Source organism: Astyanax mexicanus, chromosome 1, assembly GCF_023375975.1.
Source record: "Astyanax mexicanus isolate ESR-SI-001 chromosome 1, AstMex3_surface, whole genome shotgun sequence".
In the NCBI taxonomy this organism is placed as follows: Eukaryota; Metazoa; Chordata; class Actinopteri; order Characiformes; family Acestrorhamphidae; genus Astyanax; species Astyanax mexicanus.
In genome coordinates this window covers 109,506,210-109,558,699 of record NC_064408.1, presented here as the reverse complement: position 1 = coordinate 109,558,699, position 52,490 = coordinate 109,506,210, and the positions used below count along the sequence as shown (strand labels likewise).

General features: G+C 37.0%; 1 protein-coding gene across 1 annotated transcript; it reads right to left on the bottom strand.

Moving 5' to 3' along the window:
- Positions 1-6,728: 6,728 nt before the first annotated feature.
- ptpn3 (protein tyrosine phosphatase non-receptor type 3) lies at positions 6,729-51,516 on the bottom strand. Its single transcript, XM_007236514.4, has 26 exons — positions 51,269-51,516; positions 33,265-33,430; positions 31,816-31,923; positions 31,241-31,283; positions 29,718-29,796; positions 28,124-28,168; positions 27,678-27,730; positions 26,288-26,405; positions 24,249-24,336; positions 23,953-24,041; positions 22,640-22,703; positions 22,409-22,539; positions 22,163-22,288; positions 21,855-21,968; positions 20,580-20,676; positions 19,286-19,363; positions 19,111-19,167; positions 18,882-19,038; positions 17,419-17,582; positions 17,199-17,289; positions 16,719-16,783; positions 13,802-13,942; positions 13,391-13,519; positions 9,529-9,674; positions 8,449-8,584; positions 6,729-7,644 (listed from the first exon to the last, which is right to left on the bottom strand). The coding sequence occupies exons 2-26, from the start codon at positions 33,406-33,408 to the stop codon at positions 7,564-7,566; spliced, it is 2,544 nt and encodes an 847-aa protein (XP_007236576.1). The 5' UTR covers positions 33,409-33,430; positions 51,269-51,516; the 3' UTR covers positions 6,729-7,563.
- Positions 51,517-52,490: the final 974 nt, after the last annotated feature.

The window sequence follows — 52,490 nt, the reverse complement described above, 5'->3', positions numbered from 1 at the left end:
TCTAGCTACACATGAGAAAAACGACAAAATATTCCTAAATCATTTCAAAGACTTATTGAATCTGCCAATTATCAAGAGGCTGAGAGCTTTTCATAAATATGATATAAAATAGGTGGCGCTAGAGAGCTGATGAAAGACGAATTTATGAAATTCCAACTTACGGTCAAAGTTTGGCCTAAGCCAAATAGCTCTGTAAAATTTTAGGAGTTTTCAAACATCCTAACCCCTCCGAAACCCATAGGGAAACTTTTTATTTTGCAACTTCCTGTCAAAATGGCCGACTTCCTGTTGGGCGGAGTCAAATAAAACCTAGCGATTCTTGTTGTTTATGAGGAGGTCAATGAGCGTACCAAAGTTGGTGCACGTTGGACAAACTTCATCCCGGCCACTGCCGACGTTTGGGGGCGCTATAGAGCTCCTGAACAACGCCAAAGTCCAGCCTCTATGGAACTTTAAAATTTTCGCCGAGCTTGAGGTCTGTGCCAAAATGCGTGAGTTTTCGAGTATCGGAAATGCCTCAAAAATGGACACAAAGAGGCAGAATAATAATAATAATAATAATAATAAACGGACCAAAAACAATAGGGCTTTGCACCTCCGGTGCAGGCTTCGCCTGCGCCTTCGGTGCTCGGGCCCTAATAATAATAATAACGAGTTGTCCCCCTGTCACAGGGGGACGTAGGGCCCTCGCACAACAGCGCAAATCGTACCGGGCCAAACCGAGAAACCGGTAAAAGTAATTTTAAGGTCTTATTGAGTGTGCCAAGTTTCATGAGTTTTCTATCCTGTTAAACATGTGAAATATCCATTTAAAATACAGGTGGCGCTATAGCGCTGTTAAAATACATGTATTTGAAATTCTAATTCTACATCAAACAACAGCCTTAGATAAGCAGGCCGGTCAAATTTTGTGAGTTTTTCTTCGTTATAACCTCCTCAAAACACCTAGCATTACCTAGGTTTTCACCTCCTGTTTTGATGTGGCATCTCACAAATTCAACCATCTGCCATTTAGTCCTCGTTTGAGATATCGACTATTCCTTCACAATTTATCATCAGATATGTTCAATGTTTATTTTTACCAAATATCAAGAGAATTCAACAAAATTTGCTAGGAGTAGTTTGACAACATACGCAAAAAAATGTATGTAAAATGCAGATATTTCAAAATGGCCGACTTCCTGTTGGGCGGAGTCAGTCCTACCAATGCTGAAAATGTGTGTAATGATGTCTTTTGTGTTTTTGCCAAGTTTCATGAATTTTCAATAATCTGTTTTCTGACCGTGTCATGGTTTCACATTGGTTTAGTGTTGCGTCTCTAGTGAATCAATTGCTCGCCATTGGGTCACTGTTTTACCGATCAACTAATCCTTTGGCAGTTATCATCAAATATGTCTGTTGTTCATTTACAGCGAAATAAGAGGTAATCTGACAAAGACTTTAGGAGCAGTTTAAACGAGTTTGTGAAAAATGTGTAAAAATATTACAAATTCCAATATGGCCGACTTCCTGTGGGGCGGAGCTAATACAAGCCAATTGCAAATATGTGCAGGGTCATACTATCTACGATCCTACCAAAATTTGAGAAGATTAGACAAATTTTGACACATCCACAGCTAATTTATTAAACGAACCAATTAGGGGGCGCTGTAGAGTCCGCTAGCTATACATGAAAAAATTGTCAAAATATTTGTAAAGTGTTTTTAGGTCTTATGCAATCTGTCAATTTTCAAGAGGTTTTGAGCATTCCCGTAATGTCAAATATGCATTGAAACCTAGGTGGCGCTATAGAGCCAATGAAATACGTATATATGAAATTTTAATTTCAGATCAAAGTACTGCTTAAATCAAGCAGGCCTGTAAATTTTTGAGAGTTTTTAACCTTTTTAACCTCCTCAAACACCTACTAACACCAGAATGTATTCACTTCCTGTTTTAACGGGGCATCTCAAGCAATTCAACTGTCCGCCATTTCGTCCTCGTTTAAGATATCGACTATTCCTTCGCAATTTATCATCAGGTGTATTAGTAGTTTATTACTGACAAATATCAAGAGTATTCAACAAATTCCCTAGGAGGAGTTCGACAAAGTATGCAAAAAATGTGTGTAAAACACACTTTTTTCAAAATGGCCGACTTCCTGTTGGGCGGAGTCAGTCTTACCAATACTAAAAACGTGTCTTATGATGTCTCTTGTGTTTTTGCCAAGTTTCATGAATTTTCAATCATCTGTGTTATGACCGTGTCATGGTTTCACTTTTGTTTAGTGTTGCTTCTCCATTAAATTAATTGCCTGCCATTACGTCATCGTTTCAGCTATCGACTATTCCTTCGCAATTTATCACCACGTATGTCTGGAGCCTACCCACGCCCAATTTAGAGATAATCTGACAAAGACTCTAGGAGGAGTTTGAATGAGTTCGTGAAAAATGTGTAAAAATTCCACAAATTTCAAAATGGCCGACTTCCTGTTGGGCGGAGCTAATACCAGCCAATGGGTAATATGTGCGGGATGATACTCTCTATGTTGTTGCCAAAAATCGAGAATATTGGAGAAATTTTGAGACAGCTACAGCTAATTTAATGGCCTAAATAAAATAGGGGGCGCTGTAGAGTCATCTAGCTACACATGAGAAAAACGACAAAATATTTCTAAATCATTTCAAAGACTTATTGAATCTGCCAATTATCAAGAGGCTGAGAGCTTTTTATAAATGTGATATAAAATAGGTGGCGCTAGAGAGCTGATGAAACACGAATTTACGAAATTCCAACTGAAGGTCAAAGTTTGGCCTAAGCTAAATAGCTCTGTAAAATTTTAGGAGTTTTCAAACATCTTAACCCCTCCGAAACCCAGCGGGAAACTTTTTATTTTGCAACTTCCTGTCAAAATGGCCGACTTCCTGTTGGGCGGAGTCAAATAAATCAAATTGATCCTTGTTCTTTATGAGGAGGTCAATGAGTGTACCAAAGTTGGTGCACGTTGGACAAACTTCATCCCAGCCACTGCCTACGTTTGGGGGCGCTATAGAGCTCCTGAACCTCGCCTAAGTCCAGCCTCTATGGAATTTTAAAATTTTCGCCGAGCTTGAGGCCTGTACCAAAATGCGTGAGTTTTCGAGTATCGGAAATGCCTCAAAAATGGACGCAAAGAGGCAGAATAATAATAATAATAATAATAATAACGAGTTGTCCCCCTGTCACAGGGGGACGTAGGGCCCTCGCACAACAGCGCAAATCGTACCGGTCCAAACCGAGAAACCGGTGAAAGTAATTTTGAGGTCTTATTAAGTGTGGTAATTTTCAAGAGTTTTCTATCCTGCCAAAAATGTGAAATACCCATTTAAAATACAAGTGGCGCTATAGAGCTGTTAAAATACATGTATTTGAAATTCTAATTCTAGATCAAACAACAGCCTCAGATAAGCAGGCCGGTCAAAGTTTGTGAGCTTTTCTCTCTTATAACGTCCTCAAAACTCCTAGCATTACCTATGTGTCAACCTCCAGTTTTGATGTGGCATCTCAAACATTCAACCGTCCGCCATTCCCTCCTCGTTTAAGATATCGACTATTTCTTCACAATTTATCATCAGATATGTTCAATGTTTATATTTACCAAATACCAAGAGAATTCAACAAAATTTCTAGGAGTAGTTTGACAACATACGCAAAAAATGTATGCAAAATTCAGATATTTCAAAATGGCCGACTTCCTGTTGGGCGGAGTCAGTCCTACCAATACTGAAAACGTGTCTAATGATGTCTCTTGTGTTTTTGCCAAGTTTCATGAATTTTTAATCATCTGTGTTCTGACTGTGTCATGGTTTCACTTTGGTTTAGTGTTGCGTCTCTATTCAATCAATTGCTCGCCATTACGTCACCGTTTTAGCGATCAACTATTCCTTTGGCAATTTTCATCAACTGTGTCTGATGTTCATTCTCAGCTAATTTAGAGGTAATCTGACAAAGACTTTAGGAGCAGTTTAAATGAGTTTGTGAAAAAAAGTGTAAAAATATTACATGATCCAATATGGCCGACTTCCTGTTGGGCGGAGCTAATACAAACCAATTGCAAATATGTGCAGAGTCATAGTATCTACGCTCCTACCAAAATTTGAGAAGATTAGACAAATTGTGACACATCCACAGCTAATTTATTAAACGAATAAATTAGGGGGCGCTATAGAGTCCGCTAGCTACACATGAAAAAATTATCATAATATTTGTAAAGTGTTTTTAGATCTTATGGAATCTGACAATTTTCAAGAGTTTTTGAGCATTTCTGTAATGTCAAATATGCATTGAAACCTAGGTGGCGCTATAGAGCCAATGAAATATGTATATATGAAATTTCAATTTTTAATCAAAGGACCGCTTAAATCAAGCAGGCCTGTAAAGTTTCGTGAGTGTTCAACCTGTTTAACCTCCTCAAACACCTACCAACACCAGAATGTATTTACTTCCTATTTTAATGGGGTATCTCCAGCAATTCAACTGTCCGCCATTTCTTCCTCGTTTAAGATATCGACTATTCCTTCGCAATTTATCATCACGGATGGTAGTAGTTTATTGCTGACAAATATCAAGAGTATTCACCAAATTCCCTAGGAGGAGTTCGACAAAGTATGCAAAAAATGTGTGTAAAATGCACGTTTTTCAAAATGGCCGACTTCCTTTTGGGCGGAGTCAATCCTATCGACACTGAAAATGTGTGTAATGATGTCTTTTATGTTTTTGCCAAGTTTCATGAATTTCCAAGCAGCTGTATTCTGACCATGCTAATGTTTCTATTTGGTTTAGTGTTGTGTCTCCATTAAATCAATTGCCCGCCATTACGTCATCGTTTCAGCTATCGACTATTCCTTCGCAATTTAGCACCACGTATGTCTGGAGACTATCCACAGACAATTTAGTTGTAATCTGACAAAGACTCTAGGAGGAGTTCGAATGAGTTCGTGAAAAATGTGTAAAAATTTAACATTTTTCAAAATGGCCGACTTCCTGTTGGGCGGAGCTAATACATGCCAATGGGTATTATGTGTGGCATCGTAATATCTATTTTTCTACCAAAAATCTTGAACATTGGGGAAAATTTGTGACAGCTACCGCTAATTTATTAGCCTAAACCAAATAGGGGGCGCTGTAGAGTCATTTAGCTCCACATTAGAAAAACGATTACATTTCTCGAAATCATTTAAAGGCATTATTGGGTCTGCTTATTTAGAAGAGGCTAAGAGCTTTCTATAAATGTCATATAAAATAGGTGGCGCTAGAGAGCTGATAAATTATGAATATGAAAAATTCCAATTTTACATCAAAGTACAGCCTATGCCCAATATGCCTGTGAAATTTTATGAGTTTTCGAACATCGTAACCCACCCAAAACACCACAGGAAACTTTTTATTTTGCGACTTCCTGCCAAAATGGCCGACTTCCTGTTAGGCCGAGTCAAATAAATCCAAGTGATTCTTGATCGGTATAATGAGGTCAATGAGTGTACCAAAGTTGGTGCACATTGGACAAACTTTATCCCGGCCACTAGCAACGTTTGGGGGCGCTATAGAGCTCCTGATCAACGCCCAAGCCCAGGAAATGTGAAATTTCAAATTTTTCACCGGCTTTGATGTCTGTGCCAAAATGCAAGAGTTTTCGAGTATCAGAAAGGCCTCAAAAATGGGCGCGAAGTTTAAAAATAAAAATAATAATAATAATAATAATAAACGGACCAAAAACAATAGGGCTTTGCACCTCCGGTGCAGGCTTCGCCTGCGCCTTCGGTGCTCGGGCCCTAATAAACGGACCAAAAACAATAGGGCTTTGCACCTCCGGTGCAGGCTTCGCCTGCGCCTTCGGTGCTCGGGCCCTAATAATAAACGGACCAAAAACAATAGGGCTTTGCACCTCCGGTGCAGGCTTTGCCTGCGCCTTCGGTGCTCGGGCCCTAAAAAAGATGCAGATCTTTCAGACCTCAAATAATGCAAAGAAATTCATGTTCATAAATTAGAAATCAATATTTGGTGGAATAACCCTGATTTTTAATCACAGTTGTCATGCATCTTGGCATGTAAAAGGACTTAACATGACTAGTTTGATTCTAACCACACTTGGCACAAAGTGTCTTTAAACCTGCCCTAAAACCTCTTAAAATGCCTTGTCCCATATACAGGCTACAGGTTTAGGTGCTACAAAATCCTTTTTCACTGCAGTAAAAGAGGTTATTCACATTCTTAAAAAGTTGAGGGCTTTAAAGACCCCTACAGGACACTTGGAGAAGCTGCCTGTTGACTCGCTGCTCCACTTTATAATTTTTAGATCAGTAACAGGAATCAACCCAAATTCTGCATGAGTAAAAATACATGTAAAAACTAGACAACTAACAAATGAAATTTGATTCATATTCAGAACAATACTAATTTTAAGTATTAAGCTTAGGAAAGTGTCAATTTTATGACTGTTATTCATTATATTTTTAAAGTTGCAGATTTACTTACTTTTTAAAAATAATTTCTATTACAATAACAAATAGAATTTGTAGTAATTTATATTATCAAACATGAAAACTTATGCAATCTCTCATGTGCAATATAGAAACCCAAATGGGGCTGTGTTTAATCACTCCCGTTCCAATCAATGACCTTGGTGGGCATTTACAAGATACATAGAAATATGTGTAGAAATACAGACTACACATGGGATCTTTCACAAATGAGGCAACACAACATGCATCAACAATTCCATTACTTTATTAGCACAGGTGATGGTCGATTTTTGTGGTCTGTAGTATCCCAGTGTTGCATAGGTCTACTGTCTGTCTGTCTGTGTGTGTAAGCTGTATTTTTTTAAAAGTGACAAAGTGCTTAACGTCCCCTCAATTGGTCCATGCAGAACTTAAGGTGTAGCCAGTCTTGATTCCCATGATTGTGACGTCCTCAAAGCCATCTGGATCAGCTGCAGTCGTGGGATTTTGTGTCTTATAAGTGATTCTGAGCAGCAGGGTTTTGTGGCTGAATCCAAATGTGCTTGACTGTGACTGAGCCCTCGGTTTAGTACCGCCGCATATTCTTCTCTGACTAGAAGCTCAAGTTAGTTCAGGTGTTTGACACAGTGAGGGGAAAGTTGCTATGTTCTGTGATAGGTTTAGGAGTAATTGCTTGTCATTTGTGTTGAGGCACCCTAGGAAAGCGACCTGACATATATTTGAACAATCCTTCCTCTCCGAAAAAAGTGAGAAATGATGCTAGCTCTGTTACGCGACAGATCCAGGTGATACTGGGACCTGGAATTCAAAGCTAGGGCACTATGGTTAAAAGAAGGAGAGAGCGTATTTCCATTCTAGGAACCGTTCTCCACTCTGTCTTTAAGTAATATACTCAGTTCTATGTTTCCTTTTTTTCTACCTGTACCCTTCCGTCTACTTCTTTTAAATCAGTGCAGAGGCAAGTGTCTACATCTCTCATTCTTTCTCTCTTTTTCTCCCTCAGTCTATCCATCATCCCTACCACCACTTTTGTTTGTCTCTCTCCATTTCTGTATTCCTATCCATCCTGCCGCTCCTCCTGTTGTCAGCTGCTGGGTGTCTGGCTTGGTTTGAATCTCTCTCGGTACACACGCAGGATGGCCTCACACACAAAGCTGAATTGGCACTGAAAAATGAGACGCACACAAACACACCCACACACAAGAAAAGCAACAATGAGAAATGCCCTGCAGTACTGTACACAGCATCAGTGTGTAAATCTTACACAACAACTTAGTGTTTTGAGAAAGAAGAGTAATGGATGTCTAATCTTAATATCTAAGTATTTAATTTTGTGTTCAAAATTACTTCAACTCTCTTTCCAGTAAATTGTTTTAGCAAGCTACTGTCAAGCATGGCGGTGGGCCAGTCATGCTCTGGGGTGGTCTCGCTTCTTCAGTTACAGGGAACCTCCACCATGTGGAAGGTACCATGGATTAAGTTAACTACCAGGAGATCTTGGGTGGAAATGTCATGCAGTCAGTGACAAAGCTGAAGCCTGGTTGCAGCAGAAGGGCTGAAAGATTCTGGGATGGCCATCACAATCGCCTGATATGACTCCTATAGAAAATCTCTGGTGGGACTTGAAGGCAGTTGCTGCAAGAAACTTGTTAAGCTATGTTTCATGTCTGAAAGACATTATTCCTGCCAAAAAAGTTGTATTGGGCACTAATGTTGTATCTGTGTAAAGGGTTGAATACTTTTGTCAGTGAGGAAATTACAAAGAGCACATTTATTGGTATATTGGAAAAAAATGTAATTTAAGTTTGCATTTGTCTATTATACAAATCCTTCATTAATGTAATTTGTGAACAAGATAAAAGATAAATGTTAAACTTACTAAAACAATTTACTGTAGTCGGGGTTTAATAATTTTAAACACAACTGTACATATATGTATGTATGTGTGCACAGGTGTGTGTGTGTGTACCGATGTTTGGACCATCATGGCTCTCTGCTCCCTCAGGGATGTTAAGATCTCAAGGGGATACACAGGCTTTGTGTTCTCCATCAGGATCAGGGCTGTCTCCATTGTGATAAGCACACCAGTTCGCCCAATCCCAGCACTGCAAAAAAAAAAAAACGTCCATTCACAGTTACATAAGGTGTGCAACTCACTGTACACACTACGAGTCATAAGTCTTAGAACACCCCTTACTTGTTAAGTAGTTCACTGGTATTGAAACTGTACTCAATTTGGCTATATATCTCTAGATAATAAGTATATCTGCCTGAAAAATGCAGCTTATGAATTTACTAATAGCTGCTGAAAGCTGGTTTCAGATGGTCTAAGCTGGTGATTGATGGTCAGGGTGGTTGAAAACCTGATGATCCAGGTATAAACATTCCATGCACTTGGAAACGAAATGAATAACCAGCTTTTGACCAGCTTTTGATATGCTGCTACGGATTTTTAGCTAGATGATCATGCTGGTCAATCAGTTTAATATTTTTGATCATGCTGGATGACTAATTGGTTCTTGCTAGTCATGATAGTTTACCAGTGATACTGGTCATAGTGGTTAACCAGCTTGGTCAAGGTTGATTATACTGGTTGTTTAACTTGACCAGCTTAATCATGCCTAAAGCTCAAAATGATGATCTTGTGATTTATTATCGAAACTTGGCATCAAATATTGTTATTTGTACTGAAGCACAGGCACTTAAAACTCCCTTAGATTCGCCCCCAATTTGACTTACTAAAGTTAATGTTTCAGTACTCCATGTTATGGCGCTAATCACATGAATAGGGTAAACCTGTGGTGAAAAATATTGGCTGTCAAATTCTGTGAAACTGACACCAATAAATCCACTTCAATAACATGTTGTGAAGTTATATTAAGTACTGTAGAATCACAGTATCGTGATATTATTGTTAGAGTGGGCAAATGTTGCTTTAAAAAAATTGGATAGGAAAATCAGTAAATCGGATAGGTTCTAAAACGACTGACAGTATAAAAGTTTAAAAGTATAAAAGAGTAAAATTCAGTAGGTGTGTATCCATGCATACCTGCAGTGGACCACAAGTGGCTCAGTGTCCATTCGCTTGCTTCTCATTGCCTGGACAAAGTCCAGAAAGTCGGAAGAATCCTCTGGCACACCGTGATCAGGCCAGGCGACGTACTGTAGATGTGTGATGGAGCGCTGCTGGCCCAGCTGAGAGATAACAGAGAGGAAGGAGAAGAAGAAAAGGTTGTTTGTGTATTAATGTGTGTTTGCTGAAAGGAAAGAAAGACATGCCTGGGCATGCTCCTTTTTCCTAGCTGAGCTGCAAAGATACTGAAGCGGAAAACAGGAATACAAAAACAGGTACACATGTATGCGCACACATGCACACAGACGGTCACATGACTTCCACTGCGCTCCTCTAAGTGAGTGAGTGATGCGTTTACTCAGTCATAGGCAGATGGGAAAATCGGAATGAATTTACACTCTAAAGGTCTGATATAAAAGGTCATTAACACACTGACATACAAAATGTCTTGAGAAAGGACATTAGCCAAGGACAAGAAGACATCTCCATAAATTCTCTGTAAAGACCACCCTCAATGGCTCTGGGTAGAAATGCCTTCTGTTACATATTACTAGAACACGTTTGATACAGTGGATCAAAAAATGTTACATGCCCAGACATCTTTAGAAATTAAATGTCCCATCCATCTGGCATGTCTGACTGTCAGGTTTCTATTGGACGTAGTCTTGCCATAAGCACTCTGACCAGTGTTCAACTTTACTTATTCACACAGGTGTGGATGTTCCCAAGCCAGCTGTTCCCTGACATAAAACATCATGAAAAATTTACATACCGCAATCTAGGGGGTGGGCAATATTATATCGTATAAAATATATCGTGACACAGAAATATCATGATATTAAAAAATAATATCGTGATAATTGGGCTGTTCTGTCCTAAAAGTAGTCTATTATTTACTGTGAAGCTTTAGGTGTATTTATTGTATAATTGTTTTAGTTTGCAGTTTATATGCATGCACTAAATATTCTGCAATATTATTTGCTGCGTTATATTATTTAATGCTATATTATTTATTTTGCCACATTATGATTATACTGTTATACTATTATACTATATTCCTGAAATGAATTAATTATTTTAGTTTTCCTATATCGCCAATTATATCGTTATCGCAAAAATACCCTGAAATATCGTGATATTATTTTAGAGCCATATCGCCCACCCCTACTGCCACCTGTGAATGTTTGGAATAACTGTGTATAAACTGTATAAACAGTAAGTATGTAAGTATGTGTGATTTGTTGAGGTAAAAAAAAATCCCAGATGAGCTTTTACAAGCCTATTTACAACTCAGTTACGTTGCCTCATAATGAAACATGGCGATTTTCTTTTAATAATAGGCTTGTGTATAGTCTGATAAGCACTGCTCTGATTGGCTAGTTTACAGAGAGGTTAAAACAAGCCACATAGCAAAGCATTGTTTTAGCACTGTATTTTTTAATTGTTCCTGCTTCAAACCAAATAGTGCTGATATAATATCCTGTGATGCATGATTATCTAGCTGTATAAATGATTATTAAGGTCAGCGATAGTTAGCTTTCAGGCTTATACAGACACTCAGTTCTTTTGCTGTCCTTTGCTTCCTTTTGCACTGAATTTAAGCTGCCCTTTGGAGGACTCGTTCACAAAACACCCAACAGGCCTGTTTCACACAGCATTCCATATTCCCGTAACTAGCAAAGTTTGGCTCTGGTGTTACTGATGCAAAATCCTGATAAGGACTGTCTTGTAAAAAAAAAAAAACAAGGAAAACAATTATATTTTCTCCTGAAGTTCTAACAGTCTAACAGTCTTTAAAAACCTCTTGACACCTAAACTGTTACACAGTTTTGGATTTTTGGAAATGGCCTGTTTCAGTCAGATATTCTTTTGAAGGAGGAAACTACAATGTTTGTAGATCCCTCAATATTCAACTATGCCAAAGAAAACACAGTTTTTAATTCTGAGGCATCTTTAACAAGCATCTTTAGTGCTGTAAATATTGTAAAAATCATTAAGTTTGGATGATTCGGTTGAGATGTTTGACAGCATGATTGTAAAAGCCATCCTACATGAAACAAAGTCTTTACACTCTGAGAAGTTCTGAGTTTTAAAATCCCTTTTGCTGTAACAAAACTGTATCAATCATGCTAACAGCATCTTTCATCCCTTCAAACAGAATGAGAACAGCCTGCAAAATGATGAATGTGAGACCTAAGGAGATCACCACTGCTGCTAAAACGTGTCAGAGGCTGTGAGTTGAGTGAAGAAGTGGGGAGAAACTGCAGCGCCGCCTCGCCTCGGTGTGAGGTCCTGAATAAAAGCAGCATCAAGGTCAGAGAAGCAGACTAATTCATCTAGGGTGACAAATCAATTTAAAGAGCAGCACATCGTGAGTGGCCTTGCTCCCTGATACACAAATCCACTTCTCTTTTGTTTCCTTTCTTCTCTACGCGTGTGCGTGTGCACAGGAACACATACACACGTGTAAACACGCCGTGTATGGCCGATGAATGTGTGATATAACCTCCGTCTGCTGTCCGTGCTCAGATTAACTCCCACCAACTGAGACAACAGATGGGTCTCTGTTCTCCAGTGATGATATTGAGAGTGTGTATGTATGTGAGTGTGTATCTGTGTTCATGCATGTGTGCCTGGTCCTGCGGTGTTGGCTGAGAAATGATGTGACCTGTGTGCCCACACATGTACAGGGATGCTAATGTAAATGTGTACAAACAGGTGTACATGTTTACACATTCAGTTTTTCTATTTTTTTCGTGTCAGTGGTTGTAAAACCTACATTCACAGAATGAATATATAAAAAAATGTTTTCTATATACATGTAATCGTAATCGATCCGTAAACAGAGCATACAAACAAAAAGTGTGTTTTATGTACAAGTAAAAAAACAAAAGATAATATATTAGACAATATATTAACAGAAGTCTATAAACAGTACACAAACAAAAATATTCTTTTCTATATAAAAGAAAGTGTGTAAAAACATTTTTTCTATATATATAAAAGGATGTTGACTAAATAGTTTGTAACCATGTTTTACTATAAGGCAGCATTAAAGTATACAGGAACAAATTTTCATCGTATTATTATTATTATTATTATTATTAGTAGTAGTAGTAGTATTAGTAGTAGTAGTAGTATTAGTATTGGTAGATGTAGTAGTAGTATTAGTAGTATTAAATCAAATCAAATTAAATGATTATATTATTATTTATTATCATATTATCGTTTTCATAATACACCGAGTCTTGTGAGAAAATTGAAACCAGCAAGGCAATAGTAGCCTTAAAGAATGGATATAAAATAATAAACATTTTAAAATTATAACTTACACAAATGGTTTCAAAAATTATTTGTTAAAAAAAGTACAGGGAAACAAAAAACAGTTCATAAAACTAAATAAAACATGAGAAAAGCACAATTGGCTGACATCTAATTGGCGACGTTTTCCCTTTTGTTGCTGATAAGTAATCTATAACTAGTCTAAAAAAAACATAAATCTCACACACTTCTAGAGTGTATTGTTTCTTGTCCCTCTTTTGTTTTTTTTAACAAACTTTCATCTTGTGTTACATAAATAAATACAACTGTTTATGCTTTTACATTTGCGCACATTACAGTTTTTACACGATTTTTGATGCTTAACAACAAACACATTACACTAATTATGCTTTAGAATATGCAGAAATAGCACGTTTGAAATTCAACAACACCAGCCTTAACTAGAAGTAGCCAAACTTTTGAACGAGACTGTAAATCCACCTTCATATCACAACTCCACAGTTCCAAGAACTGTATATTTTGTGTTTGTGGTGTGTTTGTTTGGTGTGTGAAATACCTGAGTGTGTGTGAGTGTTAGTTCTCTGGTGACATAAGCCAGGTTACACTCTTCTGAATGGCAGCACACTTGAAGATACCCATAGTCCTTCACTTCAGGGGGATGAGGCCAGTACTGGTGGCATTTGGTCTAAAACGGCACAGAGATTATTAAGCGAGGCACACACAAACACACACACACACACACACACACACACACACACACACACACACACACACACACACAATATCAAGTCACCCTTAGGAAAGAATTCAGACCACATGGTTACCAAGCAACAGTCAAGCCGAGCTTAAGAATACAGCACTCACAATAAGCTGTGTGTTCACGATGGGTATCAGAGTGGGTTGGTCGTATGAATGTGTGTGTGTGTGTGTGTGTGTGTGTGTGTCTGTGTGTGTGTGTAGGACCCACCCGTCCTCTCTCAGTCAAGGTGGTCAACATGATTATTACAGTCGCTCCTTGCTCCCACACACTCCTCCAGAAGTGGGTACAGGTGTGAGGCAACGGTCCCTGAGCCGCCACGTAATGTAACACACCACCCGCTGGCTCAGTCTGAATCACACACAGATACACATACAATTACTGTTAGTCAATTAGGCTGATTTAATATATACCAATCACCTGTATTGACTGCATTAGTAAGCAAATCAATCAAATCAAAATTATCAAAAAATTTATGTCGCAAAGCAGTTTTTTATAGAAATGTGGTAGCAGGAAAAAGAACCAGACAAAACATTTAACATACAATACAGAACCCCCAGTGAACAACAGAGGCAAGGAAAAGAGCTGGAGAAAAAAACCTTCAGAGGAACCAAGACTCACATGTACCAAATACTATTAAGTCTAATATACAGCTCTGGAAAAAATAAAGAGACCAGAGAATTAAAAAAGTTTCTGAATCATTTTTTTCTGATTTAGCTATGTATAGGTTTATGTTTGAGTAAAATGAACATTGTTGTTTTATTCTATAAACTATGGACAACATTTCTCCCAAATTCCAAATAAAAATATTGTATAAGCATTTAATTGCAAAAATAGAAATGGCTGAAATAACAAAAAATATGCAGAGCTTTCAGACCTCAAATAATGCAATTATTTATAAAGTTTTAAGAATTCAGAAATCAATATTTCTAAAAGTCATGCATCTTCTCCTCAACCAGTCTTACACACTGCTTTTGGATCAATTTATGCCACTCCTGGTGAAAAAATTCAAGCAGTTCAGCTTGGTTTGAAAGAACCTCATAATTTTTTGTGGTCTCTTTTTTTTCCAGAGATGAATAAAGGGGGCTATCCTCAGACAATATATAAATGAATGTTAAAGAACGTTAATGTGTTTAAGTAAAATTAGCATTTTTGTTTTATTCTATAAACTCAATGACAACTTTTCTTTTAAATTCCACAAAAAAACTAATTTTTATAGCATTCATTTGCAGAAACAACTGTTACCATGAGCACGTTTTAATGAAAAAAAAAATCTCTTTAAGTAGTACAAATACTGAATCTAACTGAAACAAATGCAAATTATGATTGTATAATCGTATGATAGTATAATAGACTAGCAATAAAAAAGCCTTGCATGCAACTGCTCCACTGTACCTGCAAAGAACTGACATCATCTCACCAAGGTCTTTTCAGTTCTTGTTTTTCTGTGAGAAACTTCTAAGTTCAGCAGATGAAGCGCATGCCTGAATGAATATGAGCTTGTGTGTCTAATGAACTACGCTGCACTTTCACTTAATGAACTCCTTGGTTGTCGTAGCCGTGTTTTTTCTCTCACAGTGAACGGCCAATGAGTCTGGTGGGAATTAGGCTAGTAGTAAATAGCTGCGACAGGTTTCCTCTATACGTCACTGTTCTGCAACGATCAGAGGTTTAATCATCAGTTAAGAAACAGTAATTGAACCAGATACATTTTGCATTTAATATTGTAATTTAAACGTTTATGCAGAATTAGGGTTGCACTATATATAAAACAATAAATACATATATAGAGTCATTGTTACCCAAAAACCTTGCATTTAATTTTTTTCTGTTTTTACATTTTGGCATAGTTTGAATTTGGCATTTATTTTTTACATTGTGTCAGAAGGGATGAATGTGGTCCTTTCCACATGTTTTGGGGTTGCCAAAACATTTCTGCATATTGGGTTGATGTGGTAAAAGAGATTAGATCAATACTCAATTACAAACTTGATTTTAACTTTAGTGTCATTTATCTGGGAAATGTACCAGCCGAATTAAGAAACCAAGATAGACAAATACTATTAGTGACCTCCATTTGTTTTGTGTCTTCACATGATTTGTCTTTATTTTTTTGTCTACTTTAAATAAATATATGTATAGCATTTAAATGTCCCTTTGAAGACCCTTGTCAAATGCCTGATCTGCCTTCTCTGTTGTTTTTTTGTTTGTTTGTTCTTTGTGTGTTAAAAGACAATACAAAATAAAAGTTAAAAAAAAAAAAAAAGAAGGGATGAATGGACCGATTATAATGCATAAAACATGACTCGGAATCAGTTTTTTACCATCGAATTTCATTGAAATTCCTGTTAAGTAACCATTTCAAAGATACAATGTTTTTGTCGACATTGACAATATATAAGATTAGATGTAACTGAAAACCAGGAACTCTGGGAACATTCTTCACTCTACTGGTAAACTGTTCCCATAGACACTGGCTGCAACACAAGCCAAAGAATGATCCATCCACCCCCATGCTTAACAGTTCTATTTTGCAGTTAATTTTGTGGTAAGAACACAAGAAAGGTTTTCTTATGTTTATTTGTGTATTGTACATATAGTGTCTCCCATTCTCTTATATTATATATTTATTTTCTGTACTTGCTATAATTTTTGGGAAGGAGAGTAACATAATTTAAATACTCTGTATGTCCTGTACATATGCAGTATTGACAATAAAACTATCTGACTTGACTTGACTTGACTTATCATGACTTTTTCATGGTCACTGCACAGTAAACCCCTGTGGAATGACTGTGCTCCACAATGCTTCTGGGATAAATGTGGGTAGTGATACGTCAGCATCCTGACCTCACAAACACTTTTTCGGATGGCAGTACTTTTGTGATATCATTTTTAACAGCTGTGCAGAGAGTGACTTACTGCCCAGAGACCCACACTGAAAGTTCACCCACACTTTTTGGGAGTGCACAAGTTGCAACACTGTATTCACAGCTTTAAAGAATCTCAGAAAACAGACTGGGACTATGTGTGAACTTCAGACAAATATGAGTCACCAACAAGGACATGTGTTTTTGTGTGTGTGTGTGTGTGTGTGTGAGGGAGAAAGAAAGAGTTGAATACTAGCCTTCACATGACTGGCATTGATGTAATTATCCTCCTCAGCCTGCAACACCACCCTGGTGATGTCATCTGAATGGAGCAGAGGGAGAAACCGAGCAAAGAATGAGGAAGTGGGGATTTAGGGATTATCTACAAATGCCTCTTCTAACTAGTTTCTACAGAGCATTATATCAGACCATCAAATCAAATAGAAAACAAATACATTCAACCTTAGCCCTAATCCACTCATATCTGATCATCACTCAAGCAGGGTTATAACACAGCTGTCTCATAAATAAACCAACACTGAATGCATCCAGGTTCACATTCAGAAAAAAAAAAAAACAAACAAACAACAATATCTCATGCTGTGAAACAAAAAGAAGGTAAAAGTGCAATACCAGTAAAATAAATTGTACACCAGTAGTGGCACATGTCCCACAGTTATAGTTGTCACAGGGAGGAACTAATCAGTCATTAATGACTTTAATAAGAAAAAACTTACACGGTAATACGTCTTTATATCGATTCTTGTCCAGGTTCTCAGACTGCTTTGCGCAAGACATAGCCAATCCAGGTTTCTTCCTGTACAACTTCTGTGAGTAGTAAAACCCACACACACACACACATGCAGAGATAACAGTCATCAGACTATTTATTCACATGCTTCAGATGCTTAATACAAACATGCATCCACACACGCGGACATGCTCACACATCCTAACCTCAAACTGCATGAGCAGAGTGCCAGAACTCAGTCCCTTCTCCAGGCGAGCCATAGACTCTTCCAAACTCTCTCCAGAGGGGTGGCTGGGGGGCGGGGGCATTTCTTCCTGAAGGTTGAGGCCGCCTCCAATCTGCAGAGTGGGTTCAGCTCGCAAAGATATGCCTGTCAAGCAGAGCAGTTACTGAGTGGATCTATCCTAGAGGAGTCAGATACATGTACCATACAGGGGTGCCTATTGTATGTATGCAATCACTGACTGTAACACTTTTGTTGCTATTCAGTCAACCACACCCAGTACATGTTCTTAGCCACTTAGTCCATAAATTAACCGAAACAATAACTAAAGAAAAAAAAATGCTATAAGGAGTTCTCTAAAAGAAAAGTCTACAAAATGTGTTTTGTAAAATAGTGAGTGTGAATGACTTTTAAACCTTTACATTAGGGGTGAGCAATATGGTCCTAAAATAATATCACATATTTCATGGTATTTAGCAGTAATACTCTTGGCAATATGACAAAACATTGGATTAAAAAATATATATTTCAAGAATTTACTACTGCAACAAAATGAAAAATAAATTTTATTATTGCATACAATATGATATGGCACACCCCTAATTGAGATATTAAAAATAAAAAATACAAAAATTTTATCAGATTTGTAACAGAAGTGAATGATCCAGAATATCATGATACTAAAAATGTACTAATAAAGTATCTCTATATATCGAGGACTGAAGTAAAATGAATGATACTGGACAGATGTAATCTGTCTCTAGTAGATATATATTGAGAATAGAGAACAGTGTGAATTTATCTTTTGCTAAACAGCAAAAAAAAAATTAAAAAAAAATAAAAAATAGTACCCTGATGAGATAATTAGGGGTGGGTGATATGGCACAATATTTCATGGTGTAATATCACAATATTAAAAAATGTTGCCGATATTATTGCATACAATACAAATACACCCCTACTTTACATAAACATCTTAAACTCTTTAGGAGGTGTTCCTGGGGTTTCAGTGTTTCTTTTTTTTTTTTTACACTGGTAGACTTGCCCAGTTATAAGGTAATTTTAGCAGTATTACAAAACATTCACTGTAATACAGTAAAACCTGAACACAATCAAGTTTAATGCAATACATAAAACTTAAACAAATATATCAATTCCTTCAAATGTATTTTAGATTGACAATGGTCCTACGGAGATACAGTTCTTTATAATTGATGAATGGCTGGAAGGTGGCTGGTTGTGCATCATGATGGTCACTAAGAGTAGGTGTATGTGCAAGAGAGTAATAAACCAGCAAGTTAGTGTTTACCAAGATTCTTAGCCAAGATCAAGTCTAATCAAACTAAATACAAGCAGCCTAAACTACCCAACACATCCTGCAGGCCACAACTGAGTAGTCCTGAAGTTTCAACAGTTTGAATGAAAAGCAGTATGAAAGCGCATTACCTTTCCTCCGTACGAGCAGAGCCAGCTCCTTGCTGTGGGATTCTCTGCTGGCTTTGATGAACATAACCACCTGCTGATGAGTGTGTTCTGAAATGTCTCGCCCATTGATCAGCAACACTTGATCTCCTTCCAACAGTGCAGGCACACACCGACCAGCCTGCAACAAAGACGCCGGGTTACACAAGCAAACACAGGCAACACGTAAACACAACCTGTAAGCGCTCCTTACCGGAGAGTTGGGGTTTACGTGAGAAATGGCCAAAGGCATCTTCTGATCCACACCTCCCTGTAACAAACAATCAATTAACATCAACCTTAGCTTAACAAGCTAGACCCACTCTAGCAGATAGAGACAATCTCAAAACACACACCTCAACATACACACACCAGTCACCAATGCTTACTTTAACATTGAATCCAAACTTGCCATCTTGGTCTGGACTGATTCTCACCAACAGCAGCTCTCCATCTGCTTCTTTATTCTGAGACAAAACAGATACAAGTTAGCAAATAAGTAGAACTGCAGTGAAGTGTTTTAACACCTTTGTGGCCCAAACATAGTTTCTGCATAGATATGAAATCATTTCTGGTGAATAGTGGATCATTAATTGTATATACTAAGTTCATTAGCATGTATAATGTATAAATGCTGATATTTATATGTAACATACTTTATAATTTCTTGCAGACACTAAATTATTATATATAAAATAATATTTTTTGTGGTCCAGCAAGCAAATGCTGGCACTATGATCAGGAGATCGCCGGTTCGAATCCTGTTCATGTAGCTTGCCATCAGTGGGTAGATGGTGCTCTCTCCCCACATCACTCCAAAAGGTGATGTCGCTCAGCACAAGGCATCTGTGAGCTGATGTATCGTAACCGAGCTGCCACACTGTGATGCTGCTCGGCAATGCTGCTGAAAAAAGAGGCGGTCTGACTTCACATGTATTAGAGGAAGCATGTGCTAGTCTTCACCCTCCTGGTGTTGGGGCATCACTAGTGATAGGGATTGTACTAATGAGTGGGTTGGGTAGTTAGCCACATAAATTGGGGAAAAAAATGGAATAAAACTTTGAAATAAAATTTATGAAAAAAAAAAAGACTGAATAATTTATAATTAAATGTAGAAATAATATAATTTATTGAAGAGATTAAAACATTTGTAGTAAACCACCAATAACGTGTTGTAGGTTTTGAACTTTTTCATAACATACAGTTAATCAGTTCTGTAAATACTGACTCTTTTTCTGTTTTAATTACTGAATCGTTTTTTTCATTGATAATTGAGTCACTATCTTTAATACTTTATTATTCATAATACAACATAATTAATAGTAATTGCTGGATTATTCAAACTACAAATTGAGATATGATAGACGTTTAGAATTAGATGTCAGATTCATGCGTTTTCTTTTGCTACACTCTAACAATAATGTTAATTATAATAATAATGCTAAGTCTCTCTCTCTTGAAATGAACTATGTTAGTAGTAACATTAAATCAAGACTAAATGTTCTTTGCCGCACCTATATATGTTTGGCTATACATCATTTTGCTATTATTCTACCCACTGTGGCTGCATTTAAGGCTGGAAAGGGTGGAATCTAATAAGAGCACAGTGATTCATTTCCACGATTGTAAAGGTTGTGCAAACACTCTCTTTGAAATTTTACACCTTTTCTCACCAATACTCACCTTTTCCCAGAGACACTGCCAGTCTTCTTCATCCCCTGTGGCAAGCTCATCAGGCTGGCACGAAACACTGCTGTTCTTCTCATCTTCCTGAGCTTTCCTTAATTAATCACATATATGTGTGAGAGAGTATGCACTGACAATGCTGCGAAAATATGTTTTGCCCCATCTGACTTTGTGAATTTGTGCACAACTCAAATACAGACTTTTTTTTTTTTAACTAAAACCTAATATTTATTATTAATATTTGTTGATTTAGCATTTGCTCTGAACCTGAGGGAACCAAAGCACCTAACAGATATTTGATGAATAAAATATATTCAACACATAAGGACTTCAGAGGGAGAACTAAGGGATTGCCCCCAACTTTCAAATAGCTGATTACACTCCCATTGGCAGCAATAACTGCAAATAAATACTGGTCAGAAGTGTATCCAGGCCATTTTAAATGTATTTTTTAAGTTGTGACTGAGACTTGCTTGTTTGCTAACTAACTGTGCCTCCACTGCAGCTCACAAACATGAGCAATGAGCTAAATTTCTCTTAAAGAAGTGTTGGCACAAGATTGTGGGCCTATGAGCAAGAGCCATAGGTTTCCCAGCTTTCTGAGTGTAACAGCTTAGCCTGGATTTGATCTCAATGATTAACTCTTCAAACTGTTTGTGTTATCTGTGTGGGAAGGCTAACACCTCTTTACAGTCAAAAAACAACTAAACAACAAATACATTACAGGAGTATCAAACCTGTGTGTCAGTTTCTAGAACACATTATATCTATAAAATAGAACCTACTACAGAGTTAGGTTAAAAAGACTAAATTAAACTATGAACACTAAATATATTTATACAGCTCTGGAAAAAATAAGAGAGCACTTAAAAATGATTTATATATATATATATATATATATATATATATATATATATATATATATATATATATATATATATATATATATATATATATATATATATATATATATATATTTCACCAAATTGAAAACCTCTGGAATATAATCAAGAGGAAGATGGATGATCACAAGCCATCAAACCAAGCTGAACTGCTTGATTTTTTTACTCAAACATATACCTATAAATGGCAAAATCAGAGAGAGTGATTAAGAAACGGAGGTGGTCTCTTCATTTTTTCCAGAGCTGTATTTGTAAAAAATATGCACAAATTCAGAATATCAAACAGGGCCAAACATATTTTTGCACTGCACTATAATATGCACTTAAATAACTATATGAGTGCAATACAGAAGTATTGACTCTTATTTACCTGTAAGTATAGAACACATCTTCACTCTCCGTCACATAACTCATCTCGTTGGTTAGATTGTCCACCGAGGATGGTTGCGGTGAACGAAAATCATGTCTCATACGAGGACTCCGCCTAAAGCCCAAACAAAGACCCAACTAAATCATTCGAACTTTAAAACTTTACATTCTAGGTTATAATATTATAACATATTACAGATCATAAAACAATGTTCAGATTAAACTATGTACAGTATAAACAGGAGCAACATTACATGTACATACTATAACCAATTTATTGAAAATATGCATAGATTAGTAGAGTAGTACCAGTTAGGGGTGCTGGGTGGGGATCTTGAGGGGAGGCTCTTGGTTTCCAGATGTTCAGTGGAGACGGCTTTAATTACAGGGTTCCACATCACATCACCGATTATTTTCCGATACAGGGGGACAGACCTTAAAAACACACAAAGACAAACACATGAACACACACGTCAGTGTATGTGTCAGCGGAACATAGAGAAATGTGGAATTGACTTTAGATTTAACAGTCTGTCTGGTATGTTTGTGTTGTACCTAGTTTTTGAGACCGCTTGAGCACTTTTTCTGTTGTAAAAGGTGTGATGATCCACACAGGATCTCCAAAGGTTCTTACAAGCGCGAGAGTTGGGCATGGAGACAGATACCACTTGCTGTCCAACTTCCCCCTTCGTAACATCAAACACAGATTAACAAGTCATCCTATATGTAGATTATTACTTTCAGGCATGGTACTATGTCTTTTTGCCAACTGCCATAGAAACCTACATGTTTCCGCCGAAGGTGTATAAAGAATCTTTTCCTTTTGAAAGAAATCTTAATGACATTGATCCTGAAAGTACAAAAACCCACAGTCTGTTAGTAGTTTGACATTATATTATTTTTTATTTTTATTTTTGTACAATAATTAAAGACACATTTAATAGCACACAACATGTATCATTACATTTTCTACATGCAGACAAAATACAGGGTCATCTAAAAAAAACAGAATATCATTGAAAAGTTACTTTATTTCAGTAATTTAGTATAAAATGTGAAACTGATGTATACAGATGAATTACACACAGAGCGATCTATTTTAAGCAAGAGGAAAGCATGAAGTGCTGTAAGATTTTTTTAGGAAAACACTGCACTGACTTTAGACCTGATAAAACACAGTGGATCAACACCAGCAGATGACAAACCATCACTGATCATCAGTAAATTTTACATTTCATTTGGAAATCAAGGAATCAGAGTCTGGAGGAAGAGTGGAGAGACACACAGTCCAAACTGCTTGAGGTCTAGTGTGAAGCCATAATCATCAACAATAAAATAAATAAATGCTTAAAATAGATCACTCTGTGTATGATGTATTGTGTAATACATCTATATAATATATGAGTTTCACATTTTGAACTGAATTACTGAAATAAAGTTGTTTGAGGTGCCTATATAATAGCAGTAGTCTTTATACACTACTTAAAAAAAACTTTCCCATACTTACTAGTTATTTGTACTGACAATTGGCTAGTACCAGGTTTCAGTTAATCAGGATTAATTTTTGTAATGCAATGTGGAGTTAAGTCAGTGTTCTTTAAGCACTAATACTATCCATTACATGCTGCATTACTTAATAAAACTTAAAAGCCTATTAAACATTAGTAAGCCTTCTTTATTTTTTCCAATAAAAGTTTCATAATATGAATATCATAATATAAATTCTTAGATGCAAATGGCACCAAATCCAGCCTTGGACATCTGGGCGGATTAGAGGCTAAATATTCTAGCCATTTGGATCCAAGTACTAGAGAACATTTGACAAGCTGTCAATTTTTATACTGCTACATTACAAAAACTGGACAATTCAATGATCACATGTTCACATTATGTTAATGCATTTAATAAGTGAAAACAAGCTTAATGAAAACTTTAAAAAGATCACTGATACAACGACTCAATCTACAGTAAAGTTTTGATGTTTCTTTATTATGCTCATTTTGAAATCACCGCCAATGTGTCCCTCTTCAACTATAAGAAAGCTATAAAACACTGACGAGTGGTCAGAGAAAAGCCGAAATGATTACACAATAACTCACCAGGGGAAGAAACTGGAGCAAACCAAATTGCAAAACATGGCCACACCTCCAGACGCAATTCCAACCCACAGAGAAGGGTTATTAGCATCCTGAGGAGAGCAAGTCATTAAAAGGAAATTAGAAAAATGATTAGTCGTGTGTACAACTCACCACTCTGTGAACATATGCTACACAGTGATAAGGGCGGGCACTAGAACACAGAAAGGATTACGGTTCTTCACTCTGCTGGTACTTGGACTAAAACTCTGAAATGGAAAAGCACAGAAAGTGCTGATAAAGCAGTGTGGAGGTGTTACCCGTGCACTGTGGAGCTCCACTCCATACAGGTCTAACGTTCTCGCTGTGTTCAGATAACACAGCTCTGCCTCACTCTGAGAGAGACCTCTGAAACACACACACAGGAACACAGTTAGGCAGCCTCGCTCGCTCTTTCTCTCTTGTACACACGTACTAGTGCTTTTCACAGAAAACGTTGGCCACAGGCATAATACCATATATTACCATATATTTGATATTTGGCTACACACTTCTGTGACATTATCAGTTTAGTCAGTTACAGAACCAAAATAGCTTCCTTTATTTTGTTTAAGCAGAAGGTTTGTGTTTGCCAAATAAGAATTTGGATTTGCTGGGCAGTCCCAGTTCCCTATTATGTCTGTTAAACTTATCACACATAAAAATAAAATTCCAAATGGTTCTTTAAGTAATGCCATAAAAGAAAAACTTTTGACTGCACAAGAAACCAAGGACTATAGTATGAAGGCTGTACTGGCTAATTTTCATATGAACAGGCAGGCACTGAGCTTCAGCTGAGGTTAGATAAGGTCATTTATCACAACGACTAGCAGAAATGGTCTGCATAGCGCTGGGTCATCAGGCCAGTGAGTATTTAAGATAGGTAAAGTGATCCAGGCTATTGTCTGCTAACATAGGCACATGCTCATACTACAACACACTAATGTGAAATGCTATCAGTCACAGTTTTAAAGAAAATGGCCTCGGCAGCAACCAGCATTGCAGAATTATTTGACAGAAATTTTTTGAACAGATCTTGTGCTTGTTCGTGTACGTTAACCTGGCAACCTGTTAACCTGTGTAAGCTTTTCATCTCCAGTGTTTTAAAACTAGACTTTTGTAGAAATTTTACACAATTTTTGCTGTAATTTAGTACATATTGTTTCTTTAAAGAATCTTCTATTTGGTCTGGGCGAACATGTGAGCTCCACCACTTTACACCGCTTTACACACTTGACTTGCAGTGCTGTGTGCACCTGTTTTTAATAAACATTTTTCTTAAATAATAGGTCTTCTTCAGTGTTGCAATGTTAATTAACATAATTCTGAACAGAACATTTTTTTAAAAAGCTCAGTTTTAACTCTGTTCGGGTTAATAATGACAGTCTACTCGAGCAGGTTGTTCATGGGCTCTGTCCAGGTCGGGCTGGATTTTTTGGGCTCGATCTAAGCTGTACACTCTATCCCTATAACAAACCTTTTTGTTTGAAGAAACAAAACGTGGTTTTGCATTAATTTGAACACAAACGGTGCTTCATTGTAATTTTTGGCAGAAACATTTTGGTTGCTGAATATTCTATGTATTTTTTAACACTAGTTTTGCGCTACCTCAACATATTACCCCTGAGCATAATAAATTCTGCACAAATATGCATCTTAATCACACCTCTGCCTTCATTCACATAGTTGTATTTATTGCATTGTATCCACTGTTTATTGCACTATTGTCTTAGACCTTTTTTTTTTTTTTGCCCTTGCACTACTGTCCCACATTCATATCTATTATAGCAAGAGAGAGATAGCCTAACAGTAATTTATTGTCTTATACAACCCTGTATCAGTGTAATAACAATACAGTTGACCTGAATTAAATTGAATACTGGACGGGTCTCACTTGTTTACTACACTCTTAAACCATAACGTACATGCTAACCTTAATATTGTGGGTTTGGAAGGCTAGTACACAAAATATTAACATGCATACAGTCATGGCACTCCTGATGTTTCTCCCAGAAAATTATTGCAATTTTACATGTTTATTATGTACAGGTTTTCTTCTTTGTGTGAACAGAACAACACAAGAAAAGCAGAGAAAAAAAAGGCAAAATTGACATAATTTCACAATTTCTCAAATCTCCAAAAACGGGCAGGGCACTGAGTGCATCATACTCCGATTCTTGTTTCCAAGCAGCAGTAACAGATTCATCTGTTGCACTCATATTACTACTCATTCTAATGACGTATGATCATGTTGTGACTCATACACTGAGTAGATAGTACGTCACTGTGTGCGTGTGTAAGTATGTTTCTGTGTACTCACTTGTGTTGAGGATGCAGTGACTCCACTTTGAAAAGGAAGTCTTTGTCCTGATCAGGAATAAAATGGATCTTGTCCACATATCCAGCAGGGGTCTCGGGAACGTAGTCTCCAAACTCAGCTGTCAGTCAAAACAGAAAAGGTGATGGTCATGAATTATGTGTTTAAACTATGCATGGGGTCAAACGCTTAAAACATTATGACTATCATAATCCACTAGGACGATCTTAGCTTCCCTGCTTCAGTCAAAACTGGTGGCTCCAGTGCAATATAGCAGCCAATATTATTAATCAGAATACATGGGGGGACTCCCACTCTCTAAAATGACCTGGAAACCTTTAAAAACTTCACAGTAAATTTAGCTTTTAAAAAAAGCCACAAACAGAAAAAGTCTTAAAACAGTAAAATAGATTTTTTAAACAAGCACAGTCTACAAAGAAAGACATTCTAATAGATTTTGGTCAGTTTATTTCCCTGTGGGCAGTGCTACAATCACTATTACAAACTGTACAGCAGGCAAGACTTTCACTGTTTTTTACTTTTACCAGACATGGATTTACTTTAGAGGAGTCGGAGGTGAAATTAGTTTTGATTGGCGCCATAATGCTCCTTCTCTGAACGCATCCCGTCCAGGAGGGGTAAAAAAAAAAAAGTCTGCCTACATTAAAAACTGATTGGCTGACTCACAGACTCTTTGCAGAGAACAGTCCAAATTTGACTGTTGACAAATTTGACTGTTTTGCATGCGCTTCAGGAATATGCACACGAGAGGAGCACCTTTCTCTCCTTCTCCCTTTCTATCCCACACACGATTGGGTAAATAAATCTGTGTCGCCTGCATGCACATGCTAGATTCTAGCAGATTTTATCTGACCTGTGGGCATCAGGGAGCCTGTTATTGATATGCGGTAGACTCCCGCAACTTCCTGGAGACTTGGGAAGTCTGCATGTGTCCTGAGTGATCCAATTCACACCTGGCATTTTAAATGTGTCTCCCCTAAACACTTGTGATTGGATTTTTCACATCATTTTCACTGTAGGGTGGGCCGGTTAGAAAGATTTCTTTGCAGCCCAAATCAATATTAGTATAATCAAGTACTATTATTGATTTTTTTTTAGCTTGTAATTGCAATGTCCTTGTACAGATGTTGTTGTCTTAAGGTTATGTAATGTATTTATGTTTTGGAAGTGACACAGTTGACACAATGCAGGTTTTACCCAATTCACACCTGTATTTTGTGCTGGTCACTTATGATCGGATCACCTAGGATGCATGTTAATGCTAGGTGTGAACCAAGTCTTGGATTCAGAGCTTTAAGAATCTGGCCCTAGAAATAGGTCACCATTTCATACTTTAATCAAACATTTTATTTAAGTAAAGCATCATACTTACACTGAACAGCATACGAGGCCAGGACCACACCTGAGCTTAAAGGACACTTTAACCTGCATGTGAAAGACATTATAATTAAAAGCAAAATAACACAGACAAACCAAGTCTACCAAAAATCACTTCAGTAATAACACAAACCGCTAACCAAGCAGACAAGCACAGTAAGAGATACAACCCACATACAGAACATATATACGGCTTGGCAGTACTGTATGAATGGTGGATGGCTAATACATAATCAAATAGTTGCTTTAGTAGAATGTTTTTAAACACCTGCAAACAACATGAACATGAAAATCGGTTATGCATACACTCAGTCAGACGTGCCTGCTCGCACAGAGAGAGCTGGCTTAATTAGATCAAGTAGAATGAGTCAGATTATTTGCGCTTTATAGGATGAGTCAGATTAATTGAGATGACAGCAGGATTACACTCGTAGCTCTTACCTGCCTTCGCGGATGTCTTTCTTAATTTGCAAAAAATAAAAGTGCCTGCAGAGTAAAGACAGGGCTTAAGTTACCAAAGACCTCAACAAACACACACAAACATATAAGGGGTACATATAATGGGGGTATTTTGAGAGGTGTTTCTATTACTTTATCAGTAAGAGTGAATATAAAAAGTATGTCAGTGCTTGACTACACATGTACACTGATGTGCCAAAGGTCATTAGATAACAATATGTAAATTGTGTATGTGAAGTCAGGTGTTATATGATGCAAACACAATAATAACATAATAATAAACCAGGAAACAAACACATCTTGCTTGCTTGTTGACATTTGTCTATACTTCCCGTGTATTTCTTTAAACATGTCATGTGTAGTCCAAATTGTCTAGACCAAAACTAGACTGTCCAACTACATATGGATACTTTTTTTGTGGATTGTCTGTCTATTTGTTTGATTAAAAGGTCCATTGTGTAGTATTTTGTTACAGTATTAGGATTAGTGGGTGACATAATTTAACATTTAGATCATTCCCTGCACAACAGTATGTCAATATAATTATGGCATGGTTTAAGTTAAGGGATGTAAGAAAATGTCTATAACTTATATTACAGCATTGCAATACTATTTTAGCAGTATGGAGCAGCTCAGATCAACATATTTTTTTTACACTATATTGCGCACTTAAAATCCTTTAATTTTCCCAACAATCGTAAGTGAAGTAGCATTAGCATTAGCCGCTAACAGCACTTTTCCTGTTCAGAGGTGAGTATTATCGGCATGTAGCCTGCTGCTAACCCGGCTAGCACTGCTGGAGCAGCATTAGCATTACCTGCTAACCATGCTAGCTTTTTCACCATTACGAAGGGAACTATATCGGACTGTAGTCTTCGCATTTACCGTGTTAACACAAGCTACATGGGGCATACGGCACATTAATATCACCCTGGCTAACAGGAGCACTCAGGGTTCCTCCGTGTAGTGCTGTCGCTTGCGGTTAGCCGCTAATGCTCTAGCCTTAGTGCTGGAGAAATTTGATAATCTAAGCTTACTGTTAATAAACAAAAACACTTTACTCACCCAAATAAACAGTTTTCATGAGAGAAATCTGTGTAGATTAACATTCAGTGCTCGTTTGACTTCAAAAGAAAGTCTTTTTTTATTACAGTTTTGTTTAGTTAACTTAGCTTTACTTAGCGTGTCTTTACTTAGTGTCTCTTACAATGCGCCTTATAATGCAGTGTGCCTTATAGTGCCAAAAATATGGTACATAGATAATAAAAAAATAAAACATTGTGATGTTTCCATGTAATGCAATTCCAACAGTGGGATTTCATGACCTAGTATTTCACTGCTACCTAGTGGTTAGGGATTAAACACAACACAAAATGAGTCTCTCTCTACATATAAACTATCAATCAATAATGTGATTGAGATTCAATACAGCATGTCAAACATAATATTGCATTATTTCAATTTAACAATATTTAATAAGATATTTACTTACAACCCAATCACTTAAACCATGCAATAATCATGTTAAGTTGTCCACAACTGGTTATTACATCTTTAACCTAACACATTAACACACCTGGTCTGCTCATGCTGAAGAGAGTTTGGGTCAGAGATGAAGAAGCGGACTCTGAATATTAAATAGAATGGATCGGTACCTGTTAAAACAGAACGAGAGATTAAAAAAAATAAAAAACAGTAAATAGAATAATTAAACTGTCAGAACAGCTGTAACTACCGGTAATTACAACTGTAACTAACAAGCCATATAACATATAAATACACAGAGTGATCGGAGTGATTCATCAGACCCATGAAGGAATATGCTGTACAGTACAACAGCAGCAAATTAAACTGATTAGGAAAAGAAAAACAAGCCGGCTGTGAACAACACAGGCAAATATCGCCCTCACAGAATGCTCATCACGTTGGATGACTCAGGCCAATTCTGTGATTAAATTGGTCTCATGAGGACAGACAGCAGGGGTTGTCTTGATGTGCTTTTAAGGGGCAGAAAATTGCTCACCATTACATGAATACAAATACCAACACACCGTTTCAGCATGACGGCATGTTCAGCTGCCTTCAGGAAATGAAACAAGCAACCTCTTGCAATGACTTCCACCTTTAAATTCTGAATTAAATCTGTTCCTTTGTCTGTGGGATGCTGAGTGTCTGTCTCGCCAGGTAACACCCATCCTGCCTCTTCTGTTACTGTCAGAGACAGACAGACACTTTCAATGTTATATAAAAGAGGTGCTGAACAAGGTACCTGGAATGTTTTATGGTCTTGCACAGGCAGGCTCACATTCCTTCTGGATGTGTGTTTCTGTTATGCCCACTGCATATCCGCTTTTACTGAGTGTAGTGTGTAGTGTGTTTTGGTCAGCTGGTGGTCGGAGCTATTGACCTGTAAAGCTGCGTTTCATCATTTGCACTGCCAAATAGGTTCTCACACATTTTCATTTGTGTTTTTGTATGTATATATGTATTTAATTTGTGTAAACCTATAAATAGTTTGAGTCACAGTTATAACAATCATGCCCTGAGGAATTGGGACTAAACTTAATTGTGGGGAAAGCAGGTGTAGACATAATGTTCTGCATGTGCTTTAGAGGTGTGGCCTCAGCACTGGAAAATGTGTTAACATGTTGGTTAATTGGTACTAGGGTTAGTTTATATACATTAAAACAAGATTTGGACAAAATTATTGGAACACCTGCTTACTTACAGTTTATTGTAAAATCAAGGGCTTTAAAGAAATATTTTACGCTGCATTTGTTGTAGTTAGCTGCTGTTCAGAGCAGGCTTTCTACAAGATTTTGGAACAATATGGTGAAGACATCCTCAACTCTATAACAGTCTTGTTATTTATTATTATTTTGTTTTAGATTTATATTTGACTAAACAACTTAACATTAGTACTACTCACTGTTAATTTGGTATATTATATAAATAAATTCTTAGTATTAGTAATAACATACTTGGTGTCAGAAAGATTTAACCCCTTTTCCAAGTGTTATGTTAATTGTAAATATTAAATTACTTATATTATTCTACACATTACACTCACTATAATATTGAATTCTGTTTGTATCTCACCTTTAAGCTGCTTTTTGAAAGGTTTGTTGGGGTCCAGCCACCTCTGCAACAAAAGACATTTAAATGTGACCACAATTCACTGCACTGTAAATTTAAGCCCTATCGGGATATTTCTCAGGGGGTCCTGGGGTAATTTTCTCTTTTATGGGGGGGTCCGTTGTGATTTTATTCCCGTCCGGAACGACCATGTATGTTTTTTTGTCAAACATCCTCTGAGAAAATGAAAGGCTGAATTATCTACTGTTTTTCGCTAAACTCTGTGGTTCTCCGGTAATTTTAGTCCTGTCTGGACCCACATCTCTGAGTTTTGTCCCCTCATGTTTAATAAAATAGCTTTTGTCCACTGCCATGCATCGTAATTACACTTTGGGCACGTGTTTCCACGGAGCGAGTGGACATAACCGCGATGTCACGTGAATTGCACGTGAATTGCACGTTTTTAAATTGCAGTCCAGATGCAAGTTTTATCACAAAGTAGAAGTGTGAAATATTTTTCCACAGATACCCCCTGAGAAACAAATCAGAAAATTTAAGATCTCTATTTTTACAGAACCTACAGACACATGCATACTCACTGGTGAACTAGAAGAATCCTCACTGATCTGCAGACTAAAGTAGTGCTTTTCTACTATACCCAAATGCTCACAAGCCTGGTCAAACAGCAGATGCCCAGCATCATTTTTCTGTATAGAGAAGGAAATAAAAGTTTCTAAAAAATGTCAAATTTGGTCGCCATACTAAAACACAGGGCTTACTATGGCTAGATCAGCTTTAACAGTCTTCACTTTCAATATTCAATATAATAACAGCACAGAATTACACACATACTTACATACACACACTCATTTGAATAGACACTACTGCAAGCAGACATGAAGTACAGGAAAGAAACATGTATAAAGCACATTTAAACTCGAAACAACAACATATCTTATTTTATATGGGAGTTCTGGAACATTTTGTATCTTGTTCAGAGCTGATATGGCTGAGGGTACAAAGCTTTTTGTGAAGCAGGTTTTTTATACTTTCATGTTCTGAATCTCCTGCCTGATGGAAGTAGAGTGAAGAAAGAATAGAGTGCGTGATCAGGGTCCTGTACTATTGTAATGGTCCTTCTTAAGATGGCCTATGTGATGTTTGAGGCAATTTGTGTAAATAGGACTGGGCGATTTTGGCAAAAATCGGTGTGATATCTTTATTACAATTTCATTCCAACTCATGTACCACATGTGATACGAATGACAGTAAAGTATTCCTAAATCCATATCTTGATATATTTCTTAATTTTGTCTGATATGATACAATTCAAATATCGGTATGAACACTATAAAAGCCACCAAACTTGGTGTATGTAATATACTAAGAGAGCAGGGTGTATACACAGTATTTTTCATAGACGAAATGCTTCAGTAGTGGCAGATTCTTCTATTCTGCTGTGATTCTTTTATTTTTGCTGCATATAATCCAATTCAACGAGATTACACAGATTTACACTCTCTGTAATGAAATGCACAGCTGGTGTTCTTGATGATAAATCAACATGTTTATTGACGATACGATAATTAAATTAATCAAGATACGATAAAATATCGAAATATTGTCCAGCTTTTAGAACAAAAAAAGGTTAAATAATGTAAAGTTAGAAGTAACAGACATGATACACTCATGATACCCCCCAATGCTAATGCCTTTTCTCCCTCTCGTCCAAGTACTGTCCTGACACACTTCATTGCTCTCTCTCTTTAATAAGCACTTGCATACTGTGCATGCATAACACAACTTTATAGAAAAACTTCCTAACCCCCAAACTCTCTGGACAGACACTTTTACATATAACTACATTACTGTTATAAATAGCATCAGTGTCACAGACCCTAAAATAGAGTCTGGAAGACTCAACAAGATATGCTAAATCATTTCTATAGAAATTGCAAAACAACAAAATGAACAGCTGCCAGAATCATATTATATCCCTCCTTTATTAGTGGAGAGCACTCAAGAATGGCAGCCGTGGTTGTACTCACGCCGACACTGAAGGAGTGCATTGTGACGTCTGGGAAAAGCACCACACACGTTATGCTGGAGCGCTGCATGTGTGTGTGCTTGGAGAGATCCGGCAGACCCAGAGAGCTGATTTTGTTTCCAAGCGCACACCATGGGGACGTCATTTTCCGTGCTCAAAACACAGACCTGCCAGGACAGGGAACAGAACAGGTTTGACGTTTACAACACACACATAATGACATGCCACACATATCTGCTCCACCACCTGCAGCACAGAACTTGAGGGGGAAGACCTTTGTTTACAGGAATAAATACGATACAGGTTTCATTATCAAATCTACCACAGCTTTAATTATTTTATTATAAATAAACCAAATAAACATATAAATATAAATTGTTTTATATTTATTTAAGCTGGACATAGAACAATTTTTAAGTATGAAAAAAAAAACAGGAAAATGAAAATTGAAATTGAATACTAATATGGTCATGCATTGCTGTGTAGAATTACATTGCTTGTCATCTAACTACAATCAGCAAAAATAATATTAATGAGATCAAAAGTACTGGATGGATCGTTCCAGAGAACACACTTCCACTGCATTATTATTATTTTGGCAATACTTTTGTCTTTGTGCACATTTATTCCAAATAAATTTCTAGCTGTAATCATTCCTAATTTCAGCTTGGACAAACAGTCCTTACACGGTTATAACCACACACTGAATTGCTGATTTCGATCCTTAAAAAGTGTCTTTTTATTATTAATAAACATTTAAAGTCTCAATTCCTATGCTTTTTTCCAGAACAGTGTTTTGCATATTCACTATAAACAAAAACAGCTTGACCACTCCAAGTGAGATCAAGCAGATAACAAAATAATGTATTTGGTCATTATTGACCAATCTAATGCAACTTATCCTAAACGTATTGTTGTCTTGCTTTTCAAATAAAAACAATTACAAACCTGTGTTTTATTATATTTATTGAGCACAATACAGTATTCCAACTACATATATTTTTAAGTGGTTGCACACACAATTACAAAACCCTGTTGATTTGCCAGCTGCCACATTTTCAATGCATCATTAGTCCTGAAAGAACAGTTAAACATTGCTGGTCTCACAACAAATAATGTAGTAAATCTCCTAAGCCAATGCAATATCCTGCAAATATCTTGGCCAATCTGTCCAAGTGTTCTGAGGAAGCGCTGGCATTCACACTGACTGAGAAAATTCTGTCAACATCACACATTCCAATCTTAAGCAATTTCAATCTTTAGCTCTGACTATGGGGGAAAAAGTGCACCCCTACATTTTTGGATATTTTAATTTAACTGGACTCAAATACATTATATTACAATACATTACATTTGGCAGATGCTTTTGTCCAGAGCAACTTACAGGGTAAAAAAACATTTTAGACAGGACCTAAAGAAGGCCAAATGTGAATAGTGGGATAAAGGAGGAAAGGAGGGGAATACAGATAACAATAATTTAAACAATACTTGATAATACTATATTCACACAGACAAAACTTACAAACAGACAGACAGACTACATACATTACACAGCAGTATACTGGATTTTAACATCCGCACTATGTAACATATTACATCCATATATATGATTTTTAACAATGTATATACCATAACTGGACCTTATAATGCCCAGATTAGTTGACAAAATTATTCCCAAAAATCTAACATATTGATTATGAGAAAGTTCAGTAATATTGATTACACAGTATCGTTGTTCTTTGGATCATATAGATGAATCATAGAGGTGTGCCAAAAAATCGATTCACATAAGAATCTTGATTCTCATTTACTACGATTCAGAATCGATTTAAAATGTCCCAAAATCGATTCTGAGGGGCGGGTTTTAGACTGATTTTGGGCTGGGTATTTTTGTTGGACCTGGCAACCCTGGGGATAGGGCTTGTCCCTTCAAACGGAGATCTTCCAGACACACACAGAGCGTAGGTGTTTGAGAATCACCGGTAAGATGGCAGAACAAGCACTATATTACCTTAGATTAACGTGTAGTTTCAATGTTTTATGGCAGAATGCTTCATAACAAGCATAAAAAAGATCGCTAGTAGTTAGTTTCAGTAACTGTTAGCTAGCTAACTAGCTAACTTTCCAGTTCCACCTTAAATAACGCTACAGGTGGCAGCGGGCTGCAGCATTTAAGGCGGAACGGAAAAATAACAATAAGCTAATCAGAGCTAATTTCAGCTCCTCATCACAGAGGAATTAAGGAATGGACAATATGAATTAATTTCTCCACCTCCTGCCCCCTTTCTGAAGAAATACAACGACCTTAAATTAACTAGTTAATCAGCAGCTGCTCCTGAACTTTAGCGCTCCACTGCTATCATCACATCAGCCCAGCAGCGTCACCTACACACCACCGCTAGTAGCCTGGTAATAAAGCAGTGTTATTTATTATTTATTTATTGTTCATTAACGTCATTGTGATATCCCAGTGATTTCTCTGTCACTGAGGACCCACATTCCTGCACATTTTATTGTTTTTGTAACACATTACTTGCTCCAGGACCAGTGTATATTATGGAGGGTTTTTTTTCAATAAGATTCATAAGCCAGAAGCAGAAATTTTTATAATTCAAATCGTTTTGAATCAAAAATCGATTTTGAATCGAATCGTGGCCCCCAAAATCGGAATCGAATCGAATCGTGAGATAGTAAACGATTCCCACCCCTAATGAATCATCATTTTATCTGGGTAAAAGAGAATTTCTACATAAATGTTACTAAAATAAACATTGATAATGTAATGATGATGTAATGATGTATATTTTTGCGATTTATGACTGGCTCTTATTGTAAACACATGCTGATAAGCTTGCTTGAACTTTAATTTATTTTTACAACCCTGTTGCATGTGTCCAATCTGTTCTTGAGTGTTTGAAATAATTGTGTTCAATGCTTCCAGACATTTTTGCAGCCAGTTTTGGGTATTTACTGAAGATCTCCCCTTTTAGTATTGAAAACAGTATCAAACACCAAAACCTTTCAAAGTGGGCTACACTTGGTACTGAATTTGCAGTTGATTAAGTGCCATAGAAGGGGAGCATGTGATTTTATTTATGTATACTTTTTTATGCAGAAAACAGTTAATTTAACCACTTCACTTTAGATTTAGTTTAGTGTTATATTATGACTATGATAGGAAGCCAAAATAATGCACTAGGAAGGTCTTCAGTTGATCAAAAAGTTGTATGTGTACCCTGTTTCCAAACACTTCAGAAATGATTCAAAGCAATTCATTGACAGAGTATAACACTGAAAAAACGTGGAGCAAGGTTTACCTAAAAATCACACCATATATTAAAATAAATGTTACAATTCTTAGTGAATTTACTTGAAAATTGTAACTTGCTCACAGTGGCCAGTCAGTCAACCTTAATAGAAAATACGAATACCTAAAGGAAGGTAGCCCTGGTGTGCCATTCTGCACACTCAAGGTGAGTAAGTGGTGGGGGACACACCCATTATACAAATTTGCGATGAAAAGGACGAATAGGGAAGAGGACTGTATTAAGATGGTGCTACATTATTTAAGTAAAATCTACTTCAGTTAGCATGTTACAAAGCAACTTGCAATATACTAAAGAGTTGCTAAATAAATTCAAGAATTGTGAATAACATTTACTTGAATATATGGTCTGTTAACTTAAAATGGAAAACCTGCTTCAAATTCTGGGTACATTTAGAAAGCTTTCACTTATTTCTGTTTTGTATATAAGGTGTACAGTGTTTAGTAACATATTTAGCCTTTGCTTTCCTGGAGTGTGTTTTACATGTAAATTTAGGTAACAGTGTGGATTTTACTCAAAATTCCCAATGCAGTTGCTGACTCAAATATTTTGTGTAAATATTACACAACATGTATTATATTGACTAACCCCATGACACATTTTTCCAGTGCAGTATATCAGATGTACATTTTCATTATTCTATTGAATGTTAATCATTTGTTGTCTGCAAATATGCAATAATGCAATACAGTTTTTTATGAATCCAATGGTAAAATACACAGCCACAGACAGTGTGTTTTGTCCATAACTCACACAAACATATCTACACTTCCTTTTCAGTCTTAACATGTCCCTACATCGTCTCTTCTCCATTCTTAAGTCCCCTCCCCACCCAGAACAGCTCAGGAATGTGAAACATTTTACCATCCAGAAATATGGGAACAAGGTCAGTGAAGCAACTGACAAATTTACAGACCTCCTGTAGTTTAAAACAAAGCCAGAGCAACAAGAGATTCGCTGTTCACTCAGAAAACATTCCTAACTAGTGTGAATTGGCTAGACTCCACAGACACTGATAGATGCTGCCAAAGACAAAAGTCACAATGTCTAACTAGATACAAAGAACGCATAATACTCAACAGGAGGGCTGTTTATGAACAAGGACATAGTGACAGGATACATACAATACAGTATGATTCAGAAAAATCAAAAGTCATGGGACAGGTATTATGTTCCATGAAAGCTTAAAATGCTTTCAGTTTGCAGTGCTGTTCACTGCTGTAATAGATTTTTTGATGTTTATTTAAATATCTAGTGATGCATAATTTTGACACAATTTCTAACATAAGAGAGAGCATTCCTCTCAACAAACATTTAAGCCCACTCGCCATTTGCATTAATTTCAGTAAAAAACAATAATAAATCATATGCCCACAAGTAAATTAGCAGTCTTAGTCAGCCTAATATTAATCAACTGGAGGAAACAAAATTCTTTGTTCTTTGAAAAACAGTTCTTTGACTCAACAGTCGAACATTCAGGTGTTTAAAAAAAATCTAACCTGAAAAAAGGGGACAATTTTACATTGGTTTTAATGTATAACAGTGATTAAATTATCATTTTCTAACATAAACAGGATAATATGACAGACTTTTTTTAAAGAGTATCTTAGTGAATTGGGACATGGCGGGGAAAAAAAACGCTGTTATAAGGAGCCCGAGAACAAGCAGAAAAACAAAAAACGGCCGGAAACTAGTCACGCAGAGCGCGACAGAGACACAGGGGAGGCATGTACACAAATCTGTCCAGAGAGGCATCTTATTTATTTATATTTGTTTTATTACAGTTCAAACAACCTCATGGGGCAGATGTTTCATGCTTGCGGGCCACATCTGGCTTGTAAGGCCGCCTATTGCCGACCTCTGCCTTTAATTGTTTCTAAATTAATATGAATTAGTTTTCATTGCATTATTTGCAGTCTAAAAGCACTGCACCATTTGATTTTGACCATTTCTCATTTCCTGCAAATAAATGCTAAATACTAGCTAAATGTGTCATTTTTTTACCTGGGAATCCCTGTTTATGACAATTCCACAATTCCATCCGTGTTTTCAGAGGCATAGAATCACAGGATCCTATTTACTACATGCTACCTATTATAACCCTATTAGTGTGGGTTCAGCAGGTTACTGCATACTAATCAGTTTTACACTAACAAGAAGTGATGAAGTCTGAACATATGTCATTCTCCTGACATCATTGCCTTGGCTCTTGCATCAGTGATTTTTTTAGGAGTAGCTACTCCCTTTTCATTTGACATTGTACTATGGGACAATAAGGTCCATTGAAATCATTCTCAAACACAGACCGGTTCCAAGTGTGCACTGGTGATCTTTGTGCATATGCAAACTTTGACCAGCATACAACAAATACTCCCTTAGCACAGTATGTGTTAAAGTATGCCCAGTCAGGCCTAAACCATGGTTCATGACAATTTATTCACTACGAAACAGCCCTTAATACTGTGGTCTTCAGTCCTTCTCCTATAGAACCAAATGCCTTTTTACAAGCTTCACTGAAACACTCCATTCAGCCAATTAAACACTTTTGAAGGCAATAATTAGTTCAATTAGGCTGTAGGAAGGTAGCTCTTCCTAATGTGTGTAAACTAATAAAAAGTACACTCTATACAGCCATTTCTTCCCAGCCAAATAAGAAGTACTGTTTTTACAAAGTGGAAACAAGAACTCAGCATTTAGCAGCAGGCCCCACAAGCATACGGAACCATGACTCGTCCGTGTTTGGTTTCAAAACTCGCCGCTGCCTGCCTCTAGAAGTGATATCAGAAAAACATAGACTGGGTTTCGCTTGCCTAGCAATGGCACACAAGCCTAAGATCGCAATGTACAATGCCAAACATAGTGTAGGATGGTGTTAAGCACATGGGCATTGGAGAAATGAAAACATTCTCTAGAGTGAAGAAACATGTGGCTCCATCTGGGTTTGTCAGGTGTGAATAGAAGACCAGCAGTGTGAATATAAAGTGGCCACTTGCAGAAAAAGAAACTTGACTGACCTGCATCACCCTTTGGTAAAGCTATTGCGGTTGAGCAGTAGAAAATATCTGCAGCCAAAACTTGTGGAAAGTGTTCCAAAATAGCAGCAAAGGGCAGGAGAAACTCTATATTAACGTTCATGACCTTAGAACAAGCACATATAGATGCTAGAGCTGTGTTGTCAGAAACTAAATACAATATGTATCAAAATCCAATGTATCGCAATATACAGTGTTGCCATACTGTAAGCAAGGCCATATATTGTGATCATTTAATTTTGAGGAAAACTGTCATAATATAAAAACAACATCATATTTATTAAATCTGAATAAAAGAAAAGTTTGCTTTTTGTGCAATCAGATCAGAAGAGTGTTCAACACCGCTATATAGCAGTGAAGATTTAAACACAACACAATATAAACCACTGCCTCACACCGATCTTTTTACGTAACCTAATAAAAAAAAATCAATACTGTGTTTTTGAAAATTGATATAGTATTTCAAAACAAAAAATTGCAATACTTCTATATATATCATTATTGTCTTATACCTCCAATAGACGCAATATCTGGGTGTCCACACACAGGCCTATTCACACAGTCAATTTTTGCAGATGAAAAAATGTTTTAAAAATGAAAAGAAAGACATTAATTGCAAGTGTTCCAATATAAGCTGGTAGCATAGAAATAGGCAATTAATAACCAAATCCCTATATTTCAGTTTGTATTTCATGTTAGAATTCTGACTGATTCTGTCTACATCTAAGTTCTGCAAAGACTCACTGAGATGACAAGAAACTGCACTAAACATCAATGATGCCACTAAACTTTGCATATATATCTCTGTGGATGAGTCTCATTCTAGTGACAGCGATGCACATAATGCAAATATTCCTATTCTCTCAGAACTCTCTTTGTGCATTTAATGAGATCAAACTCGAATTGTAGGTGATAACAACAGCATCGTCCCCCAGATCAAGCAAGTCCAATGGCTTTGGTGTTTGTCTATAAAAATTCGTCTATCCTCAGTCCAAACACATAAACCAGACTATCTCAGAGTCAGCAGAGCATGCATAGACTCCACAGCTAATTAATACACTGGAAGAAAGACATGCAGAAAAACTTTGCATACAACAGATAAGACAAAGGAAAGACTGCAGAACAGAAGTATCTATAAAAGGCCTACTAGCAAATTTATTAGCACAGTGTTTTCAATTTTAAAGCAGTATTATAAAATAATATATTTAATTTTTAAATATTCTTTAAAAATTAAATATATTATTAATACATTCTTGGACAAGCTAAGAGAAATGTTGTCTGAGGTGAAATAAGCATGTGGGCTGAGGAAGTAGAGTAATAATAAATGTTTTAAAAATAAGACTGATAAATATGGTTACGCATAGTTACATTGATCTATTTTCTGTCCTCTTTCTCAAATTTACATGGTGCAGTTACAATATGATAGCAGTGCTTATCTCCCCATTAAAGTCAATACTACACCAACATAAAGTTGAAGCTGCTATAAAAATGCTACATCAGGTTTTAATTGCCCTAGTACAGAAAACTGTATTTAGCCTGGTACAGTTAAATAATATTTGTCATATTACCACCATGTTGTAAATAATCTTGGAAAAACTGCATCTGAGCATCTTTCACCCCAAGTAAAGTAAAATACTGATTATACATTAATGAACAACATTAAATAAAAACATTTTATAGCACTGAAGGAACAGGGTTAAAATAGTTTCAGTCTTTATAAAATATACACTCATTGTTTTGGTATTTACAACATGTAATTGTTGTTTATATGCTACATATGGTTCTTACTTGTTGTAACTAGTATTTCAGAAGTTTTAACAAAACATAGCATAACACGCTGTTAAATATTCCAGCAGTGATAATGTGCTTTGATACTGCCTCCACCCACTCAGCACTGCCTTGACCCGAGTGGGACCTCATGTTCTACATGGCCTGCTGAGTGTGATTTCCATTGAATTCTGTCACCTTTAATCTCACTTCTACAGAAATTATATTACGTCCTCCTTTCCTACTAACAGCGTGCACGAGCAGCTGTTAAAAATAGCTGGATTCAAAACAGCTTGTCCTAGTGGAATACAGAATCCTGTACAGCACATTATGTGTAATACATACTGACATTAACCTACTGCCCTACTATGATCACATGGTGTTTTAATAACATTGTTTACTTAGTTTAAAGGTTGAGGCCTAATGAACTAAGTAAACTATTTTATCACACTTGGTTTTGTTTTTTTGCCAGCTGTAATATTACATCCTTAATTTTCCTTAATAAGAACTGCAGGGGAAGCTAACCTAGTTTGTGTAACTACCTTTAAACGTACCTGAGGTATTTTTTATCAAAGGTCTTTTGTTTATGTAATGGGGATGGATGACAAGAAATTTTGTAAGTAATATAATACAGGAAATTGACAAATCCTGCACCTAACAGCTGGGGTTATGCATAGGGCTCAGCCAGGATCTACTACTCACTCAACTAACAACAATAGCAAAACCACCACAATCTGATACTGGCTCGATAAGAATCCAGAAGCACAGCCTAACACTATGTTCATGGTCCATTGCCTCAACTGCCAAGTAACAGACCTACCAAAAAATAACCTATGAACAAACAGAATCCCTCCTTAATCTAAGCTCACTTCCTTTAACTATGGCAACAACACACCTACCTAAGCACAATCACACACAATAAATCACATTATAAGTTGCGTGAGCAGAACACAGCAACCACTACCATCTGATACTGGCTCGACAAGAATCCAGAAGCATAGCGAACTATGTTCATGGTCCGTGCCTCAACTGCCAAGTACTCAGACGTCTACAAAAACTCATGATACAAATTATTACAAGAGCAGGACCACACCAATCCCCTTCATCCAAACTCTAACACAAACTTCAGTGCAAGCTCTTCTCAGGGGTCATCAGGCAGGCACCTTCCTTCGTCAGTGTTTCGCTGAATTAGGCCCACGACACCTCCAGAAGGCTCAACAGTGAACAATATAGCCCAACAATTCAACTGTTTTTAAGTGAAATTACATGTGATGTGATATGACAATGTTCTTTCTGTTCAAAGGTTTCTGGATAATTGAATGGAATAAAAAATGTATTTTAACCTAATCTTGACAGCAAAATGATCAAATAAATATCAGGCATCAGACAGTTCTAGGATCATGTCCCATGACTTTTGTCATGTCTCATGGAAGCTAAAGAATTTTGGTGGAGTGAGTTGCAGAATGTGTGTGGGGTCCTCAGCACTACATGTGGATGCAATATACAGTCATATGAAAAAGTTTGGGCACCCCTATTAATCTTAATATTTTTAGTTCTAAATATTTGGGTGTTTGCAACAGCCATTTCAGTTTGATATATGTAATAACTGATGGACACAGTAATATTTCAGATTAAAATGAGGTTTAATGTACTAACAGAAAATGTGCAATATGCATTAAACCAAAATTTGACCGGTGCAAAAGTATGGGCAACCTTACTCCTAACTACTTTTTACTGACTTACTGAAGCACAAAATTGGTTTGGTAACCTCATTGGGCTTTGAACTTCATAGCCAGGTGTATCCAATCATGAGAAAATGTATTTAAGGTGGCCAATTGCAAATTGTTCTCCTATTTGAATCTCCTCTGAAGAGTGACATCGTGGGCTCATCAAAACAACTCTCAAATGATCTAAAAATAAAGATTGTTCTACATAGTTGTTCAGGGGAAGGATACAAAAAGTTGTCTCAGAGATTTAATGTCAGTTTCCACTGTGAGGAACATAGTAAGGAAATGGAAGACCACAGGGACAGTTCTTGTTAAGCCCAGAAGTGGCAGGCCAAGAAAGATATCAGAAAAGCAGAGAAGAAGAATGGTGAGAACAGTCAAGGACAATCCACAGACCACCTCCAAAGAGCTGCAGCATCATCTTGCTGCAGATGGTGTCACTGTGCATCGGTCAACAATACAGCACACTTAATATTGCCTTATGCTCCCCATCATGGACAGTTGTACACACAGATAGATAATTTATTGATCCCAAAGGGAAATGCATTTGTTGATCAGCAACATGCATTTGTTGATAAGCTAAGATATATAAGAATCAGCCTCTACAAGTGAAAAGATTAGGTGAACTGAGGTGGCAGGGTATTATAACAGGGTACATAATATGACTTTGGTTGTGTCACGAGTCATGCAGTTCCACCAAAGTTCCATAGTGCAGCAGCCTTGCTCCTGCATAGAGTGGCAGTAATAGAGATTCCAGTCAGTGGAGCATCAACATGACTCTGAAGCTGTTATTATAAGGCCAAAAAGATGTGTCCCTGGAAGTGAGTACCTATATTTTGTAAATAACGTGTAGGTGTGTTGACAGGAGTGTGTGGTAGGGGCCTACGGATTAGTGAAACAGACAGCCCAGGGCCCCACACTGCCTTACTGTGACCTGTCACTGTGTTAACATGTCCACAAAGCTGAGCTAGTATTTCCTCAGCTTTTCCTATTTACGAGAGATGACAAAATAGCCAAGCTGGCTACCCAAGATACCCTGGGAAACAAATATTTCCTTTTTCGCTGCCACTACAATGCAAAACTCCACTCATTCAATACAGATGAAAACCGTGCTCAACACCACGCATGTTTCTGGCATTAGTGGTTCACCAGGGAGTTATGAGGAAAACCTCAAGTTCACACCCATTAGGACAATGTGCATCTGTATTCCTTAGAACACAAACATACAGAACAATCACACAAGTTTAAAATGGATATAATGTGTTAACAAAATCATTCACAGTTGTTTTTTTTTCTTAATTTAAAGATGGATGCTCCCATTACTTGTTAGCTATATTAGCCTTGTGGCACACGGCAAATAGGCCTTGTGTGACTGGCCAAACTGAAAATTGTGTAAGTTTGTGTATTTATGTATTTATTTTTTAATGTATACAGTGAGTCAGTCTTCTCCTTAGTTCTTAATTATCTCTCCTACTACAACAGTACAAGACTGTCATATACTACAACCCCTGGCAAAAAGTATGGAATCACCAGTCTTGGATGAGCACTCCTTCAGACATTTCATTCTGTAAAACAAACTCTGATCAAAAACATGATACAATAATAAGGTCATTCCAAAGTGCAACTTGTTGGCTTTCAGGAACACTCAAAGAAATGAAGAAAAAACATTGTGGAAGTCAGTGAATGTTACTTTTATTGACCAACCACAGGGAAAAAAATATGGAATCACTCAATTCTGAGGAAAAAAGTATGGAATCACTCAAATTGAAGGTAGAAAATAAGGACACACCCAGTCAATTTCCTTTCCCTAAATGGACACCTGCCTCAGATTAGATCTGCTCGTTAGTCTGCAGTTTAAAACACCTGCAGTCATGACACCTTGGAGGGCTGCTGGACGAATTAGAGTGGCAAGAACCATGGCTCCAACAAGAGAAATGTCTCTTGAAACAAAAGAGAGGATTGTGAAACTTCTTGAAGAAGGTAACTCTTCACGCATGGTTGCTAAAGATGTGGGCTGTTCACAGTCAGCTGTATCCAAGATATGGACCAAATACAAACAGCATGGAATGGTTGTTAAAGCCAAGCGTACTGGTAGACCGAGAAAGACATCAAGGCGTCAAGACAAGCAACTTAAGGCCATTTGTCTTGAAAACCGAAAAAGTACAACTAAACAGATGAAGCATAAATGGGAAGAAGCTGGAGCCAATGTATGTGACCGAACCGTAAGAAATCGCCTAAAGGAAATGGGATTTCAATACAGGAAAGCTAAAAGAAAACCATCATTGACACCTAAACATAAAAGAACAAGACTGCAGTTGGCTAAGGAGAGGCAATCATGGACTGTGGATGACTGGATGAAAGTTATCTTCAGTGATGAGTCAAGAATCTGCATTGGACAAGGTGATGATGCTGGAACTTTTGTTTGGTGCCGTTCCAGTGAGATTTATGATGAGGCCTGTCTGAAGAAAACAACCAAATTTCCACAGTCCTTGATGATATGGGGCTGCATGTCAGGCAAAGGCACTGGGGAGATGACTGTGGTTAATTCTTCTATCAATGCACAAGTTTACATTGACATTTTGGACAGTTTTCTCATCCCTTCAATTGAACAGATGTTTGGAGATAATGAAATAATTTTCCAAGATGACAATGCATCGTGCCATAGGGCAAAAACAGTGAAGGCATTCCTTGGAGAAAGACACATTCAGTCAATGTCATGGCCTGCAAATAGTCCAGATCTCAACCCAATTGAAAACCTGTGGTGGAAATTGAAAAAAATGGTCCACAAGAAGGCTCCGACCTGCAAAGCTGATCTGGCAACTGCTATCAAAGAGAGTTGGCACCAAATTGATGCAGAATACTGTTTGTCACTCATCAAGTCCATGCCTCAGAGACTGAAAGCCGTTATAAAAGCCAAAGGTGGTGCAACTAAATACTAGTGATGTATTTTGAATCATCTTTTGTTTATCTGTTTTTCATGATTCCATACTTTTTTCCTCAGAATTGAGTGATTCCATATTTTTTTCCCTGTGGTTGGTCAATAAAAGTAACATTCACTGACTTCCACAATGTTTTTTCTTCATTTCTTTGAGTGTTCCTGAAAGCCAACAAGTTGCACTTTGGAATGACCTTATTATTGTATCATGTTTTTGATCAGAGTTTGTTTTACAGAATGAAATGTCTGAAGGAGTGCTCATCCAAGACTGGTGATTCCATACTTTTTGCCAGGGGTTGTATATGGACAAACGTTTTGGGACTCAGCATCTTTCATCTTTTCTTCCGAATCCAGGGTATTAAATTACTTTTGTTGGAGTAACTTTCTCTACTGTTCAGAAAATTTTTAACTAGATTTTGGAGCTTTGCTGTAAAAATTGAATAACATTCAGCAACACCAGTATGGGTGAGCTACAACCCACCTCATCCCCAGCTCATCCCAAAAATTACCATCACTCCAGAGAACACAGTTGCAGTGCATCACAGCTAAATACTGGGGGGCTTTATAACCCTCTAGCCAATAGGGGTGGGAATCGATTACTATCTCACGATTCGATTCGATTCCGATTTTGGGGGCCACGATTCGATTCAAAATCGATTTTTGATTCAAAACGATTTGAATTATAATAAATATTTCTGCTTCTGGCTTATGAATCGTATTGAAAAAAAACCCTCCATAATATACACTGGTCCTGGAGCAAGTAATGTGTTACAAAAACAATAAAATGTGCAGGAATGTGGGTCCTCAGTGACAGAGGAATCACTGGGATATCACAATGACGTTAATGAACAATAAATACATAAATAAATAACACTGCTTTATTACCAGGCTACTAGCGGTGGTGTGTAGGTGACGCTGCTGGGCTGATGTGATGATAGCAGTGGAGCGCTAAAGTTCAGGAGCAGCTGCTGATTAACTAGTTAATTTAAGGTGGTTGTATTTCTTCAGAAAGGGGGCAGGAGGTGGAGAAATTAATTCATATTGTCCATTCCTTAATTCCTCTGTGATGAGGAGCTGAAATTAGCTCTGATTAGCTTATTGTTATTTTTCCGTTCCGCCTTAAATGCTGCAGCCCGCTGCCACCTGTAGCGTTATTTAAGGTGGAACTGGAAAGTTAGCTAGTTAGCTAGCTAACAGTTACTGAAACTAACTACTAGCGATCTTTTTTATGCTTGTTATGAAGCATTCTGCCATAAAACATTGAAACTACACGTTAATCTAAGGTAATATAGTGCTTGTTCTGCCATCTTACCGGTGATTCTCAAACACCTACGCTCTGTGTGTGTCTGGAAGATCTCCAAAGGGACAAGCGCTATCCCCAGGGTTGCCAGGTCCAACAAAAATACCCAGCCCAAAATCAGTCTAAAACCCGCCCCTCAGAATCGATTTTGGGACATTTTAAATCGATTCTGAATCGTAGTAAATGAGAATCAAGATTCTTATGTGAATCGATTTTTTGGCACACCTCTACTAGCCAATGCCTGGTATTATACATGGTGCCAATAGTTTTATGTTTATCTGTAACAAACATTCCTGTGTATAACATTTGGGCATATAGTTTAAGTGTACGCTCATTAAATCCCTACTGAATAAGCAAGAAGTTTAACACTCACAGTAGTAAAAGGCAGGCTGTGCTAAGATTAGTCAAGATCATCCTTACACCTGGTTTTAAACCTTGAATGTGAAATAAATCACACATTACGGTACTCAACTGAAATCCTTCTGATTGTGTAATATAGCATACATATTTATGTACATAGTAAGCAAATGCCTAACTAGCTGTAAAACATTTTCACATTTCTAATTAGTCACAGAAACAAAACCCATGATCTTCTCAAAAGAGAAAATTCCAGCTAGACAAACATCAACTTTCTCAAAGGCTCAACATTCACTAGCAGAGGTAGTGTGTACCAGATGCCTGTTATATCTGCCCATCATAATTTAAATACAGTACTAGTCGAAAGTTTGGACACACATTCAATGTCATTAGCTAGACTGTACATTTTATATTGAAGACCTTTAAACTACATAGGAACACATTTAAAAGTGTTAAACAATCCAGAATATGTTTACCACATTCTGCTTTACTGGCAGATCTGCACACTCTTGGTATTTTAATCTCAGTGTCTTCACGAGGAAGAGTCATCTGGAATAGTTTTCTCAGTGTCTTGAAGGAGTTCCTGGAGGTGCTGAACAATAGGAGGCGAAGTCCAAACATTTTTTTGTTTGTTTACTACATAATTCCATATCTTTAATATCAATATACAGTGTATTTAACACATTAAATAAATAAATTGAGAAAAAAACACATTGAATGGGAAGGTGTGTGTGCCAATCGATTAAAATAAATAATAAGTTAACCACAATATAATTCAGTGATTAATCACAATTACAATCACATTTTCTTGCTTAAGACTAAGCTTTTGATAATGTGTATTGAATTGTGAATAAAATAAACAGCAGTAGAAACACTTAAAACATATGTATCATTGGTGTCAATCCCTTAAAAGATATTTGTATTTATCATATTGGTACTGAACAGTATTTTTGGGACGGGAACAAAAACAATGCTGTAGTGTGATATTCACCTGGCAGACTAGATCCTTTTTTACTGTATTATACATTCCATACTCAACAGCTTGAAAAGAGGAAACCTGTCATCAGCTGTGTGTGTTTGTGTGTGTGAGAGAGAAATACAGAGAGAGAGAGATGGAGAGAGAAAGAGAATAAACTTCGCCACAAATAAAATATAATCTACCTTATTAACTGAACAGTAAGTGTTGCTGTGTTATATCACTAAATAAAATGCGTCACCAGGCTCTGTCAATTTTGTCACATGACTCATTTAGTTCAAAATATTAACGCGTTAAAGTTTTTTAGATTAATTGCATGCATTAACATGTTAATGTTGACAGCTCTATTATTTTTATTAGATGCCGATCACTGCAAATTACTGCTCAACAAAATATGGCAATGTCAGTTTTTTTTCTCTATTTAAAATTATAACCAGAATACATATTTGAATTATAGCTATGGAGCCCCTAAGGTAAAATCATGTTAAAAAAATAATGCATGGCCATGACTTATTAAGGCGTGGGAATGAGATCCTAATGTGTAGCCACAACTTATTAAGGTGTGGCAATGAGTTAATTAAATCATAGCCATTAAGGCGGGGCCTCCTTTTGTTTTACAGCTAACAAAGCAAGCAGCTCTCAAGGGTTGTGCACAATATAACTGCTTAAGGAAGGTAAATTAATCTGCATACTGTCTACATCTAAGCCCGTCAGCTTTTTGTATGAGAATTAAAAAAGTCCTTTACTTAGAATTATGCCCTGTCTCACTGCAAGAGACTCATAGGCAATAAAGGAGAACTCTGGTGTAAAATTGACTTTGGTTGTAGTAAAACATGATAAAGATTACTAACCTTTACTGAATAGCCCACCACTGCTCTCCCGCAGCTTTCTGAGACCCAGAAATGGCAAAAAGCACTCTTTACAACGGGAGCTTTGGGGCATCCAGATAAAGCACTTTTACACTGTTATCCAGGCTCCACACTAGGGGTGTGCCATATCATATCGTACACGATAATATCGTCAAATCTTTTAAATATCGAGAACGATATTATACCCTACAATTTCGTGCCATATCACCCATCCCATTTCCCATTATATATCTACTAGAGACAGTTTATATCTGTCCAGTATCATTTATTTTACTTTAATCCTGGATATATGGAGATATTTGGAGTGCATTATTATTAGTATCATGACATTCTGGATCATTGACTTCTGCTACAAATCTGATAGAATTCTTGTATTTTTTAATATCTCACTTAGGGGTGTGCAGTATTATATTGTATGTAATAATAAAATATTTTTTTATTTTCTTGCAGTGTATAGTGTATTTTTAAAAATAATATTTTTAAGTGTTTTGTCATATCACCAAGAGTATCGTTATCGCGAAAATATCATGAAATATCGTGATATTATTTTAGGGCCATATCGCCCACCCCTACTCCACACCTCAATAGTAGAATCCACAGAGCTCTGACACTTAAAAGGAGGCATTTATAACTTTAAAAATTAACAAGAAGCTTATTAAAAACACTGTTTCCAACTCTTAGCACAGCCTAATCTCCGGGTGGTTTTAATAAGCTTCTTGTAAAGAGTGCTGGGCAAAAAGCACAAAATACTGGATCTTGGAAAGCTGGGAGAGGGGAGAGCAGATGTGGGCTATTAAACAATGGTCAGTACTCTATCATGTTTTACTACACCACAAGTAAATTTTACACCTTCTCCTTTAATTTACAGAAAAGCAAGCTTATTATTCTCTGGACACAACTTAATTAACTAGTTCCCACGCCTTAATAAGTCTCTTGCTTAATTATCTTATTCTTACGCATAAGGATATCGTTCCCATGCCTTAATAAGTCATGGCCACGCATTATTTTTTTAACATGATGTCAGCTTAGGGGCTCTGCAGTTAGCTAATGGAGTGAAAAGGGAAATATTTTGTGGCTTCCCACATACAGCGCAAGACTGCAAGCCAGAACTCTCATGGGAAAGAGAGAAATGAGGCAGCAGTAGGTTTCATTTTCAGTCTGATCAGACTGCTCAGGCTACTAAGGTTATACTTCCCACTTACGTTGCCTGATGGTTTCAAGTTTAGTAAAGTTAATTAGCTAGTCGATAAAAAGCTGACAAATCTTTCATATTTTTCACCTTTTCGCTGCTGCCTGTCACACGCTCCGGATCAGACAGCTGTTGCCGAGGAGGGCTGGGCTCTTCCCTGCTCTGCTAAGTTAATACACGGCTAGGATAACGATAATAACTTAGTTAGTAAGAGCTAACCTAAAGCTAGCTAACGTTAAACACTGATTTATTTACTCTCTGGTCCCTTTAAAGCGCTTTAAACCAGAACACGCTTAACGTTAACGGTTTAATTAGAGCTCGGTTGTAGTTAAAAAGTTAAAAGTTGTATAATTCAGTCTCTTAACTGGCTTAAATAAGCTAGAACTGGGCTGTTTAGTTCGGTTTAGTTCAGTTTGGACCGGTTGAAACAGTTAACGCTAGTTATCGCTAGGCTAGGTTAGCTAGGCTAGTTAGTTACCACTAGCAACGCTAGTTAACTAGCCCCCTCGCTGGGTTAACTAAGTTACCTGAGGCTGGGTTTCCCCCGTTCTGTCAGTCGGGCTGCTCCTCTCCTGCTGTTACTGAGGTGTTGAAAGCTGAAGCGTCTCCATGTCCGAGCTCCGCGGCCGCAGGTGTCGGTAAACTTCCGGGAAAATGTTGTCTTTATTTTCGGTCCTGCTCCTTCGGGCTCCTTCGGGAGTTCGGGAGTTCAGCTTCGTCGTGGCCGCGGACCAGGCGCGCTCCCGCTCAGCGCTCGCTTCATTGATATGTGAGGTGAGTCGCGCGCGCGTTTACAGCTGTGTACCTAACTAGTCTGAACCAGCAACGTGCACGCGCGTGATGGTGTGGTCTACCTATGTATATATTATATTATAGTTTTTGACCCACGGTCGGTCTGCTAACTCAGCTACTAGCTAACACTAGTGTTACTACACTGTAAGCCCAGATATGTTAAAAAAAAAAAAAAAAAAAAAAAAAAAAAACAATATTAACAATAGTAACGTAATGGGCAATAAACCATTAACTTAACATATATTAAAACATCAAATTATTACTACTGAAAGGAAAGATTATTTAACTTTTTATTTTTTGTTATACCAATAATTTGCCCAACAATTCCACATTTCCATTTTGTGTTCCAATAATTAGTTCTAAAAGTATTAAAATCAATAAAACCACAAGGGTGCCCAAATTTATGCATTTTGTTTAAATAATTATTATTGCACACTTTCTGTAAATCCTATAAACTTAATTTCACTACACAAATATCACTATGCTCATCTGCTATATTATATATTTATATAAAACTGCTGATCCAAACAACCAATGATTTATAAGGAAAATCATAAAAAAAATATCAGGGGTGCCCAAAGTTGTACACACCACTGTAAATCAGAAACAATGGCTATTTCCAGCTTTATATTCATTACACATTCGTATTTCTTTTCTTTTTCTTTTTTATTTTGCATACATAATACAAATATACAATTCACAACAGTTTTAAAGTTTTATTATTGGTTCTTTGTATTTTTACCGCAGAGTTCGAAAGAATGGAACTAGAAAACTTTATAACTAGAAAAGTGTGCAAGGAAAGTTCTAAGGTGTTGCCATCCGGAACAATAGTTCAGGGGTCAGGGGCGATTCTAGGATCAGAGTTTTAGGTAAAGCCAGCCTCCTTTTTACAACAACAAAAAAGCTATAGACTTTCTGTAAGATCCCAGTAGGAGTGAGACCGACCAGTGGCCCAAC

What these genes read in the sequence shown, in the direction of transcription:
- ptpn3 (XM_007236514.4), bottom strand. Translation starts at nt 33,408, where the DNA reads ATGACGTCCCCATGGTGTGCGCTTGGAAACAAAATCAGCTCTCTGGGT. An exon ending in GGCCTCGTATGCTGTTCAGT is followed by an intron (nt 26,406 to 27,677) that starts GTAAGTATGATG and finishes TTTGACTGACAG; the next exon opens with CTGAGTTTGGAGACTACGTT. An exon ending in CCACCCAGCACCCCTAACTG is followed by an intron (nt 21,969 to 22,162) that starts GTACTACTCTAC and finishes TTTGGGCTTTAG; the next exon opens with GCGGAGTCCTCGTATGAGAC.